Source organism: Triturus cristatus, chromosome 5_2 (genome assembly GCF_964204655.1).
Source record: "Triturus cristatus chromosome 5_2, aTriCri1.1, whole genome shotgun sequence".
Classification (NCBI taxonomy): Eukaryota; Metazoa; Chordata; class Amphibia; order Caudata; family Salamandridae; genus Triturus; species Triturus cristatus.
Window position 1 is genome coordinate 134830758 of NC_140588.1, and position 72089 is coordinate 134902846.

Genomic DNA, 72089 nt, shown 5'->3' on the forward strand with positions numbered 1-72089 from the left:
GGTAATTTTTTAATGGTTCATTTTTTGACTGTAAATGACTATTGCATGTGAATTATCACTTTGGAACTAAAATAAGTGTGTTTAGAGTCATTTTAATGCCTGAAATTGTTTGAAATAGAAGCTTCTAGTAGGAGAAAAAGTCTGTAAAAATGGCAATTTTGGTCACATTGAGGCTTTAAAAAGTAGTTATTCAACATGAGGCACAATCCAAATGATATTTTGAATCAATTTTTCTAAAGTCCAAAAAATCCATTTTCTGATGAAAAACGATGACCAGTGACCTGTCGAAATTTCTCCAGATGGTCAGAAATGGTAATTTTTTAATGTTTAATTTTTTGACTGTAAATGACTATCGCATGTGAATTATCACTTGTGGAACTAAAATAAGTGTGTTTAGAGTCATTTTAATGCCTGAAATTGTTTGAAATAGAAGCTTCTAGTAGGAGAAAAAGTCTGTAAAAATGGCAATTTTGGTCACATTGAGGCTTTAAAAAGTAGTTATTCAACATGAGGCACAATCCAAATGATATTTTGAATCAATTTTTCTAAAGTCCAAAAAATCCATTTTCTGATGAAAAACGATGACCCGCGACCTGTCGAAATTTCTCCAGATGGTCAGAAATGGTAATTTTTTAATGTTTATTTTTTTGACTGTAAATGACTATCGCATGTGAATTATCACTTGTGGAACTAAAATAAGTGTGTTTAGAGTCGTTTTAATGCCTGAAATTAGTCATAATAGAAGCTTCTGAGAAGGAGAAAAAGTCTTTAAAAATGGCAATTTTGGTCACATTGAGGCTTTAAAAAGTAGTTATTCAACATGAGGCACAATCCAAATGATATTTTGAATCAATTTTTCTAAAGTCGAAAAAATTAAATTTCTGATGAAAAACGATGACCCGTGACCTGTTGAACTTTCTCCAGATGGTCGGAAATGGTAATTTTTTAATGTTTAATTTTTTGACTGTAAATGACTATTGCATGTGAATTATCACTTTTGGAACTAAAATAAGTGTGTTTAGAGTCATTTTAATGCCTGAAATTGGTCGAAATAGAAGCTTCTAGTAGGAGAAAAAGTCTGTAAAAATGGCAATTTTGGTCACATTGAGGCTTTAAAAAGTAGTTATTCAACATGAGGCACAATCCAAATGACATTTTGAATCAATTTTTCTAAAGTCCAAAAAATCCATTTTCTGATGAAAAACGATGACCCGCGACCTGTCGAAATTTCTCCAGATGGTCAGAAATGGTAATTTTTTAATGTTTAATTTTTTGACTGTAAATGACTATTGCATGTGAATTATCACTTGTGGAACTAAAATAAGTGTGTTTAGAGTCATTTTAATGCCTGAAGTTGGTCGAAATAGAAGCTTCTAGTAGGAGAAAAAGTCTGTAAAAATGGCAATTTTGGTCACATTGAGGCTTTAAAAAGTAGTTATTCAACATGAGGCACAATCCAAATGACATTTTGAATCAATTTTTCTAAAGTCCAAAAATCAATTTTCTGATGAAAAAAGATGACCCGTGACCTGTTGAACTTTCTCCAGATGGTCAGAAATGGTAATTTTTTAATGTTTAATTTTTTGACTGTAAATGACTATTGCATATGAATTATCACTTTTGGAACTAAAAGAAGTGTGTTTAGAGTCATTTTAATGCCTGAAATTGGTCGAAATAGAAGCTCCTAGAAGGAGAAAAAGTGTGTAAAAATGGCAATTTTGGTCATATTGATTCTATAAAAAGTAGTTATTCAACATGAGGCACAATCCAAATGACATTTTGAATCAATTTTTCTAAAGTCCAAAAAATCCATTTTCTGATGAAAAACGATGACCCGCGACCTGTCGAAAATTCTCCAGATGGTCAGAAATGGTAAGTTTTTAATGTTTTATTTTTTGACTGTAAATGACTATTGCATGTGAATTATCACTTTTGGAACTAAAATAAGTGTGTTTAGAGTCATTTTAATGCCTGAAATTGGTCGAAATAGAAGCTTCTAGTAGGAGAAAAAGTCTGTAAAAATGGCAATATTGGTCACATTGAGGCTTTAAAAAGTAGTTATTCAACATGAGGCACAATCCAAATGACATTTTGAATCAATTTTTCTAAAGTCCAAAAAATCCATTTTCTGATGAAAAACGATGACCCGCGACCTGTCGAAAATTCTCCAGATGGTCAGAAATGGTAATTTTTTAATGGTTCATTTTTTGACTGTAAATGACTATTGCATGTGAATTATCACTCTTGGAACTAAAATAACTGTGTTTAGAGTCATTTTAATGCCTGAAATTGTTCGAAATAGAAGCTTCTAGTAGGAGAAAATGTCTGCAAAAATGGCAATTTTGGTCACATTGAGGCTTTAAAAAGTAGTTATTCGACATGAGGCACAATCCAAATGATATTTTGAATCAATTTTTGTAAAGTCCAAAAAATCCATTTTCTGATGAAAAACAATGACCTGTCGAAATTTCTCCAGATGGTCAGAAATGGTAATTTTTTAATGTTTAATTTTTTGACTGTAAATGACTATTGCATGTGAATTATCACTTTTGGAACTAAAATAAGTGTGTTTAGAGTCATTTTAATGCCTGAAATTGGTCGAAATAGAAGCTTCTAGTAGGAGAAAAAGTCTGTAAAAATGGCAATTTTGGTCACATTGAGGCTTTAAAAAGTAGTTATTCAACATGAGGCACAATCCAAAACATTTTGAATCAATTTTTCTAAAGTCCAAAAAATCCATTTTCTGATGAAAAAAGATGACCCGTGACCTGTTGAACCTTCTCCAGATGGTCAGAAATGGTAATTTTTTAATGTTTAATTTTTTGACTGTAAATGACTATTGCATATGAATTATCACTTTTGTAACTAAAAGAAGTGTGTTTAGAGTCATTTCAATGCCTGAAATTGGTTGAAATAGAAGCTTCTAGTAGGAGAAAAAGTGTGTAAAAATGGCAATTTTGGTCATATTGATTCTTTAAAAAGTAGTTATTCTACATGAGGCACAATCCAAATGACATTTTGAATCAATTTTTCTAAAGTCCAAAAAATCAATTTTCTGAGGAAAAACCATGACCTGTGACCTGTTGAAAATTCTCCAGATGGTCAGAAATGGTAATTTTTTAATGTTTTATTTTTTGACTGTAAATGACTATTGCATGTGAATTATCACTTTTGGAACTAAAATAAGTGGGTTTAGAGTCATTTTAATGCCTGAAATTGTTCGAAATAGAAGCTTCTAGTAGGAGAAAAAGTCTGCAAAAATGGCAATTTTGGTCACATTGAGGCTTTAAAAAGTAGTTATTCAACATGAGGCACAATCCAAATGACATTTTGAATCAATTTTTCTAAAGTCCAAAAAATCCATATTCTGATGAAAAACGATGACCCGCGACCTGTCGAAAATTCTCCAGATGGTCAGAAATGGTAATTTTTTAATGGTTCATTTTTTGACTGTAAATGACTATTGCATGTGAATTATCACTCTTGGAACTAAAATAAGTGTGTTTAGAGTCATTTTAATGCCTGAAACTGTTTGAAATAGAAGCTTCTAGTAGGAGAAATTGTCTCTAAAGATGGCAATTTTGGTCACATTGAGGCTTTAAAAAGTAGTTATTCACTATGAGGCACAATCCAAATGATATTTTGAATTTATTTTTCTAAAGTCCAAAACATCCATTTTCTGATGAAAAACGATGACCCGCGACCTGTCGAAATTTCTCCAGATGGTCAGAAATGGTAATTTTGTAATGTTTTATTTTTTGACTGTAAATGACTATTGCATGTGAATTATCACTTTTGGAACCAAAATAAGTGTGTTTAGAGTCATTTTAATGCCTGAAATTGTTCGAAATAGAAGCTTCTAGTAGGAGAAAATGTCTGCAAAAATGGCAATTTTGGTCACATTGAGGCTTTAAAAAGTAGTTATTCACTATGAGGCACAATCCAAATGATATTTTGAATCAATTTTTCTAAAGTCCCAAAAATCCATTTTCTGATGAAAAACGATGACCAGTGACCTGTCGAAATTTCTCCAGATGGTCAGAAATGGTAAGTTTTTAATGTTTTATTTTTTGACTGTAAATGACTATTGCATGTGAATTATCACTTTTGGAACTAAAATAAGTGTGTTTAGAGTCATTTTAATGCCTGAAAATGGTCGAAATAAAAGCTTCTAGTAGGAGAAAAAGTCTGTAAAAATGGCAATTTTGGTCACATTGAGGCTTTAAAAAGTAGTTATTCAACATGAGGCACAATCCAAATGACATTTTGAATCAATTTTTCTAAAGTCCAAAAAATCCATTTTCTGATGAAAAACGATGACCCGCGACCTGTCGAAATTTCTCCAGATGGTCACAAATGGTAATTTTGTAATGTTTTATTTTTTGACTGTAAATGACTATTTCATGTGAATTATCACTTTTGGAACCAAAATAAGTGTGTTTAGAGTCATTTTAATGCCTGAAATTGTTCGAAATAGAAGCTTCTAGTAGGAGAAAAAGTCTGCAAAAATGGCAATTTTGGTCACATTGAGGCTTTAAAAAGTAGTTATTCAACATGAGGCACAATCCAAATGATATTTTGAATCAATTTTTGTAAAGTCCAAAAAATCCATTTTCTGATGAAAAACGATGACCCGCGACCTGTCGAAATTTCTCCAGATGGTCAGAAATGGTAATTTTTTAATGGTTAATTTTTTGACTGTAAATGACTATTGCGTGTGAATTATCACTTTTGGAACTAAAATAAGTGTGTTTAGAGTCATTTTAATGCCTGAAATTGTTTGAAATAGAAGCTTCTAGTAGGAGAAAAAGTCTGTAAAAATGGCAATTTTGGTCACATTGAGGCTTTAAAAAGTAGTTATTCAACATGAGGCACAATCCAAATGATATTTTGAATCAATTTTTCTAAAGTCCAAAAAATCCATTTTCTGATGAAAAACGATGACCCGCGACCTGTCGAAATTTCTCCAGATGGTCAGAAATGGTAATTTTTTAATGTTTAATTTTTTGACTGTAAATGACTATTGCATGTGAATTATCACTTGTGGAACTAAAATAAGTGTGTTTAGAGTCGTTTTAATGCCTGAAATTAGTCATAATAGAAGCTTCTGAGAAGGAGAAAAAGTCTTTAAAAATGGCAATTTTGGTCACATTGATGCTTTAAAAAGTAGTTATTCAACATGAGGCACAATCCAAATGATATTTTGAATCAATTTTTCTAAAGTCGAAAAAATTAATTTTCTGATGAAAAACGATGACCCGTGACCTGTTGAACTTTCTCCAGATGGTCGGAAATGGTAATTTTTTAATGTTTAATTTTTTGACTGTAAATGACTATCGCATGTGAATTATCACTTGTGGAACTAAAATAAGTGTGTTTAGAGTCGTTTTAATTCCTGAAATTAGTCATAATAGAAGCTTCTGAGAAGGAAAAAAGTCTTTAAAAATGGCAATTTTGGTCACATTGAGGCTTTAAAAAGTAGTTATTCAACATGAGGCACAATCCAAATGATATTTTGAATCAATTTTTCTAAAGTCGAAAAAATTAATTTTCTGATGAAAAACGATGACCCGTGACCTGTTGAACTTTCTCCAGATGGTCGGAAATGGTGATTTTTTAATGTTTAATTTTTTGACTGTAAATGACTATTGCATGTGAATTATCACTTTTGGAACTAAAATAAGTGTGTTTAGAGTCATTTTAATGCCTGAAATTGGTCGAAATAGAAGCTTCTAGTAGGAGAAAAAGTCTGTAAAAATGGCAATTTTGGTCACATTGAGGCTTTGAAAAGTAGTTATTCAACATGAGGCACAATCCAAATGACATTTTTAATCAATTTTTCTAAAGTCCAAAAAATCCATTTTCTGATGAAAAACGATGACCCGCAACCTGTCGAAATTTCTCCAGATGGTCAGAAATGGTAATTTTTTAATGGTTCATTTTTTGACTGTAAATGACTATTGCATGTGAATTATCACTTTGGAACTAAAATAAGTGTGTTTAGAGTCATTTTAATGCCTGAAATTGTTTGAAATAGAAGCTTCTAGTAGGAGAAAAAGTCTGTAAAAATGGCAATTTTGGTCACATTGAGGCTTTAAAAAGTAGTTATTCAACATGAGGCACAATCCAAATGATATTTTGAATCAATTTTTCTAAAGTCCAAAAAATCCATTTTCTGATGAAAAACGATGACCAGTGACCTGTCGAAATTTCTCCAGATGGTCAGAAATGGTAATTTTTTAATGTTTAATTTTTTGACTGTAAATGACTATCGCATGTAAATTATCACTTGTGGAACTAAAATAAGTGTGTTTAGAGTCATTTTAATGCCTGAAATTGTTTGAAATAGAAGCTTCTAGTAGGAGAAAAAGTCTGTAAAAATGGCAATTTTGGTCACATTGAGGCTTTAAAAAGTAGTTATTCAACATGAGGCACAATCCAAATGATATTTTGAATCAATTTTTCTAAAGTCCAAAAAATCCATTTTCTGATGAAAAACGATGACCCGCGACCTGTCGAAATTTCTCCAGATGGTCAGAAATGGTAATTTTTTAATGTTTATTTTTTTGACTGTAAATGACTATCGCATGTGAATTATCACTTGTGGAACTAAAATAAGTGTGTTTAGAGTCGTTTTAATGCCTGAAATTAGTCATAATAGAAGCTTCTGAGAAGGAGAAAAAGTCTTTAAAAATGGCAATTTTGGTCACATTGAGGCTTTAAAAAGTAGTTATTCAACATGAGGCACAATCCAAATGATATTTTGAATCAATTTTTCTAAAGTCGAAAAAATTAATTTTCTGATGAAAAACGATGACCCGTGACCTGTTGAACTTTCTCCAGATGGTCGGAAATGGTAATTTTTTAATGTTTAATTTTTTGACTGTAAATGACTATTGCATGTGAATTATCACTTTTGGAACTAAAATAAGTGTGTTTAGAGTCATTTTAATGCCTGAAATTGGTCGAAATAGAAGCTTCTAGTAGGAGAAAAAGTCTGTAAAAATGGCAATTTTGGTCACATTGAGGCTTTAAAAAGTAGTTATTCAACATGAGGCACAATCCAAATGACATTTTGAATCAATTTTTCTAAAGTCCAAAAAATCCATTTTCTGATGAAAAACGATGACCCGCGACCTGTCGAAATTTCTCCAGATGGTCAGAAATGGTAATTTTTTAATGTTTAATTTTTTGACTGTAAATGACTATTGCATGTGAATTATCACTTGTGGAACTAAAATAAGTGTGTTTAGAGTCATTTTAATGCCTGAAGTTGGTCGAAATAGAAGCTTCTAGTAGGAGAAAAAGTCTGTAAAAATGGCAATTTTGGTCACATTGAGGCTTTAAAAAGTAGTTATTCAACATGAGGCACAATCCAAATGACATTTTGAATCAATTTTTCTAAAGTCCAAAAAATCCATTTTTTGATGAAAAACGATGACCCGCGACCTGTCGAAAATTCTCCAGATGGTCAGAAATTGTAATTTTTTAATGGTTCATTTTTTGACTGTAAATGACTATTGCATGTGAATTATCACTTTTGGAACTAAAATAAGTGTGTTTAGAGTCATTTTAATGCCTGAAACTGTTTGAAATAGAAGCTTCTAGTAGGAGAAAAAGTCTGTAAAAATGGCAATTTTGGTCACAATGAGGCTTTAAAAAGCAGTTATTCACCATGAGGCACAATCCAAATGATATTTTGAATCAATTTTTCTAAAGTCCAAAAAATCTATTTTCTGATGAAAAACGATGACCAGTGACCTGTCGAAATTTCTCCAGATGGTCAGAAATGGTAATTTTTTAATGTTTAATTTTTTGACTGTAAATGACTATTGCATATGAATTATCACTTTTGGAACTAAAAGAAGTGTGTTTAGAGTCATTTTAATGCCTGAAATTGGTCGAAATAGAAGCTCCTAGAAGGAGAAAAAGTGTGTAAAAATGGCAATTTTGGTCATATTGATTCTATAAAAAGTAGTTATTCAACATGAGGCACAATCCAAATGACATTTTGAATCAATTTTTCTAAAGTCCAAAAAATCCATTTTCTGATGAAAAACGATGACCCGCGACCTGTCGAAAATTCTCCAGATGGTCAGAAATGGTAAGTTTTTAATGTTTTATTTTTTGACTGTAAATGACTATTGCATGTGAATTATCACTTTTGGAACTAAAATAAGTGTGTTTAGAGTCATTTTAATGCCTGAGATTGGTCGAAATAGAAGCTTCTAGTAGGAGAAAAAGTCTGTAAAAATGGCAATATTGGTCACATTGAGGCTTTAAAAAGTAGTTATTCAACATGAGGCACAATCCAAATGACATTTTGAATCAATTTTTCTAAAGTCCAAAAAATCCATTTTCTGATGAAAAACGATGACCCGCGACCTGTCGAAATTTCTCCAGATGGTCAGAAATGGTAATTTTTTAATGGTTCATTTTTTGACTGTAAATGACTATTGCATGTGAATTATCACTATTGGAACTAAAATAAGTGTGTTTAGAGTCATTTTAATGCCTGAAAATGGTCGAAATAGAAGCTTCTAGTAGGAGAAAAAGTCTGTAAAAATGGCAATTTTGGTCACATTGAGGCTTTAAAAAGTAGTTATTCAACATGAGGCACAATCCAAATGACATTTTGAATCAATTTTTTTAAAGTCCAAAAAATCCATTTTCTGATGAAAAACGATGACCCGCGACCTGTCGAAATTTCTCCAGATGGTCAGAAATGGTAATTTTTTAATGTTTTATTTTTTGACTGTAAATGACTATTGCATGTGAATTATCACTTTTGGAACTAAAATAAGTGTGTTTAGAGTCATTTTAATGCCTGAAATTGGTCGAAATAGAAGCTTCTAGTAGGAGAAAAAGTCTGTAAAAATGGCAATATTGGTCACATTGAGGCTTTAAAAAGTAGTTATTCAACATGAGGCACAATCCAAATGACATTTTGAATCAATTTTTCTAAAGTCCAAAAAATCCATTTTCTGATGAAAAACGATGACCCGCGACCTGTCGAAATTTCTCCAGATGGTCAGAAATGGTAATTTTTTAATGGTTCATTTTTTGACTGTAAATGACTATTGCATGTGAATTATCACTTGTGGAACTAAAATAAGTGTGTTTAGAGTCATTTTAATGCCTGAAGTTGGTCGAAATAGAAGCTTCTAGTAGGAGAAAAAGTCTGTAAAAATGGCAATTTTGGTCACATCGAGGCTTTAAAAGGTAGTTATTCAACATGAGGCACAATTCAAATGACATTTTTAATCAATTTTTCTAAAGTCCAAAAATCAATTTTCTGATGAAAAACGATGACCCGTGACCTGTTGAACTTTCTCCAGATGGTCAGAAATGGTAATTTTTTAATGTTCAATTTTGTGACTGTAAATGACTATTGCATATGAATTATCACTTTTGGAACTAAAAGAAGTGTGTTTAGAGTCATTTTAATGCCTGAAATTGGTCGAAATAGAAGCTTCTAGTAGGAGAAAAAGTGTGTAAAAATAGCAATTTTGGTCACATTGAGGCTTTAAAAAGTAGTTATTCAACATGAGGCACAATCCAAATGACATTTTGAATCAATTTTTCTAAAGTCCAAAAATCAATTTTCTGATGAAAAAAGATGACCCGTGACCTGTTGAACTTTCTCCAGATGGTCAGAAATGGTAATTTTTTAATGTTTTATTTATTGACTGTAAATCACTATTGCATGTGAATTATCACTTGTGGAACTAAAATAAGTGTGTTTAGAGTCGTTTTAATGCCTGAAATTAGTCATAATAGAAGCTTCTGAGAAGGAGAAAAAGTCTTTAAAAATGGCAATTTTGGTCACATTGAGGCTTTAAAAAGTAGTTATTCAACATGAGGCACAATCCAAATGAAATTTTGAATCAATTTTTCTAAAGTCGAAAAAAATAATTTTCTGATGAAAAACGATGACCCGTGACCTGTTGAACTTTCTCCAGATGGTCGGAAATGGTAATTTTTTAATGTTTAATTTTTTGACTGTAAATGACTATTGCATGTGAATTATCACTTTTGGAACTAAAATAAGTGTGTTTAGAGTCATTTTAATGCCTGAAATTGGTCGAAATAGAAGCTTCTAGTAGGAGAAAAAGTCTGTAAAAATGGCAATTTTGGTCACATTGAGGCTTTAAAAAGTAGTTATTCAACATGAGGCACAATCCAAATGACATTTTGAATCAATTTTTCTAAAGTCCAAAAAATCCATTTTCTGATGAAAAACGATGACCCGCGACCTGTCGAAATTTCTCCAGATGGTCAGAAATGGTAATTTTGTAATGTTTTATTTTTTGACTGTAAATGACTATTGCATGTGAATTATCACTTTTGGAACCAAAATAAGTGTGTTTAGAGTCATTTTAATGCCTGAAATTGTTCGAAATAGAAGCTTCTAGTAGGAGAAAATGTCTGCAAAAATGGCAATTTTGGTCACATTGAGGCTTTAAAAAGTAGTTATTCACTATGAGGCACAATCCAAATGATATTTTGAATCAATTTTTCTAAAGTCCCAAAAATCCATTTTCTGATGAAAAACGATGACCAGTGACCTGTCGAAATTTCTCCAGATGGTCAGAAATGGTAATTTTGTAATGTTTTATTTTTTGACTGTAAATGACTATTGCATGTGAATTATCACTTTTGGAACCAAAATAAGTGTGTTTAGAGTCATTTTAATGCCTGAAATTGTTCGAAATAGAAGCTTCTAGTAGGAGAAAATGTCTGCAAAAATGGCAATTTTGGTCACATTGAAGCTTTAAAAAGTAGTTATTCAACATGAGGCACAATCCAAATGATATTTTGAATCAATTTTTGTAAAGTCCAAAAAATCCTTTTTCTGATGAAAAACGATGACCCGTGACCTGTCGAAATTTCTCCAGATGGTCAGAAATGGAAATTTTTTAATGTTTAAGTTTTTTGACTGTAAATGACTATTGCATGTGAATTATCACTTTTGGATCTAAAATAAGTGTGTTTAGAGTCATTTTAATGCCTGAAATTGGTCGAAATAAAAGCTTCTAGTAGGAGAAAAAGTCTGTAAAAATGGCAATTTTGGTCACGTTGAGGCTTTAAAAAGTAGTTATTCAACACGAGGCACAATCCAAATGACATTTTGAATCAATTTTTCTAAAGTCCAAAAAATCCATTTTCTGATGACAAAACGATTACCCGCGACCTGTCGAAATTTCTCCAGATGGTCAGAAATGGTAATTTTTTAATGTTTTATGTTTTGACTGTAAATGACTATTGCATGTGAATTATCACTTTAGGAACTAAAATAAGTGTGTTTAGAGTCATTTTAATGCCTGAAATTGGTCGAAATAGAAGCTTCTAGTAGGAGAAAAAGTGTGTAAAAATGGCAATTTTGTTCACATTGAGGCTTTAAAAAGTAGTTATTCAACATGAGGCACAATCCAAATGACATTTTGAATCAATTTTTCTAAAGTCCAAAAAATCCATTTTCTGATGAAAAACGATGACCCGTGACCTGTTGAACATTCTCCAGATGGTCAGAAATGGTAATTTTTTAATGTTTAATTTTTTGACTGTAAATGACTATTGCATATGAATTATCACTTTTGGAACTAAAAGAAGTGTGTTTAGAGTCATTTTAATGCCTGAAATTGGTCGAAATAGAAGCTTCTAGTAGGAGAAAAAGTGTGTAAAAATGGCAATTTTGGTCATATTGATTCTTTAAAAAGTAGTTATTCAACATGAGGCACAATCCAAATGACATTTTGAATCAATTTTTCTAAAGTCCAAAAATCCATTTTCTGATGAAAAGAGATGACCCGTGACCTGTTGAACTTTCTCCAGATGGTCAGAAATGGTAATTTTTTAATGTTTAATTTTTTGACTGTAAATGACTATTGCATATGAATTATCACTTTTGGAACTAAAAGAAGTGTGTTTAGAGTCATTTTAATGCCTGAAATTGGTCGAAATAGAAGCTTCTAGTAGGAGAAAAAGTGTGTAAAAATGGCAATTTTGCTCATATTGATTCTTTAAAAAGTAGTTATTCAACATGAGGCACAATCCAAATGACATTTTGAATCAATTTTTCTAAAGTCCAAAAAATCCATTTTCTGATGAAAAACGATGACCCGCGACCTGTTGAAAATTCTCCAGATGGTCAGAAATGGTAAATTTTTAATGTTTTTTTTTTTACTGTAAATCACTATTGCATGTGAATTATCACTTTTGGAACTAAAATAAGTGTGTTTAGAGTCATTTTAATGCCTGAAAATGGTCGAAATAGAAGCTTCTAGTAGGAGAAAAAGTCTGTAAAAATGGCAATTTTGGTCACATTGAGGCTTTAAAAAGTAGTTATTCAACATGAGGCACAATCCAAATGACATTTTGAATCAATTTTTCTAAAGTCCAAAAAATCCATTTTTTGATGAAAAACGATGACCCGCGACCTGTCGAAAATTCTCCAGATGGTCAGAAATTGTAATTTTTTAATGGTTCATTTTTTGACTGTAAATGACTATTGCATGTGAATTATCACTTTTGGAACTAAAATAAGTGTGTTTAGAGTCATTTTAATGCCTGAAACTGTTTGAAATAGAAGCTTCTAGTAGGAGAAAAAGTCTGTAAAAATGGCAATTTTGGTCACAATGAGGCTTTAAAAAGCAGTTATTCACCATGAGGCACAATCCAAATGATATTTTGAATCAATTTTTCTAAAGTCCAAAAAATCTATTTTCTGATGAAAAACGATGACCAGTGACCTGTCGAAATTTCTCCAGATGGTCAGAAATGGTAATTTTTTAATGTTAAAATTTTTGACTGTAAATGACTATTGCATGTGAATTATCACTATTGGAACTAAAATAAGTGTGTTTAGAGTCATTTTAATGCCTGAAAATGGTCGAAATAGAAGCTTCTAGTAGGAGAAAAAGTCTGTAAAAATGGCAATTTTGGTCACATTGAGGCTTTAAAAAGTAGTTATTCACCATGAGGCACAATCCAAATGACATTTTGAATCAATTTTTCTAAAGTCCAAAAAATCCATTTTCTGATGAAAAACGATGACCCGCGACCTGTCGAAATTTCTCCAGATGGTCAGAAATGGTAATTTTTTAATGTTTTATTTTTTGACTGTAAATGACTATTGCATGTGAATTATCACTTTTGGAACTTAAATAAGTGTGTTTAGAGTCATTTTAATGCCTGAAATTGGTCGAAATAGAAGCTTCTAGTAGGATAAAAAGTCTGTAAAAATGGCAATATTGGTCACATTGAGGCTTTAAAAAGTAGTTATTCAACATGAGGCACAATCCAAATGACATTTTGAATCAATTTTTCTAAAGTCCAAAAAATCCATTTTCTGATGAAAAACGATGACCCGCGACCTGTCGAAATTTCTCCAGATGGTCAGAAATGGTAATTTTTTAATGGTTCATTTTTTGACTGTAAATGACTATTGCATGTGAATTATCACTATTGGAACTAAAATAAGTGTGTTTAGAGTCATTTTAATGCCTGAAATTGGTCGAAATAGAAGCTTCTAGTAGGATAAAAAGTCTGTAAAAATGGCAATATTGGTCACATTGAGGCTTTAAAAAGTAGTTATTCAACATGAGGCACAATTCAAATGATATTTTGAATCAATTTTTCTAAAGTCCAAAAAATCCATTTTCTGATGAAAAACGATGACCCGCGACCTGTCGAAATTTCTCCAGATGGTCAGAAATGGTAATTTTTTAATGTTTATTTTTTTGACTGTAAATGACTATCGCATGTGAATTATCACTTGTGGAACTAAAATAAGTGTGTTTAGAGTCGTTTTAATGCCTGAAATTAGTCATAATAGAAGCTTCTGAGAAGGAGAAAAAGTCTTTAAAAATGGCAATTTTGGTCACATTGAGGCTTTAAAAAGTAGTTATTCAACATGAGGCACAATCCAAATGATATTTTGAATCAATTTTTCTAAAGTCGAAAAAATTAAATTTCTGATGAAAAACGATGACCCGTGACCTGTTGAACTTTCTCCAGATGGTCGGAAATGGTAATTTTTTAATGTTTAATTTTTTGACTGTAAATGACTATTGCATGTGAATTATCACTTTTGGAACTAAAATAAGTGTGTTTAGAGTCATTTTAATGCCTGAAATTGGTCGAAATAGAAGCTTCTAGTAGGAGAAAAAGTCTGTAAAAATGGCAATTTTGGTCACATTGAGGCTTTAAAAAGTAGTTATTCAACATGAGGCACAATCCAAATGACATTTTGAATCAATTTTTCTAAAGTCCAAAAAATCCATTTTCTGATGAAAAACGATGACCCGCGACCTGTCGATATTTCTCCAGATGGTCAGAAATGGTAATTTTTTAATGTTTAATTTTTTGACTGTAAATGACTATTGCATGTGAATTATCACTTGTGGAACTAAAATAAGTGTGTTTAGAGTCATTTTAATGCCTGAAGTTGGTCGAAATAGAAGCTTCTAGTAGGAGAAAAAGTCTGTAAAAATGGCAATTTTGGTCACATTGAGGCTTTAAAAAGTAGTTATTCAACATGAGGCACAATCCAAATGACATTTTGAATCAATTTTTCTAAAGTCCAAAAATCAATTTTCTGATGAAAAAAGATGACCCGTGACCTGTTGAACTTTCTCCAGATGGTCAGAAATGGTAATTTTTTAATGTTTAATTTTTTGACTGTAAATGACTATTGCATATGAATTATCACTTTTGGAACTAAAAGAAGTGTGTTTAGAGTCATTTTAATGCCTGAAATTGGTCGAAATAGAAGCTCCTAGAAGGAGAAAAAGTGTGTAAAAATGGCAATTTTGGTCATATTGATTCTATAAAAAGTAGTTATTCAACATGAGGCACAATCCAAATGACATTTTGAATCAATTTTTCTAAAGTCCAAAAAATCCATTTTCTGATGAAAAACGATGACCCGCGACCTGTCGAAAATTCTCCAGATGGTCAGAAATGGTAAGTTTTTAATGTTTTATTTTTTGACTGTAAATGACTATTGCATGTGAATTATCACTTTTGGAACTAAAATAAGTGTGTTTAGAGTCATTTTAATGCCTGAAATTGGTCGAAATAGAAGCTTCTAGTAGGAGAAAAAGTCTGTAAAAATGGCAATATTGGTCACATTGAGGCTTTAAAAAGTAGTTATTCAACATGAGGCACAATCCAAATGACATTTTGAATCAATTTTTCTAAAGTCCAAAAAATCCATTTTCTGATGAAAAACGATGACCCGCGACCTGTCGAAAATTCTCCAGATGGTCAGAAATGGTAATTTTTTAATGGTTCATTTTTTGACTGTAAATGACTATTGCATGTGAATTATCACTCTTGGAACTAAAATAACTGTGTTTAGAGTCATTTTAATGCCTGAAATTGTTCGAAATAGAAGCTTCTAGTAGGAGAAAATGTCTGCAAAAATGGCAATTTTGGTCACATTGAGGCTTTAAAAAGTAGTTATTCGACATGAGGCACAATCCAAATGATATTTTGAATCAATTTTTGTAAAGTCCAAAAAATCCATTTTCTGATGAAAAACAATGACCTGTCGAAATTTCTCCAGATGGTCAGAAATGGTAATTTTTTAATGTTTAATTTTTTGACTGTAAATGACTATTGCATGTGAATTATCACTTTTGGAACTAAAATAAGTGTGTTTAGAGTCATTTTAATGCCTGAAATTGGTCGAAATAGAAGCTTCTAGTAGGAGAAAAAGTCTGTAAAAATGGCAATTTTGGTCACATTGAGGCTTTAAAAAGTAGTTATTCAACATGAGGCACAATCCAAAACATTTTGAATCAATTTTTCTAAAGTCCAAAAAATCCATTTTCTGATGAAAAAAGATGACCCGTGACCTGTTGAACCTTCTCCAGATGGTCAGAAATGGTAATTTTTTAATGTTTAATTTTTTGACTGTAAATGACTATTGCATATGAATTATCACTTTTGTAACTAAAAGAAGTGTGTTTAGAGTCATTTCAATGCCTGAAATTGGTTGAAATAGAAGCTTCTAGTAGGAGAAAAAGTGTGTAAAAATGGCAATTTTGGTCATATTGATTCTTTAAAAAGTAGTTATTCTACATGAGGCACAATCCAAATGACATTTTGAATCAATTTTTCTAAAGTCCAAAAAATCAATTTTCTGAGGAAAAACCATGACCTGTGACCTGTTGAAAATTCTCCAGATGGTCAGAAATGGTAATTTTTTAATGTTTTATTTTTTGACTGTAAATGACTATTGCATGTGAATTATCACTTTTGGAACTAAAATAAGTGGGTTTAGAGTCATTTTAATGCCTGAAATTGTTCGAAATAGAAGCTTCTAGTAGGAGAAAAAGTCTGCAAAAATGGCAATTTTGGTCACATTGAGGCTTTAAAAAGTAGTTATTCAACATGAGGCACAATCCAAATGACATTTTGAATCAATTTTTCTAAAGTCCAAAAAATCCATATTCTGATGAAAAACGATGACCCGCGACCTGTCGAAAATTCTCCAGATGGTCAGAAATGGTAATTTTTTAATGGTTCATTTTTTGACTGTAAATGACTATTGCATGTGAATTATCACTCTTGGAACTAAAATAAGTGTGTTTAGAGTCATTTTAATGCCTGAAACTGTTTGAAATAGAAGCTTCTAGTAGGAGAAATTGTCTCTAAAGATGGCAATTTTGGTCACATTGAGGCTTTAAAAAGTAGTTATTCACTATGAGGCACAATCCAAATGATATTTTGAATTTATTTTTCTAAAGTCCAAAACATCCATTTTCTGATGAAAAACGATGACCCGCGACCTGTCGAAATTTCTCCAGATGGTCAGAAATGGTAATTTTGTAATGTTTTATTTTTTGACTGTAAATGACTATTGCATGTGAATTATCACTTTTGGAACCAAAATAAGTGTGTTTAGAGTCATTTTAATGCCTGAAATTGTTCGAAATAGAAGCTTCTAGTAGGAGAAAATGTCTGCAAAAATGGCAATTTTGGTCACATTGAGGCTTTAAAAAGTAGTTATTCACTATGAGGCACAATCCAAATGATATTTTGAATCAATTTTTCTAAAGTCCCAAAAATCCATTTTCTGATGAAAAACGATGACCAGTGACCTGTCGAAATTTCTCCAGATGGTCAGAAATGGTAAGTTTTTAATGTTTTATTTTTTGACTGTAAATGACTATTGCATGTGAATTATCACTTTTGGAACTAAAATAAGTGTGTTTAGAGTCATTTTAATGCCTGAAAATGGTCGAAATAAAAGCTTCTAGTAGGAGAAAAAGTCTGTAAAAATGGCAATTTTGGTCACATTGAGGCTTTAAAAAGTAGTTATTCAACATGAGGCACAATCCAAATGACATTTTGAATCAATTTTTCTAAAGTCCAAAAAATCCATTTTCTGATGAAAAACGATGACCCGCGACCTGTCGAAATTTCTCCAGATGGTCACAAATGGTAATTTTGTAATGTTTTATTTTTTGACTGTAAATGACTATTTCATGTGAATTATCACTTTTGGAACCAAAATAAGTGTGTTTAGAGTCATTTTAATGCCTGAAATTGTTCGAAATAGAAGATTCTAGTAGGAGAAAAAGTCTGCAAAAATGGCAATTTTGGTCACATTGAGGCTTTAAAAAGTAGTTATTCAACATGAGGCACAATCCAAATGATATTTTGAATCAATTTTTGTAAAGTCCAAAAAATCCATTTTCTGATGAAAAACGATGACCCGCGACCTGTCGAAATTTCTCCAGATGGTCAGAAATGGTAATTTTTTAATGGTTAATTTTTTGACTGTAAATGACTATTGCGTGTGAATTATCACTTTTGGAACTAAAATAAGTGTGTTTAGAGTCATTTTAATGCCTGAAATTGTTTGAAATAGAAGCTTCTAGTAGGAGAAAAAGTCTGTAAAAATGGCAATTTTGGTCACATTGAGGCTTTAAAAAGTAGTTATTCAACATGAGGCACAATCCAAATGATATTTTGAATCAATTTTTCTAAAGTCCAAAAAATCCATTTTCTGATGAAAAACGATGACCCGCGACCTGTCGAAATTTCTCCAGATGGTCAGAAATGGTAATTTTTTAATGTTTAATTTTTTGACTGTAAATGACTATTGCATGTGAATTATCACTTGTGGAACTAAAATAAGTGTGTTTAGAGTCGTTTTAATGCCTGAAATTAGTCATAATAGAAGCTTCTGAGAAGGAGAAAAAGTCTTTAAAAATGGCAATTTTGGTCACATTGATGCTTTAAAAAGTAGTTATTCAACATGAGGCACAATCCAAATGATATTTTGAATCAATTTTTCTAAAGTCGAAAAAATTAATTTTCTGATGAAAAACGATGACCCGTGACCTGTTGAACTTTCTCCAGATGGTCGGAAATGGTAATTTTTTAATGTTTAATTTTTTGACTGTAAATGACTATCGCATGTGAATTATCACTTGTGGAACTAAAATAAGTGTGTTTAGAGTCGTTTTAATTCCTGAAATTAGTCATAATAGAAGCTTCTGAGAAGGAAAAAAGTCTTTAAAAATGGCAATTTTGGTCACATTGAGGCTTTAAAAAGTAGTTATTCAACATGAGGCACAATCCAAATGATATTTTGAATCAATTTTTCTAAAGTCGAAAAAATTAATTTTCTGATGAAAAACGATGACCCGTGACCTGTTGAACTTTCTCCAGATGGTCGGAAATGGTGATTTTTTAATGTTTAATTTTTTGACTGTAAATGACTATTGCATGTGAATTATCACTTTTGGAACTAAAATAAGTGTGTTTAGAGTCATTTTAATGCCTGAAATTGGTCGAAATAGAAGCTTCTAGTAGGAGAAAAAGTCTGTAAAAATGGCAATTTTGGTCACATTGAGGCTTTGAAAAGTAGTTATTCAACATGAGGCACAATCCAAATGACATTTTTAATCAATTTTTCTAAAGTCCAAAAAATCCATTTTCTGATGAAAAACGATGACCCGCAACCTGTCGAAATTTCTCCAGATGGTCAGAAATGGTAATTTTTTAATGGTTCATTTTTTGACTGTAAATGACTATTGCATGTGAATTATCACTTTGGAACTAAAATAAGTGTGTTTAGAGTCATTTTAATGCCTGAAATTGTTTGAAATAGAAGCTTCTAGTAGGAGAAAAAGTCTGTAAAAATGGCAATTTTGGTCACATTGAGGCTTTAAAAAGTAGTTATTCAACATGAGGCACAATCCAAATGATATTTTGAATCAATTTTTCTAAAGTCCAAAAAATCCATTTTCTGATGAAAAACGATGACCAGTGACCTGTCGAAATTTCTCCAGATGGTCAGAAATGGTAATTTTTTAATGTTTAATTTTTTGACTGTAAATGACTATCGCATGTGAATTATCACTTGTGGAACTAAAATAAGTGTGTTTAGAGTCATTTTAATGCCTGAAATTGTTTGAAATAGAAGCTTCTAGTAGGAGAAAAAGTCTGTAAAAATGGCAATTTTGGTCACATTGAGGCTTTAAAAAGTAGTTATTCAACATGAGGCACAATCCAAATGATATTTTGAATCAATTTTTCTAAAGTCCAAAAAATCCATTTTCTGATGAAAAACGATGACCCGCGACCTGTCGAAATTTCTCCAGATGGTCAGAAATGGTAATTTTTTAATGTTTATTTTTTTGACTGTAAATGACTATCGCATGTGAATTATCACTTGTGGAACTAAAATAAGTGTGTTTAGAGTCGTTTTAATGCCTGAAATTAGTCATAATAGAAGCTTCTGAGAAGGAGAAAAAGTCTTTAAAAATGGCAATTTTGGTCACATTGAGGCTTTAAAAAGTAGTTATTCAACATGAGGCACAATCCAAATGATATTTTGAATCAATTTTTCTAAAGTCGAAAAAATTAATTTTCTGATGAAAAACGATGACCCGTGACCTGTTGAACTTTCTCCAGATGGTCGGAAATGGTAATTTTTTAATGTTTAATTTTTTGACTGTAAATGACTATTGCATGTGAATTATCACTTTTGGAACTAAAATAAGTGTGTTTAGAGTCATTTTAATGCCTGAAATTGGTCGAAATAGAAGCTTCTAGTAGGAGAAAAAGTCTGTAAAAATGGCAATTTTGGTCACATTGAGGCTTTAAAAAGTAGTTATTCAACATGAGGCACAATCCAAATGACATTTTGAATCAATTTTTCTAAAGTCCAAAAAATCCATTTTCTGATGAAAAACGATGACCCGCGACCTGTCGAAATTTCTCCAGATGGTCAGAAATGGTAATTTTTTAATGTTTAATTTTTTGACTGTAAATGACTATTGCATGTGAATTATCACTTGTGGAACTAAAATAAGTGTGTTTAGAGTCATTTTAATGCCTGAAGTTGGTCGAAATAGAAGCTTCTAGTAGGAGAAAAAGTCTGTAAAAATGGCAATTTTGGTCACATTGAGGCTTTAAAAAGTAGTTATTCAACATGAGGCACAATCCAAATGACATTTTGAATCAATTTTTCTAAAGTCCAAAAATCAATTTTCTGATGAAAAAAGATGACCCGTGACCTGTTGAACTTTCTCCAGATGGTCAGAAATGGTAATTTTTTAATGTTTAATTTTTTGACTGTAAATGACTATTGCATATGAATTATCACTTTTGGAACTAAAAGAAGTGTGTTTAGAGTCATTTTAATGCCTGAAATTGGTCGAAATAGAAGCTCCTAGAAGGAGAAAAAGTGTGTAAAAATGGCAATTTTGGTCATATTGATTCTATAAAAAGTAGTTATTCAACATGAGGCACAATCCAAATGACATTTTGAATCAATTTTTCTAAAGTCCAAAAAATCCATTTTCTGATGAAAAACGATGACCCGCGACCTGTCGAAAATTCTCCAGATGGTCAGAAATGGTAAGTTTTTAATGTTTTATTTTTTGACTGTAAATGACTATTGCATGTGAATTATCACTTTTGGAACTAAAATAAGTGTGTTTAGAGTCATTTTAATGCCTGAGATTGGTCGAAATAGAAGCTTCTAGTAGGAGAAAAAGTCTGTAAAAATGGCAATATTGGTCACATTGAGGCTTTAAAAAGTAGTTATTCAACATGAGGCACAATCCAAATGACATTTTGAATCAATTTTTCTAAAGTCCAAAAAATCCATTTTCTGATGAAAAACGATGACCCGCGACCTGTCGAAATTTCTCCAGATGGTCAGAAATGGTAATTTTTTAATGGTTCATTTTTTGACTGTAAATGACTATTGCATGTGAATTATCACTATTGGAACTAAAATAAGTGTGTTTAGAGTCATTTTAATGCCTGAAAATGGTCGAAATAGAAGCTTCTAGTAGGAGAAAAAGTCTGTAAAAATGGCAATTTTGGTCACATTGAGGCTTTAAAAAGTAGTTATTCAACATGAGGCACAATCCAAATGACATTTTGAATCAATTTTTTTAAAGTCCAAAAAATCCATTTTCTGATGAAAAACGATGACCCGCGACCTGTCGAAATTTCTCCAGATGGTCAGAAATGGTAATTTTTTAATGTTTTATTTTTTGACTGTAAATGACTATTGCATGTGAATTATCACTTTTGGAACTAAAATAAGTGTGTTTAGAGTCATTTTAATGCCTGAAATTGGTCGAAATAGAAGCTTCTAGTAGGAGAAAAAGTCTGTAAAAATGGCAATATTGGTCACATTGAGGCTTTAAAAAGTAGTTATTCAACATGAGGCACAATCCAAATGACATTTTGAATCAATTTTTCTAAAGTCCAAAAAATCCATTTTCTGATGAAAAACGATGACCCGCGACCTGTCGAAATTTCTCCAGATGGTCAGAAATGGTAATTTTTTAATGGTTCATTTTTTGACTGTAAATGACTATTGCATGTGAATTATCACTTGTGGAACTAAAATAAGTGTGTTTAGAGTCATTTTAATGCCTGAAGTTGGTCGAAATAGAAGCTTCTAGTAGGAGAAAAAGTCTGTAAAAATGGCAATTTTGGTCACATCGAGGCTTTAAAAGGTAGTTATTCAACATGAGGCACAATTCAAATGACATTTTTAATCAATTTTTCTAAAGTCCAAAAATCAATTTTCTGATGAAAAACGATGACCCGTGACCTGTTGAACTTTCTCCAGATGGTCAGAAATGGTAATTTTTTAATGTTCAATTTTGTGACTGTAAATGACTATTGCATATGAATTATCACTTTTGGAACTAAAAGAAGTGTGTTTAGAGTCATTTTAATGCCTGAAATTGGTCGAAATAGAAGCTTCTAGTAGGAGAAAAAGTGTGTAAAAATAGCAATTTTGGTCACATTGAGGCTTTAAAAAGTAGTTATTCAACATGAGGCACAATCCAAATGACATTTTGAATCAATTTTTCTAAAGTCCAAAAATCAATTTTCTGATGAAAAAAGATGACCCGTGACCTGTTGAACTTTCTCCAGATGGTCAGAAATGGTAATTTTTTAATGTTTTATTTATTGACTGTAAATCACTATTGCATGTGAATTATCACTTGTGGAACTAAAATAAGTGTGTTTAGAGTCGTTTTAATGCCTGAAATTAGTCATAATAGAAGCTTCTGAGAAGGAGAAAAAGTCTTTAAAAATGGCAATTTTGGTCACATTGAGGCTTTAAAAAGTAGTTATTCAACATGAGGCACAATCCAAATGAAATTTTGAATCAATTTTTCTAAAGTCGAAAAAAATAATTTTCTGATGAAAAACGATGACCCGTGACCTGTTGAACTTTCTCCAGATGGTCGGAAATGGTAATTTTTTAATGTTTAATTTTTTGACTGTAAATGACTATTGCATGTGAATTATCACTTTTGGAACTAAAATAAGTGTGTTTAGAGTCATTTTAATGCCTGAAATTGGTCGAAATAGAAGCTTCTAGTAGGAGAAAAAGTCTGTAAAAATGGCAATTTTGGTCACATTGAGGCTTTAAAAAGTAGTTATTCAACATGAGGCACAATCCAAATGACATTTTGAATCAATTTTTCTAAAGTCCAAAAAATCCATTTTCTGATGAAAAACGATGACCCGCGACCTGTCGAAATTTCTCCAGATGGTCAGAAATGGTAATTTTGTAATGTTTTATTTTTTGACTGTAAATGACTATTGCATGTGAATTATCACTTTTGGAACCAAAATAAGTGTGTTTAGAGTCATTTTAATGCCTGAAATTGTTCGAAATAGAAGCTTCTAGTAGGAGAAAATGTCTGCAAAAATGGCAATTTTGGTCACATTGAAGCTTTAAAAAGTAGTTATTCAACATGAGGCACAATCCAAATGATATTTTGAATCAATTTTTGTAAAGTCCAAAAAATCCTTTTTCTGATGAAAAACGATGACCCGTGACCTGTCGAAATTTCTCCAGATGGTCAGAAATGGAAATTTTTTAATGTTTAAGTTTTTTGACTGTAAATGACTATTGCATGTGAATTATCACTTTTGGATCTAAAATAAGTGTGTTTAGAGTCATTTTAATGCCTGAAATTGGTCGAAATAAAAGCTTCTAGTAGGAGAAAAAGTCTGTAAAAATGGCAATTTTGGTCACGTTGAGGCTTTAAAAAGTAGTTATTCAACACGAGGCACAATCCAAATGACATTTTGAATCAATTTTTCTAAAGTCCAAAAAATCCATTTTCTGATGACAAAACGATTACCCGCGACCTGTCGAAATTTCTCCAGATGGTCAGAAATGGTAATTTTTTAATGTTTTATGTTTTGACTGTAAATGACTATTGCATGTGAATTATCACTTTAGGAACTAAAATAAGTGTGTTTAGAGTCATTTTAATGCCTGAAATTGGTCGAAATAGAAGCTTCTAGTAGGAGAAAAAGTGTGTAAAAATGGCAATTTTGTTCACATTGAGGCTTTAAAAAGTAGTTATTCAACATGAGGCACAATCCAAATGACATTTTGAATCAATTTTTCTAAAGTCCAAAAAATCCATTTTCTGATGAAAAACGATGACCCGTGACCTGTTGAACATTCTCCAGATGGTCAGAAATGGTAATTTTTTAATGTTTAATTTTTTGACTGTAAATGACTATTGCATATGAATTATCACTTTTGGAACTAAAAGAAGTGTGTTTAGAGTCATTTTAATGCCTGAAATTGGTCGAAATAGAAGCTTCTAGTAGGAGAAAAAGTGTGTAAAAATGGCAATTTTGGTCATATTGATTCTTTAAAAAGTAGTTATTCAACATGAGGCACAATCCAAATGACATTTTGAATCAATTTTTCTAAAGTCCAAAAATCCATTTTCTGATGAAAAGAGATGACCCGTGACCTGTTGAACTTTCTCCAGATGGTCAGAAATGGTAATTTTTTAATGTTTAATTTTTTGACTGTAAATGACTATTGCATATGAATTATCACTTTTGGAACTAAAAGAAGTGTGTTTAGAGTCATTTTAATGCCTGAAATTGGTCGAAATAGAAGCTTCTAGTAGGAGAAAAAGTGTGTAAAAATGGCAATTTTGCTCATATTGATTCTTTAAAAAGTAGTTATTCAACATGAGGCACAATCCAAATGACATTTTGAATCAATTTTTCTAAAGTCCAAAAAATCCATTTTCTGATGAAAAACGATGACCCGCGACCTGTTGAAAATTCTCCAGATGGTCAGAAATGGTAAATTTTTAATGTTTTTTTTTTTACTGTAAATCACTATTGCATGTGAATTATCACTTTTGGAACTAAAATAAGTGTGTTTAGAGTCATTTTAATGCCTGAAAATGGTCGAAATAGAAGCTTCTAGTAGGAGAAAAAGTCTGTAAAAATGGCAATTTTGGTCACATTGAGGCTTTAAAAAGTAGTTATTCAACATGAGGCACAATCCAAATGACATTTTGAATCAATTTTTCTAAAGTCCAAAAAATCCATTTTTTGATGAAAAACGATGACCCGCGACCTGTCGAAAATTCTCCAGATGGTCAGAAATTGTAATTTTTTAATGGTTCATTTTTTGACTGTAAATGACTATTGCATGTGAATTATCACTTTTGGAACTAAAATAAGTGTGTTTAGAGTCATTTTAATGCCTGAAACTGTTTGAAATAGAAGCTTCTAGTAGGAGAAAAAGTCTGTAAAAATGGCAATTTTGGTCACAATGAGGCTTTAAAAAGCAGTTATTCACCATGAGGCACAATCCAAATGATATTTTGAATCAATTTTTCTAAAGTCCAAAAAATCTATTTTCTGATGAAAAACGATGACCAGTGACCTGTCGAAATTTCTCCAGATGGTCAGAAATGGTAATTTTTTAATGTTAAAATTTTTGACTGTAAATGACTATTGCATGTGAATTATCACTATTGGAACTAAAATAAGTGTGTTTAGAGTCATTTTAATGCCTGAAAATGGTCGAAATAGAAGCTTCTAGTAGGAGAAAAAGTCTGTAAAAATGGCAATTTTGGTCACATTGAGGCTTTAAAAAGTAGTTATTCACCATGAGGCACAATCCAAATGACATTTTGAATCAATTTTTCTAAAGTCCAAAAAATCCATTTTCTGATGAAAAACGATGACCCGCGACCTGTCGAAATTTCTCCAGATGGTCAGAAATGGTAATTTTTTAATGTTTTATTTTTTGACTGTAAATGACTATTGCATGTGAATTATCACTTTTGGAACTTAAATAAGTGTGTTTAGAGTCATTTTAATGCCTGAAATTGGTCGAAATAGAAGCTTCTAGTAGGAGAAAAAGTGTGTAAAAATGGCAATTTTGTTCACATTGAGGCTTTAAAAAGTAGTTATTCAACATGAGGCACAATCCAAATGACATTTTGAATCAATTTTTCTAAAGTCCAAAAAATCCATTTTCTGATGAAAAACGATGACCCGTGACCTGTTGAACATTCTCCAGATGGTCAGAAATGGTAATTTTTTAATGTTTAATTTTTTGACTGTAAATGACTATTGCATATGAATTATCACTTTTGGAACTAAAAGAAGTGTGTTTAGAGTCATTTTAATGCCTGAAATTGGTCGAAATAGAAGCTTCTAGTAGGAGAAAAAGTGTGTAAAAATGGCAATTTTGGTCATATTGATTCTTTAAAAAGTAGTTATTCAACATGAGGCACAATCCAAATGACATTTTGAATCAATTTTTCTAAAGTCCAAAAATCCATTTTCTGATGAAAAGAGATGACCCGTGACCTGTTGAACTTTCTCCAGATGGTCAGAAATGGTAATTTTTTAATGTTTAATTTTTTGACTGTAAATGACTATTGCATATGAATTATCACTTTTGGAACTAAAAGAAGTGTGTTTAGAGTCATTTTAATGCCTGAAATTGGTCGAAATAGAAGCTTCTAGTAGGAGAAAAAGTGTGTAAAAATGGCAATTTTGCTCATATTGATTCTTTAAAAAGTAGTTATTCAACATGAGGCACAATCCAAATGACATTTTGAATCAATTTTTCTAAAGTCCAAAAAATCCATTTTCTGATGAAAAACGATGACCCGCGACCTGTTGAAAATTCTCCAGATGGTCAGAAATGGTAAATTTTTAATGTTTTTTTTTTTACTGTAAATCACTATTGCATGTGAATTATCACTTTTGGAACTAAAATAAGTGTGTTTAGAGTCATTTTAATGCCTGAAAATGGTCGAAATAGAAGCTTCTAGTAGGAGAAAAAGTCTGTAAAAATGGCAATTTTGGTCACATTGAGGCTTTAAAAAGTAGTTATTCAACATGAGGCACAATCCAAATGACATTTTGAATCAATTTTTCTAAAGTCCAAAAAATCCATTTTTTGATGAAAAACGATGACCCGCGACCTGTCGAAAATTCTCCAGATGGTCAGAAATTGTAATTTTTTAATGGTTCATTTTTTGACTGTAAATGACTATTGCATGTGAATTATCACTTTTGGAACTAAAATAAGTGTGTTTAGAGTCATTTTAATGCCTGAAACTGTTTGAAATAGAAGCTTCTAGTAGGAGAAAAAGTCTGTAAAAATGGCAATTTTGGTCACAATGAGGCTTTAAAAAGCAGTTATTCACCATGAGGCACAATCCAAATGATATTTTGAATCAATTTTTCTAAAGTCCAAAAAATCTATTTTCTGATGAAAAACGATGACCAGTGACCTGTCGAAATTTCTCCAGATGGTCAGAAATGGTAATTTTTTAATGTTAAAATTTTTGACTGTAAATGACTATTGCATGTGAATTATCACTATTGGAACTAAAATAAGTGTGTTTAGAGTCATTTTAATGCCTGAAAATGGTCGAAATAGAAGCTTCTAGTAGGAGAAAAAGTCTGTAAAAATGGCAATTTTGGTCACATTGAGGCTTTAAAAAGTAGTTATTCACCATGAGGCACAATCCAAATGACATTTTGAATCAATTTTTCTAAAGTCCAAAAAATCCATTTTCTGATGAAAAACGATGACCCGCGACCTGTCGAAATTTCTCCAGATGGTCAGAAATGGTAATTTTTTAATGTTTTATTTTTTGACTGTAAATGACTATTGCATGTGAATTATCACTTTTGGAACTTAAATAAGTGTGTTTAGAGTCATTTTAATGCCTGAAATTGGTCGAAATAGAAGCTTCTAGTAGGATAAAAAGTCTGTAAAAATGGCAATATTGGTCACATTGAGGCTTTAAAAAGTAGTTATTCAACATGAGGCACAATCCAAATGACATTTTGAATCAATTTTTCTAAAGTCCAAAAAATCCATTTTCTGATGAAAAACGATGACCCGCGACCTGTCGAAATTTCTCCAGATGGTCAGAAATGGTAATTTTTTAATGGTTCATTTTTTGACTGTAAATGACTATTGCATGTGAATTATCACTATTGGAACTAAAATAAGTGTGTTTAGAGTCATTTTAATGCCTGAAATTGGTCGAAATAGAAGCTTCTAGTAGGATAAAAAGTCTGTAAAAATGGCAATATTGGTCACATTGAGGCTTTAAAAAGTAGTTATTCAACATGAGGCACAATTCAAATGACATTTTTAATCAATTTTTCTAAAGTCCAAAAATCAATTTTCTGATGAAAAACGATGACCCGTGACCTGTTGAACTTTCTCCAGATGGTCAGAAATGGTAATTTTTTAATGTTTAATTTTGTGACTGTAAATGACTATTGCATATGAATTATCACTTTTGGAACTAAAAGAAGTGTGTTTAGAGTCATTTTAATGCCTGAAATTGGTCGAAATAGAAGCTTCTAGTAGGAGAAAAAGTGTGTAAAAATAGCAATTTTGGTCACATTGAGGCTTTAAAAAGTAGTTATTCAACATGAGGCACAATCCAAATGACATTTTGAATCAATTTTTCTAAAGTCCAAAAATCAATTTTCTGATGAAAAAAGATGACCCGTGACCTGTTGAACTTTCTCCAGATGGTCAGAAATGGTAATTTTTTAATGTTTTATTTATTGACTGTAAATCACTATTGCATGTGAATTATCACTTGTGGAACTAAAATAAGTGTGTTTAGAGTCGTTTTAATGCCTGAAATTAGTCATAATAGAAGCTTCTGAGAAGGAGAAAAAGTCTTTAAAAATGGCAATTTTGGTCACATTGAGGCTTTAAAAAGTAGTTATTCAACATGAGGCACAATCCAAATGATATTTTGAATCAATTTTTCTAAAGTCCAAAAAATCCATTTTCTGATGAAAAACGATGACCCGCGACCTGTCGAAATTTCTCCAGATGGTCAGAAATGGTAATTTTGTAATGTTTTATTTTTTGACTGTAAATGACTATTGCATGTGAATTATCACTTTTGGAACCAAAATAAGTGTGTTTAGAGTCATTTTAATGCCTGAAATTGTTCGAAATAGAAGCTTCTAGTAGGAGAAAATGTCTGCAAAAATGGCAATTTTGGTCACATTGAAGCTTTAAAAAGTAGTTATTCAACATGAGGCACAATCCAAATGATATTTTGAACCAATTTTTGTAAAGTCCAAAAAATCCATTTTCTGATGAAAAACGATGACCCGTGACCTGTCGAAATTTCTCCAGATGGTCAGAAATGGTAATTTTTTAATGTTTAATTTTTTGACTGTAAATGACTATTGCATGTGAATTATCACTTTTGGAACTAAAATAAGTGTGTTTAGAGTCATTTTAATGCCTGAAATTGGTCGAAATAAAAGCTTCTAGTAGGAGAAAAAGTCTGTAAAAATGGCAATTTTGGTCACATTGAGGCTTTAAAAAGTAGTTATTCAACACGAGGCACAATCCAAATGACATTTTGAATCAATTTTTCTAAAGTCCAAAAAATCCATTTTCTGATGAAAAACGATTACCCGCGACCTGTCGAAATTTCTCCAGATGGTCAGAAATGGTAATTTTTTAATGTTTTATGTTTTGACTGTAAATGACTATTGCATGTGAATTATCACTTTAGGAACTAAAATAAGTGTGTTTAGAGTCATTTTAATGCCTGAAATTGGTCGAAATAGAAGCTTCTAGTAGGAGAAAAAGTGTGTAAAAATGGCAGTTTTGGTCACATTGAGGCTTTAAAAAGTAGTTATTCAACATGAGGCACAATCCAAATGACATTTTGAATCAATTTTTCTAAAGTCCAAAAATCAATTTTCTGATGAAAAAAGATGACCCGTGACCTGTTGAACTTTGTCCAGATGGTCAGAAATGGTAATTTTTTAATGTTTAATTTTTTGACTGTAAATGACTATTGCATATGAATTATCACTTTTGGAACTAAAAGAAGTGTGTTTAGAGTCATTTTAATGCCTGAAATTGTTCGAAATAGAAGCTTCTAGTAGGAGAAAAAGTGTGTAAAAATGGCAATTTTGGTCATATTGATTCTTTAAAAAGTAGTTATTCAACATGAGGCACAATCCAAATAACATTTTGAATCAATTTTTCTAAAGTCCAAAAAATCCATTTTCTGAGGAAAAACGATGACCCGCGACCTGTTGAAAATTCTCCAGATGGTCAGAAATAGTAATTTTTTAATGTTTTATTTTTTGACTGTAAATGACTATTGCATGTGAATTATCACTTTTGGAACTAAAATAAGTGTGTTTAGAGTCATTTTAATGCATGAAAATGGTCAAAATAGAAGCTTGTAGTAGGAGAAAAAGTCTGTAAAAATGGCAATTTTGTTCACATTGAGGCTTTAAAAAGTAGTTATTCAACATGAGGCACAATCCAAATGACATTTTGAATCAATTTTTCTAAAGTCCAAAAAATCCATTTTCTGATGAAAAACGATGACCCGTGACCTGTTGAACATTCTCCAGATGGTCAGAAATGGTAATTTTTTAATGTTTAATTTTTTGACTGTAAATGACTATTGCTTGTGAATTATCACTTTTGGAACTAAAATAAGTGTGTTTAGAGTCATTTTAATGCCTGAAATTGGTCGAAATAGAAGCTTCTAGTAGGAGAAAAAGTGTGTAAAAATAGCAATTTTGGTCACATTGAGGCTTTAAAAAGTAGTTATTCAACATGAGGCACAATCCAAATGACATTTTGAATCAATTTTTCTAAAGTCCAAAAATCAATTTTCTGATGAAAAAAGATGACCCGTGACCTGTTGAACTTTCTCCAGATGGTCAGAAATGGTAATTTTTTAATGTTTAATTTTTTGACTGTAAATGACTATTGCATATGAATTATCACTTTTGGAACTAAAAGAAGTGTGTTTAGAGTCATTTTAATGCCTGAAATTGGTCGAAATAGAAGCTTCTAGTAGGAGAAAAAGTGTGTAAAAATGGCAATTTTGGTCATATTGATTCTTTAAAAAGTAGTTATTCAACATGAGGCACAATCCAAATGACATTTTGAATCAATTTTTCTAAAGTCCAAAAAATCCATTTTCTGATGAAAAACGATGACCCGCGACCTGTTGAAAATTCTCCAGATGGTCAGAAATGGTAAATTTTTAATGTTTTTTTTTTTACTGTAAATCACTATTGCATGTGAATTATCACTTTTGGAACTAAAATAAGTGTGTTTAGAGTCATTTTAATGCCTGAAAATGGTCGAAATAGAAGCTTCTAGTAGGAGAAAAAGTCTGTAAAAATGGCAATTTTGGTCACATTGAGGCTTTAAAAAGTAGTTATTCAACATGAGGCACAATCCAAATGACATTTTGAATCAATTTTTCTAAAGTCCAAAAAATCCATTTTTTGATGAAAAACGATGACCCGCGACCTGTCGAAAATTCTCCAGATGGTCAGAAATTGTAATTTTTTAATGGTTCATTTTTTGACTGTAAATGACTATTGCATGTGAATTATCACTTTTGGAACTAAAATAAGTGTGTTTAGAGTCATTTTAATGCCTGAAACTGTTTGAAATAGAAGCTTCTAGTAGGAGAAAAAGTCTGTAAAAATGGCAATTTTGGTCACATTGAGGCTTTAAAAAGCAGTTATTCACCATGAGGCACAATCCAAATGATATTTTGAATCAATTTTTCTAAAGTCCAAAAAATCTATTTTCTGATGAAAAACGATGACCAGTGACCTGTCGAAATTTCTCCAGATGGTCAGAAATGGTAATTTTTTATTGTTTAAATTTTTGACTGTAAATGACTATCGCATGTGAATTATCACTTGTGGAACTAAAATAAGTGTGTTTAGAGTCGTTTTAATTCCTGAAATTAGTCATATTAGAGGCTTCTGAGAAGGAGAAAAAGTCTGTAAAAATGGCAATTTTGGTCACATTGAGGCTTTAAAAAGTAGTTATTCAACATGGGGCACAATCCAAATGATATTTTGAATCAATTTTTCTAAAGTCGAAAAAATTAATTTTCTGATGAAAAACGATGACCCGTCACCTGTTGAACTTTCTCCAGATGGTCAGAAATGGTAATTTTTTAATGTTTAATTTTTTTACTGTAAATGACTATTGCATGTGAATTATCACTTTTGGAACTAAAATAAGTGTGTTTAGAGGCATTTTAATGCCTGAAATTGGTCGAAATAGAAGCTTCTAGTAGGAGAAAAAGTCTGTAAAAATGGCAATTTTGGTCACATTGAGGCTTTAAAAAGTAGTTATTCAACATGAGGCACAATCCAAATGACATTTTGAATCAATTTTTCTAAAGTCCAAAAAATCCATTTTCTGATGAAAAACGATGACCCGCGACCTGTCGAAATTTCTCCAGATGGTCAGAAATGGTAATTTTTTAATGTTTAATTTTTTGACTGTAAATGACTATTGCATGTGAATTATCACTTGTGGAACTAAAATAAGTGTGTTTAGAGTCATTTTAATGCCTGAAGTTGGTCGAAATAGAAGCTTCTAGTAGGAGAAAAAGTCTGTAAAAATGGCAATTTTGGTCACATTGAGGCTTTAAAAAGTAGTTATTCAACATGAGGCACAATCCAAATGACATTTTGAATCAATTTTTCTAAAGTCCAAAAATCAATTTTCGGATGAAAAAAGATGACCCGTGACCTGTTGAACTTTCTCCAGATGGTCAGAAATGGTAATTTTTTAATGTTTAATTTTTTGACTGTAAATGACTATTGCATATGAATTATCACTTTTGGAACTAAAAGAAGTGTGTTTAGAGTCATTTTAATGCCTGAAATTGGTCGAAATAGAAGCTCCTAGAAGGAGAAAAAGTGTGTAAAAATGGCAATTTTGGTCATATTGATTCTATAAAAAGTAGTTATTCAACATGAGGCACAATCCAAATGACATTTTGAATCAATTTTTGTAAAGTCCAAAAAATCCATTTTCTGATGAAAAACGATGACCCGCGACCTGTCGAAAATTCTCCAGATGGTCAGAAATGGTAAGTTTTTAATGTTTTATTTTTTGACTGTAAATGACTATTGCATGTGAATTATCACTTTTGGAACTAAAATAAGTGTGTTTAGAGTCATTTTAATGCCTGAAAATGGTCGAAATAAAAGCTTCTAGTAGGAGAAAAAGTCTGTAAAAATGGCAATTTTGGTCACATTGAGGCTTTAAAAAGTAGTTATTCAACATGAGGCACAATCCAAATGACATTTTGAATCAATTTTTCTAAAGTCCAAAAAATCCATTTTCTGATGAAAAACGATGACCCGCGACCTGTCGAAATTTCTCCAGATGGTCAGAAATGGTAATTTTTTAATGTTTTATTTTTTGACTGTAAATGACTATTGCATGTGAATTATCACTTTTGGAACTAAAATAAGTGTGTTTAGAGTCATTTTAATGCCTGAAATTGGTCGAAATAGAAGCTTCTAGTAGGAGAAAAAGTCTGTAAAAATGGCAATATTGGTCACATTGAGGCTTTAAAAAGTAGTTATTCAACATGAGGCACAATCCAAATGACATTTTGAATCAATTTTTCTAAAGTCCAAAAAATCCATTTTCTGATGAAAAACGATGACCCGCGACCTGTCGAAATTTCTCCAGATGGTCAGAAATGGTAATTTTTTAATGGTTCATTTTTTGACTGTAAATGACTATTGCATGTGAATTATCACTATTGGAACTAAAATAAGTGTGTTTAGAGTCATTTTAATGCCTGAAAATGGTCGAAATAGAAGCTTCTAGTAGGAGAAAAAGTCTGTAAAAATGGCAATTTTGGTCACATTGAGGCTTTAAAAAGTAGTTATTCAACATGAGGCACAATCCAAATGACATTTTGAATCAATTTTTCTAAAGTCCAAAAAATCCATTTTCTGATGAAAAACGATGACCCGCGACCTGTCGAAATTTCTCCAGATGGTCAGAAATGGTAATTTTTTAATGTTTAATTTTTTGACTGTAAATGACTATTGCCTGTGAATTATCACTTGTGGAACTAAAATAAGTGTGTTTAGAGTCATTTTAATGCCTGAAGTTGGTCGAAATAGAAGCTTCTAGTAGGAGAAAAAGTCTGTAAAAATGGCAATTTTGGTCACATTGAGGCTTTAAAAAGTAGTTATTCAACATGAGGCACAATCCAAATGACATTTTGAATCAATTTTTCTAAAGTCCAAAAATCAATTTTCTGATGAAAAAAGATGACCCGTGACCTGTTGAACTTTCTCCAGATGGTCAGAAATGGTAATTTTTTAATGTTTAATTTTTTGACTGTAAATGACTATTGCATATGAATTATCACTTTTGGAACTAAAAGAAGTGTGTTTAGAGTCATTTTAATGCCTGAAATTGGTCGAAATAGAAGCTCCTAGAAGGAGAAAAAGTGTGTAAAAATGGCAATTTTGGTCATATTGATTCTATAAAAAGTAGTTATTCAACATGAGGCACAATCCAAATGACATTTTGAATCAATTTTTGTAAAGTCCAAAAAATCCATTTTCTGATGAAAAACGATGACCCGCGACCTGTCGAAAATTCTCCAGATGGTCAGAAATGGTAAGTTTTTAATGTTTTATTTTTTGACTGTAAATGACTATTGCATGTGAATTATCACTTTTGGAACTAAAATAAGTGTGTTTAGAGTCATTTTAATGCCTGAAAATGGTCGAAATAAAAGCTTCTAGTAGGAGAAAAAGTCTGTAAAAATGGCAATTTTGGTCACATTGAGGCTTTAAAAAGTAGTTATTCAACATGAGGCACAATCCAAATGACATTTTGAATCAATTTTTCTAAAGTCCAAAAAATCCATTTTCTGATGAAAAACGATGACCCGCGACCTGTCGAAATTTCTCCAGATGGTCAGAAATGGTAATTTTTTAATGTTTTATTTTTTGACTGTAAATGACTATTGCATGTGAATTATCACTTTTGGAACTAAAATAAGTGTGTTTAGAGTCATTTTAATGCCTGAAATTGGTCGAAATAGAAGCTTCTAGTAGGAGAAAAAGTCTGTAAAAATGGCAATATTGGTCACATTGAGGCTTTAAAAAGTAGTTATTCAACATGAGGCACAATCCAAATGACATTTTGAATCAATTTTTCTAAAGTCCATAAAAATCCATTTTCTGATGAAAAACGATGACCCGCGACCTGTCGAAATTTCTCCAGATGGTCAGAAATGGTAATTTTTTAATGGTTCATTTTTTGACTGTAAATGACTATTGCATGTGAATTATCACTATTGGAACTAAAATAAGTGTGTTTAGAGTCATTTTAATGCCTGAAAATGGTCGAAATAGAAGCTTCTAGTAGGAGAAAAAGTCTGTAAAAATGGCAATTTTGGTCACATTGGGGCTTTAAAAAGTAGTTATTCAACATGAGGCACAATCCAAATGACATTTTGAATCAATTTTTCTAAAGTCCAAAAAATCCATTTTCTGATGAAAAACGATGACCCGCGACCTGTCGAAATTTCTCCAGATGGTCAGAAATGGTAATTTTTTAATGGTTCATTTTTTGACTGTAAATGACTATTGCATGTGAATTATCACTTGTGGAACTAAAATAAGTGTGTTTAGAGTCATTTTAATGCCTGAAGTTGGTCGAAATAGAAGCTTCTAGTAGGAGAAAAAGTCTGTAAAAATGGCAATTTTGGTCACATCGAGGCTTTAAAAGGTAGTTATTCAACATGAGGCACAATTCAAATGACATTTTTAATCGATTTTTCTAAAGTCCCAAAATATATTTTCTGATGAAAAACGATGACCCGTGACCTGTTGAACTTTCTCCAGATGGTCAGAAATGGTAATTTTTTAATGTTTAATTTTTTGACTGTAAATGACTATTGCATATGAATTATCACTTTTGGAACTAAAAGAAGTGTGTTTAGAGTCGTTTTAATGCCTGAAATTGGTCGAAATAGAAGCTTCTAGTAGGAGAAAAAGTGTGTAAAAATAGCAATTTTGGTCACATTGAGGCTTTAAAAAGTAGTTATTCAACATGAGGCACAATCCAAATGACATTTTGAATCAATTTTTCTAAAGTCCAAAAATCAATTTTCTGATGAAAAAAGATGACCCGTGACCTGTTGAACTTTCTCCAGATGGTCAGAAATGGTAATTTTTTAATGTTTAATTTTTTGACTGTAAATGACTATTGCATATGAATTATCACTTTTGGAACTAAAAGAAGTGTGTTTACAGTCATTTTAATGCCTGAAATTGGTCGAAATAGAAGCTTCTAGTAGGAGAAAAAGTGTGTAAAAATGGCAATTTTGGTCATATTGATTCTTTAAAAAGTAGTTATTCAACATGAGGCACAATCCAAATGACATTTTGAATCAATTTTTCTAAAGTCCAAAAAATCCATTTTCTGATGAAAAACGATGACCCGCGACCTGTTGAAAATTCTCCAGATGGTCAGAAATGGTAAATTTTTAATGTTTTATTTATTGACTGTAAATCACTATTGCATGTGAATTATCACTTTTGGAACTAAAATAAGTGTGTTTAGAGTCATTTTAATGCCTGAAAACGGTCGAAATAGAAGCTTCTAGTAGGAGAAAAAGTCTGTAAAAATGGCAATTTTGGTCACATTGAGGCTTTAAAAAGTAGTTATTCAACATGAGGCACAATCCAAATGACATTTTGAATCAATTTTTCTAAAGTCCAAAAAATCAATTTTTTGATGAAAAACGATGGCCGCGACCTGTCGAAAATTCTCCAGATGGTCAGAAATTGTAATTTTTCAATGGTTCATTTTTTGACTGTAAATGACTATTGCATGTGAATTATCACTTTTGGAACTAAAATAAGTGTGTTTAGAGTCATTTTAATGCCTGAAACTGTTTGAAATAGAAGCTTCTAGTAGGAGAAAAAGTCTGTAAAAATGGCAATATTGGTCACATTGAGGCTTTAAAAAGTAGTTATTCAACATGGGGCACAATCCAAATGATATTTTGAATCAATTTTTCTAAAGTCCAAAAAATCCATTTTCTGATGAAAAACGATGACCCGCGACCTGTCGAAATTTCTCCAGATGGTCAGAAATGGTAATTTTTTAATGTTTAATTTTTTGACTGTAAATGACTATTGCATGTGAATTATCACTTGTGGAACTAAAATAAGTGTGTTTAGAGTCATTTTAATGCCTGAAGTTGGTCGAAATAGAAGCTTCTAGTAGGAGAAAAAGTCTGTAAAAATGGCAATTTTGGTCACATTGAGGCTTTAAAAAGTAGTTATTCAACATGAGGCACAATCCAAATGACATTTTGAATCAATTTTTCTAAAGTCCAAAAATCAATTTTCTGATGAAAAAAGATGACCCGTGACCTGTTGAGCTTTCTCCAGATGGTCAGAAATGGTAATTTTTTAATGTTTAATTTTTTGACTGTAAATGACTATTGCATATGAATTATCACTTTTGGAACTAAAAGAAGTGTGTTTAGAGTCATTTTAATGCCTGAAATTGGTCGAAATAGAAGCTCCTAGAAGGAGAAAAAGTGTGTAAAAATGGCAATTTTGGTCATATTGATTCTATAAAAAGTAGTTATTCAACATGAGGCACAATCCAAATGACATTTTGAATCAATTTTTCTAAAGTCCAAAAAATCCATTTTCTGATGAAAAACGATGACCCGCGACCTGTCGAAATTTCTCCAGATGGTCAGAAATGGTAATTTTTTAATGTTTTATTTTTTGACTGTAAATGACTATTGCATGTGAATTATCACTTTTGGAACTAAAGTAAGTGTGTTTAGAGTCATTTTAATGCCTGAAATTGGTCGAAATAGAAGCTTCTAGTAGGAGAAAAAGTCTGTAAAAATGGCAATATTGGTCACATTGAGGCTTTAAAAAGTAGTTATTCAACATGAGGCACAATCCAAATGACATTTTGAATCAATTTTTCTAAAGTCCAAAAAATCCATTTTCTGATGAAAAACGATGACCCGCGACCTGTCGAAATTTCTCCAGATGGTCAGAAATGGTAATTTTTTAATGGTTCATTTTTTGACCGTAAATGACTATTGCATGTGAATTATCACTTTTGGAACTAAAATAAGTGTGTTAGAGTCATTTTAATGCCTGAAAATGGTCGAAATAGAAGCTTCTAGTAGGAGAAAAAGTCTGTAAAAATGGCAATTTTGGTCACATTGGGGCTTTAAAAAGTAGTTATTCAACATGAGGCACAATCCAAATGACATTTTGAATCAATTTTTCTAAAGTCCAAAAAATCCATTTTCTGATGAAAAACGATGACCCGCGACCTGTCGAAATTTCTCCAGATGGTCAGAAATGGTAAGTTTTTAATGTTTTATTTTTTGACTGTAAATGACTATTGCATGTGAATTATCACTTTTGGAACTAAAATAAGTGTGTTTAGAGTCATTTTAATGCCTGAAAATGGTCGAAATAAAAGCTTCTAGTAGGAGAAAAAGTCTGTAAAAATGGCAATTTTGGTCACATTGAGGCTTTAAAAAGTAGTTATTCAACATGAGGCACAATCCAAATGACATTTTGAATCAATTTTTCTAAAGTCCAAAAAATCCATTTTCTGATGAAAAACGATGACCCGCGACCTGTCGAAATTTCTCCAGATGGTCAGAAATGGTAATTTTTTAATGTTTTATTTTTTGACTGTAAATGACTATTGCATGTGAATTATCACTTTTGGAACTAAAATAAGTGTGTTTAGAGTCATTTTAATGCCTGAAATTGGTCAAAATAGAAGCTTCTAGTAGGAGAAAAAGTCTGTAAAAATGGCAATATTGGTCACATTGAGGCTTTAAAAAGTCGTTATTCAACATGAGGCACAATCCAAATGACATTTTGAATCAATTTTTCTAAAGTCCAAAAAATCCATTTTCTGATGAAAAACGATGACCCGCGACCTGTCGAAATTTCTCCAGATGGTCAGAAATGGTAATTTTTTAATGGTTCATTTTTTGACCGTAAATGACTATTGCATGTGAATTATCACTTTTGGAACTAAAATAAGTGTGTTAGAGTCATTTTAATGCCTGAAAATGGTCGAAATAGAAGCTTCTAGTAGGAGAAAAAGTCTGTAAAAATGGCAATTTTGGTCACATTGGGGCTTTAAAAAGTAGTTATTCAACATGAGGCACAATCCAAATGACATTTTGAATCAATTTTTCTAAAGTCCAAAAAATCCATTTTCTGATGAAAAACGATGACCCGCGACCTGTCGAAATTTCTCCAGATGGTCAGAAATGGTAAGTTTTTAATGTTTTATTTTTTGACTGTAAATGACTATTGCATGTGAATTATCACTTTTGGAACTAAAATAAGTGTGTTTAGAGTCATTTTAATGCCTGAAAATGGTCGAAATAAAAGCTTCTAGTAGGAGAAAAAGTCTGTAAAAATGGCAATTTTGGTCACATTGAGGCTTTAAAAAGTAGTTATTCAACATGAGGCACAATCCAAATGACATTTTGAATCAATTTTTCTAAAGTCCAAAAAATCCATTTTCTGATGAAAAACGATGACCCGCGACCTGTCGAAATTTCTCCAGATGGTCAGAAATGGTAATTTTTTAATGTTTTATTTTTTGACTGTAAATGACTATTGCATGTGAATTATCACTTTTGGAACTAAAATAAGTGTGTTTAGAGTCATTTTAATGCCTGAAATTGGTCAAAATAGAAGCTTCTAGTAGGAGAAAAAGTCTGTAAAAATGGCAATATTGGTCACATTGAGGCTTTAAAAAGTCGTTATTCAACATGAGGCACAATCCAAATGACATTTTGAATCAATTTTTCTAAAGTCCAAAAAATCCATTTTCTGATGAAAAACGATGACCCGCGACCTGTCGAAATTTCTCCAGATGGTCAGAAATGGTAATTTTTTAATGGTTCATTTTTTGACTGTAAATGACTATTGCATGTGAATTATCACTATTGGAACTAAAATAAGTGTGTTTAGAGTCATTTTAATGCCTGAAAATGGTCGAAATAGAAGCTTCTAGTAGGAGAAAAAGTCTGTAAAAATGGCAATTTTGGTCACATTGAGGCTTTAAAAAGTAGTTATTCAACATGAGGCACAATCCAAATGACATTTTGAATCAATTTTTCTAAAGTCCCAAAAATCCATTTTCTGATGAAAAACGATGACCCGCGACCTGTCGAAATTTCTCCAGATGGTCAGAAATGGTAATTTTTTAATGTTTTATTTTTTTACTGTAAATAACTATTGCATGTGAATTATCACTTTTGGAACTAAAATAAGTGTGTTTAGAGTCATTTTAATGCCTGAAATTGGTCGAAATAGAAGCTTCTAGTAGGAGAAAAAGTCTGTAAAAATGGCAATATTGGTCACATTGAGGCTTTAAAAAGTAGTTATTCAACATGAGGCACAATCCAAATGACATTTTGAATCAATTTTTCTAAAGTCCAAAAAATCCATTTTCTGATGAAAAACGATGACCCGCGACCTGTCGAAATTTCTCCAGATGGTCAGAAATGGTAATTTTTTAATGGTTCATTTTTTGACTGTAAATGACTATTGCATGTGAATTATCACTATTGGAACTAAAATAAGTGTGTTTAGAGTCATTTTAATGCCTGAAAATGGTCGAAATAGAAGCTTCTAGTAGGAGAAAAAGTCTGTAAAAATGGCAATTTTGGTCACATTGGGGCTTTAAAAAGTAGTTATTCAACATGAGGCACAATCCAAATGACATTTTGAATCAATTTTTCTAAAGTCCAAAAAATCCATTTTCTGATGAAAAACGATGACCCGCGACCTGTCGAAATTTCTCCAGATGGTCAGAAATGGTAATTTTTTAATGGTTCATTTTTTGACTGTAAATGACTATTGCATGTGAATTATCACTTGTGGAACTAAAATAAGTGTGTTTAGAGTCATTTTAATGCCTGAAGTTGGTCGAAATAGAAGCTTCTAGTAGGAGAAAAAGTCTGTAAAAATGGCAATTTTGGTCACATCGAGGCTTTAAAAGGTAGTTATTCAACATGAGGCACAATTCAAATGACATTTTTAATCAATTTTTCTAAAGTCCAAAAATCCATTTTCTGATGAAAAACGATGACCCGCGACCTGTCGAAATTTCTCCAGATGGTCAGAAATGGTAATTTTTTAATGTTTAATTTTTTGACTGTAAATGACTATTGCATGTGAATTATCACTTGTGGAACTAAAATAAGTGTGTTTAGAGTCATTTTAATGCCTGAAGTTGGTCGAAATAGAAGCTTCTAGTAGGAGAAAAAGTCTGTAAAAATGGCAATTTTGGTCACATTGAGGCTTTAAATAGTAGTTATTCAACATGAGGCACAATCCAAATGACATTTTGAATCAATTTTTCTAAAGTCCAAAAATCAATTTTCTGATGAAAAAAGATGACCCGTGACCTGTTGAGCTTTCTCCAGATGGTCAGAAATGGTAATTTTTTAATGTTTAATTTTTTGACTGTAAATGACTATTGCATATGAATTATCACTTTTGGAACTAAAAGAAGTGTGTTTAGAGTCATTTTAATGCCTGAAATTGGTCGAAATAGAAGCTCCTAGAAGGAGAAAAGTGTGTAAAAATGGCAATTTTGGTCATATTGATTCTATAAAAAGTAGTTATTCAACATGAGGCACAATCCAAATGACATTTTGAATCAATTTTTATAAAGTCCAAAAAATCCATTTTCTGATGAAAAACGATGACCCGCGACCTGTCGAAATTTCTCCAGATGGTCAGAAATGGTAATTTTTTAATGTTTTATTTTTTGACTGTAAATGACTATTGCATGTGAATTATCACTTTTGGAACTAAAATAAGTGTGTTTAGAGTCATTTTAATGCCTGAAATTGGTCGAAATAGAAGCTTCTAGTAGGAGAAAAAGTCTGTAAAAATGGCAATATTGGTCACATTGAGGCTTTAAAAAGTAGTTATTCAACATGAGGCACAATCCAAATGACATTTTGAATCAATTTTTCTAAAGTCCAAAAAATCCATTTTCTGATGAAAAACGATGACCCGCGACCTGTCGAAATTTCTCCAGATGGTCAGAAATGGTAATTTTTTAATGGTTCATTTTTTGACCGTAAATGACTATTGCATGTGAATTATCACTTTTGGAACTAAAATAAGTGTGTTAGAGTCATTTTAATGCCTGAAAATGGTCGAAATAGAAGCTTCTAGTAGGAGAAAAAGTCTGTAAAAATGGCAATTTTGGTCACATTGGGGCTTTAAAAAGTAGTTATTCAACATGAGGCACAATCCAAATGACATTTTGAATCAATTTTTCTAAAGTCCAAAAAATCCATTTTCTGATGAAAAACGATGACCCGCGACCTGTCGAAATTTCTCCAGATGGTCAGAAATGGTAAGTTTTTAATGTTTTATTTTTTGACTGTAAATGACTATTGCATGTGAATTATCACTTTTGGAACTAAAATAAGTGTGTTTAGAGTCATTTTAATGCCTGAAAATGGTCGAAATAAAAGCTTCTAGTAGGAGAAAAAGTCTGTAAAAATGGCAATTTTGGTCACATTGAGGCTTTAAAAAGTAGTTATTCAACATGAGGCACAATCCAAATTACATTTTGAATCAATTTTTCTAAAGTCCCAAAAATCCATTTTCTGATGAAAAACGATGACCCGCGACCTGTCGAAATTTCTCCAGATGGTCAGAAATGGTAATTTTTTAATGTTTTATTTTTTGACTGTAAATGACTATTGCATGTGAATTATCACTTTTGGAACTAAAATAAGTGTGTTTAGAGTCATTTTAATGCCTGAAATTGGTCGAAATAGAAGCTTCTAGTAGGAGAAAAAGTCTGTAAAAATGGCAATATTGGTCACATTGAGGCTTTAAAAAGTAGTTATTCAACATGAGGCACAATCCAAATGACATTTTGAATCAATTTTTCTAAAGTCCAAAAAATCCATTTTCTGATGAAAAACGATGACCCGCGACCTGTCGAAATTTCTCCAGATGGTCAGAAATGGTAATTTTTTAATGGTTCATTTTTTGACTGTAAATGACTATTGCATGTGAATTATCACTATTGGAACTAAAATAAGTGTGTTTAGAGTCATTTTAATGCCTGAAAATGGTCGAAATAGAAGCTTCTAGTAGGAGAAAAAGTCTGTAAAAATGGCAATTTTGGTCACATTGGGGCTTTAAAAAGTAGTTATTCAACATGAGGCACAATCCAAATGACATTTTAAATCAATTTTTCTAAAGTCCAAAAAATCCATTTTCTGATGAAAAACGATGACCCGCGACCTGTCGAAATTTCTCCAGATGGTCAGAAATGGTAATTTTTTAATGGTTCATTTTTTGACTGTAAATGACTATTGCATGTGAATTATCACTTGTGGAACTAAAATAAGTGTGTTTAGAGTCATTTTAATGCCTGAAGTTGGTCGAAATAGAAGCTTCTAGTAGGAGAAAAAGTCTGTAAAAATGGCAATTTTGGTCACATCGAGGCTTTAAAAGGTAGTAATTCAACATGAGGCACAATTCAAATGACATTTTTAATCAATTTTTCTAAAGTCCAAAAATCAATTTTCTGATGAAAAACGATGACCCGTGACCTGTTGAACTTTCTCCAGATGGTCAGAAATGGTAATTTTTTAATGTTTAATTTTTTGACTGTAAATGACTATTGCATATGAATTATCACTTTTGGAACTAAAAGAAGTGTGTTTAGAGTCATTTTAATGCCTGAAATTGGTCGAAATAGAAGCTTCTAGTAGGAGAAAAAGTGAGTAAAAATAGCAATTTTGGTCACATTGAGGCTTTAAAAAGTAGTTATTCAACATGAGGCACAATCCAAATGACATTTTGAATCAATTTTTCTAAAGTCCAAAAATCAATTTTCTGATGAAAAAAGATGACCCGTGACCTGTTGAACTTTCTCCAGATGGTCAGAAATGGTAATTTTTTAATGTTTAATTTTTTGACTGTAAATGACTATTGCATATGAATTATCACTTTTGGAACTAAAAGAAGTGTGTTTAGAGTCATTTTAATGCCTGAAATTGGTCGAAATAGAAGCTTCTAGTAGGAGAAAAAGTGTGTAAAAATGGCAATTTTGGTCATATTGATTCTTTAAAAAGTAGTTATTCAACATGAGGCACAATCCAAATGACATTTTGAATCAATTTTTCTAAAGTCCAAAAAATCCATTTTCTGATGAAAAACGATGACCCGCGACCTGTCGAAATTTCTCCAGATGGTCAGAAATGGTAATTTTTTAATGGTTCATTTTTTGACTGTAAATGACTATTGCATGTGAATTATCACTTGTGGAACTAAAATAAGTGTGTTTAGAGTCATTTTAATGCCTGAAGTTGGTCGAAATAGAAGCTTCTAGTAGGAGAAAAAGTCTGTAAAAATGGCAATTTTGGTCACATCGAGGCTTTAAAAGGTAGTAATTCAACATGAGGCACAATTCAAATGACATTTTTAATCAATTTTTCTAAAGTCCAAAAATCAATTTTCTGATGAAAAACGATGACCCGTGACCTGTTGAACTTTCTCCAGATGGTCAGAAATGGTAATTTTTTAATGTTTAATTTTTTGACTGTAAATGACTATTGCATATGAATTATCACTTTTGGAACTAAAAGAAGTGTGTTTAGAGTCATTTTAATGCCTGAAATTGGTCGAAATAGAAGCTTCTAGTAGGAGAAAAAGTGAGTAAAAATAGCAATTTTGGTCACATTGAGGCTTTAAAAAGTAGTTATTCAACATGAGGCACAATCCAAATGACATTTTGAATCAATTTTTCTAAAGTCCAAAAATCAATTTTCTGATGAAAAAAGATGACCCGTGACCTGTTGAACTTTCTCCAGATGGTCAGAAATGGTAATTTTTTAATGTTTAATTTTTTGACTGTAAATGACTATTGCATATGAATTATCACTTTTGGAACTAAAAGAAGTGTGTTTAGAGTCATTTTAATGCCTGAAATTGGTCGAAATAGAAGCTTCTAGTAGGAGAAAAAGTGTGTAAAAATGGCAATTTTGGTCATATTGATTCTTTAAAAAGTAGTTATTCAACATGAGGCACAATCCAAATGACATTTTGAATCAATTTTTCTAAAGTCCAAAAAATCCATTTTCTGATGAAAAACGATGACCCGCGACCTGTTGAAAATTCTCCAGATGGTCAGAAATGGTAAATTTTTAATGTTTTTTTTTTTACTGTAAATCACTATTGCATGTGAATTATCACTTTTGGAACTAAAATAAGTGTGTTTAGAGTCATTTTAATGCCTGAAAATGGTCGAAATAGAAGCTTCTAGTAGGAGAAAAAGTCTGTAAAAATGGCAATTTTGGTCACATTGAGGCTTTAAAAAGTAGTTATTCAACATGAGGCACAATCCAAATGACATTTTGAATCAATTTTTCTAAAGTCCAAAAAATCCATTTTTTGATGAAAAACGATGACCCGCGACCTGTCGAAAATTCTCCAGATGGTCAGAAATTGTAATTTTTTAATGGTTCATTTTTTGACTGTAAATGACTATTGCATGTGAATTATCACTTTTGGAACTAAAATAAGTGTGTTTAGAGTCATTTTAATGCCTGAAAATGGTCGAAATAAAAGCTTCTAGTAGGAGAAAAAGTCTGTAAAAATGGCAATTTTGGTCACATTGAGGCTTTAAAAAGTAGTTATTCAACATGAGGCACAATCCAAATGACATTTTGAATCAATTTTTCTAAAGTCCAAAAAATCCATTTTCTGATGAAAAACGATGACCCGCGACCTGTCGAAATTTCTCCAGATGGTCAGAAATGGTAATTTTTTAATGTTTTATTTTTTGACTGTAAATGACTATTGCATGTGAATTATCACTTTTGGAACTAAAATAAGTGTGTTTAGAGTCATTTTAATGCCTGAAAATGGTCGAAATAAAAGCTTCTAGTAGGAGAAAAAGTCTGTAAAAATGGCAATTTTGGTCACATTGAGGCTTTAAAAAGTAGTTATTCAACATGAGGCACAATCCAAATGACATTTTGAATCAATTTTTCTAAAGTCCAAAAAATCCATTTTCTGATGAAAAACGATGACCCGCGACCTGTCGAAATTTCTCCAGATGGTCAGAAATGGTAATTTTTTAATGTTTTATTTTTTGACTGTAAATGACTATTGCATGTGAATTATCACTTTTGGAACTAAAATAAGTGTGTTTAGAGTCATTTTAATGCCTGAAATTGGTCAAAATAGAAGCTTCTAGTAGGAGAAAAAGTCTGTAAAAATGGCAATATTGGTCACATTGAGGCTTTAAAAAGTCGTTATTCAACATGAGGCACAATCCAAATGACATTTTGAATCAATTTTTCTAAAGTCCAAAAAATCCATTTTCTGATGAAAAACGATGACCCGCGACCTGTCGAAATTTCTCCAGATGGTCAGAAATGGTAATTTTTTAATGGTTCATTTTTTGACTGTAAATGACTATTGCATGTGAATTATCACTATTGGAACTAAAATAAGTGTGTTTAGAGTCATTTTAATGCCTGAAAATGGTCGAAATAGAAGCTTCTAGTAGGAGAAAAAGTCTGTAAAAATGGCAATTTTGGTCACATTGAGGCTTTAAAAAGTAGTTATTCAACATGAGGCACAATCCAAATGACATTTTGAATCAATTTTTCTAAAGTCCAAAAAATCCATTTTCTGATGAAAAACGATGACCCGCGACCTGTCGAAATTTCTCCAGATGGTCAGAAATGGTAATTTTTTAATGTTTTATTTTTTGACTGTCAATGACTATTGCATGTGAATTATCACTTTTGGAACTAAAATAAGTGTGTTTAGAGTCATTTTAATGCCTGAAATTGGTCAAAATAGAAGCTTCTAGTAGGAGAAAAAGTCTGTAAAAATGGCAATATTGGTCACATTGAGGCTTTAAAAAGTCGTTATTCAACATGAGGCACAATCCAAATGACATTTTGAATCAATTTTTCTAAAGTCCAAAAAATCCATTTTCTGATGAAAAACGATGACCCGCGACCTGTCGAAATTTCTCCAGATGGTCAGAAATGGTAATTTTTTAATGGTTCATTTTTTGACTGTAAATGACTATTGCATGTGAATTATCACTATTGGAACTAAAATAAGTGTGTTTAGAGTCATTTTAATGCCTGAAAATGGTCGAAATAGAAGCTTCTAGTAGGAGAAAAAGTCTGTAAAAATGGCAATTTTGGTCACATTGAGGCTTTAAAAAGTAGTTATTCAACATGAGGCACAATCCAAATGACATTTTGAATCAATTTTTCTAAAGTCCCAAAAATCCATTTTCTGATGAAAAACGATGACCCGCGACCTGTCGAAATTTCTCCAGATGGTCAGAAATGGTAATTTTTTAATGTTTTATTTTTTTACTGTAAATAACTATTGCATGTGAATTATCACTTTTGGAACTAAAATAAGTGTGTTTAGAGTCATTTTAATGCCTGAAATTGGTCGAAATAGAAGCTTCTAGTAGGAGAAAAAGTCTGTAAAAATGGCAATATTGGTCACATTGAGGCTTTAAAAAGTAGTTATTCAACATGAGGCACAATCCAAATGACATTTTGAATCAATTTTTCTAAAGTCCAAAAAATCCATTTTCTGATGAAAAACGATGACCCGCGACCTGTCGAAATTTCTCCAGATGGTCAGAAATGGTAATTTTTTAATGGTTCATTTTTTGACTGTAAATGACTATTGCATGTGAATTATCACTATTGGAACTAAAATAAGTGTGTTTAGAGTCATTTTAATGCCTGAAAATGGTCGAAATAGAAGCTTCTAGTAGGAGAAAAAGTCTGTAAAAATGGCAATTTTGGTCACATTGGGGTTTTAAAAAGTAGTTATTCAACATGAGGCACAATCCAAATGACATTTTGAATCAATTTTTCTAAAGTCCAAAAAATCCATTTTCTGATGAAAAACGATGACCCGCGACCTGTCGAAATTTCTCCAGATGGTCAGAAATGGTAATTTTTTAATGATTCATTTTTTGACTGTAAATGACTATTGCATGTGAATTATCACTTGTGGAACTAAAATAAGTGTGTTTAGAGTCATTTTAATGCCTGAAGTTGGTCGAAATAGAAGCTTCTAGTAGGAGAAAAAGTCTGTAAAAATGGCAATTTTGGTCACATCGAGGCTTTAAAAGGTAGTTATTCAACATGAGGCACAATTCAAATGACATTTTTAATCAATTTTTCTAAAGTCCAAAAATCCATTTTCTGATGAAAAACGATGACCCGCGACCTGTCGAAATTTCTCCAGATGGTCAGAAATGGTAATTTTTTAATGTTTAATTTTTTGACTGTAAATGACTATTGCATGTGAATTATCACTTGTGGAACTAAAATAAGTGTGTTTAGAGTCATTTTAATGCCTGAAGTTGGTCGAAATAGAAGCTTCTAGTAGGAGAAAAAGTCTGTAAAAATGGCAATTTTGGTCACATTGAGGCTTTAAATAGTAGTTATTCAACATGAGGCACAATCCAAATGACATTTTGAATCAATTTTTCTAAAGTCCAAAAATCAATTTTCTGATGAAAAAAGATGACCCGCGACCTGTTGAGCTTTCTCCAGATGGTCAGAAATGGTAATTTTTTAATGTTTAATTTTTTGACTGTAAATGACTATTGCATATGAATTATCACTTTTGGAACTAAAAGAAGTGTGTTTAGAGTCATTTTAATGCCTGAAATTGGTCGAAATAGAAGCTCCTAGAAGGAGAAAAAGTGTGTAAAAATGGCAATTTTGGTCATATTGATTCTATAAAAAGTAGTTATTCAACATGAGGCACAATCCAAATGACATTTTGAATCAATTTTTATAAAGTCCAAAAAATCCATTTTCTGATGAAAAACGATGACCCGCGACCTGTCGAAATTTCTCCAGATGGTCAGAAATGGTAATTTTTTAATGTTTTATTTTTTGACTGTAAATGACTATTGCATGTGAATTATCACTTTTGGAACTAAAATAAGTGTGTTTAGAGTCATTTTAATGCCTGAAATTGGTCGAAATAGAAGCTTCTAGTAGGAGAAAAAGTCTGTAAAAATGGCAATATTGGTCACATTGAGGCTTTAAAAAGTAGTTATTCAACATGAGGCACAATCCAAATGACATTTTGAATCAATTTTTCTAAAGTCCAAAAAATCCATTTTCTGATGAAAAACGATGACCCGCGACCTGTCGAAATTTCTCCAGATGGTCAGAAATGGTAATTTTTTAATGGTTCATTTTTTGACCGTAAATGACTATTGCATGTGAATTATCACTTTTGGAACTAAAATAAGTGTGTTAGAGTCATTTTAATGCCTGAAAATGGTCGAAATAGAAGCTTCTAGTAGGAGAAAAAGTCTGTAAAAATGGCAATTTTGGTCACATTGGGGCTTTAAAAAGTAGTTATTCAACATGAGGCACAATCCAAATGACATTTTGAATCAATTTTTCTAAAGTCCAAAAAATCCATTTTCTGATGAAAAACGATGACCCGCGACCTGTCGAAATTTCTCCAGATGGTCAGAAATGGTAAGTTTTTAATGTTTTATTTTTTGACTGTAAATGACTATTGCATGTGAATTATCACTTTTGGAACTAAAATAAGTGTGTTTAGAGTCATTTTAATGCCTGAAAATGGTCGAAATAAAAGCTTCTAGTAGGAGAAAAAGTCTGTAAAAATGGCAATTTTGGTCACATTGAGGCTTTAAAAAGTAGTTATTCAACATGAGGCACAATCCAAATTACATTTTGAATCAATTTTTCTAAAGTCCCAAAAATCCATTTTCTGATGAAAAACGATGACCCGCGACCTGTCGAAATTTCTCCAGATGGTCAGAAATGGTAATTTTTTAATGTTTTATTTTTTGACTGTAAATGACTATTGCATGTGAATTATCACTTTTGGAACTAAAATAAGTGTGTTTAGAGTCATTTTAATGCCTGAAATTGGTCGAAATAGAAGCTTCTAGTAGGAGAAAAAGTCTGTAAAAATGGCAATATTGGTCACATTGAGGCTTTAAAAAGTAGTTATTCAACATGAGGCACAATCCAAATGACATTTTGAATCAATTTTTCTAAAGTCCAAAAAATCCATTTTCTGATGAAAAACGATGACCCGCGACCTGTCGAAATTTCTCCAGATGGTCAGAAATGGTAATTTTTTAATGGTTCATTTTTTGACTGTAAATGACTATTGCATGTGAATTATCACTATTGGAACTAAAATAAGTGTGTTTAGAGTCATTTTAATGCCTGAAAATGGTCGAAATAGAAGCTTCTAGTAGGAGAAAAAGTCTGTAAAAATGGCAATTTTGGTCACATTGGGGCTTTAAAAAGTAGTTATTCAACATGAGGCACAATCCAAATGACATTTTAAATCAATTTTTCTAAAGTCCAAAAAATCCATTTTCTGATGAAAAACGATGACCCGCGACCTGTCGAAATTTCTCCAGATGGTCAGAAATGGTAATTTTTTAATGGTTCATTTTTTGACTGTAAATGACTATTGCATGTGAATTATCACTTGTGGAACTAAAATAAGTGTGTTTAGAGTCATTTTAATGCCTGAAGTTGGTCGAAATAGAAGCTTCTAGTAGGAGAAAAAGTCTGTAAAAATGGCAATTTTGGTCACATCGAGGCTTTAAAAGGTAGTAATTCAACATGAGGCACAATTCAAATGACATTTTTAATCAATTTTTCTAAAGTCCAAAAATCAATTTTCTGATGAAAAACGATGACCCGTGACCTGTTGAACTTTCTCCAGATGGTCAGAAATGGTAATTTTTTAATGTTTAATTTTTTGACTGTAAATGACTATTGCATATGAATTATCACTTTTGGAACTAAAAGAAGTGTGTTTAGAGTCATTTTAATGCCTGAAATTGGTCGAAATAGAAGCTTCTAGTAGGAGAAAAAGTGAGTAAAAATAGCAATTTTGGTCACATTGAGGCTTTAAAAAGTAGTTATTCAACATGAGGCACAATCCAAATGACATTTTGAATCAATTTTTCTAAAGTCCAAAAATCAATTTTCTGATGAAAAAAGATGACCCGTGACCTGTTGAACTTTCTCCAGATGGTCAGAAATGGTAATTTTTTAATGTTTAATTTTTTGACTGTAAATGACTATTGCATATGAATTATCACTTTTGGAACTAAAAGAAGTGTGTTTAGAGTCATTTTAATGCCTGAAATTGGTCGAAATAGAAGCTTCTAGTAGGAGAAAAAGTGTGTAAAAATGGCAATTTTGGTCATATTGATTCTTTAAAAAGTAGTTATTCAACATGAGGCACAATCCAAATGACATTTTGAATCAATTTTTCTAAAGTCCAAAAAATCCATTTTCTGATGAAAAACAATGACCCGCGACCTGTTGAAAATTCTCCAGATGGTCAGAAATGGTAAATTTTTAATGTTTTTTTTTTTACTGTAAATCACTATTGCATGTGAATTATCACTTTTGGAACTAAAATAAGTGTGTTTAGAGTCATTTTAATGCCTGAAAATGGTCGAAATAGAAGCTTCTAGTAGGAGAAAAAGTCTGTAAAAATGGCAATTTTGGTCACATTGAGGCTTTAAAAAGTAGTTATTCAACATGAGGCACAATCCAAATGACATTTTGAATCAATTTTTCTAAAGTCCAAAAAATCCATTTTTTGATGAAAAACGATGACCCGCGACCTGTCGAAAATTCTCCAGATGGTCAGAAATTGTAATTTTTTAATGGTTCATTTTTTGACTGTAAATGACTATTGCATGTGAATTATCACTTTTGGAACTAAAATAAGTGTGTTTAGAGTCATTTTAATGCCTGAAACTGTTTGAAATAGAAGCTTCTAGTAGGAGAAAAAGTCTGTAAAAATGGCAATTTTGGTCACATTGAGGCTTTAAAAAGCAGTTATTCACCATGAGGCACAATCCAAATGATATTTTGAATCAATTTTTCTAAAGTCCAAAAAATCTATTTTCTGATGAAAAACGATGACCAGTGACCTGTCGAAATTTCTCCAGATGGTCAGAAATGGTAATTTTTTAATGTTTAAATTTTTGACTGTAAATGACTATCGCATGTGAATTATCACTTGTGGAACTAAAATAAGTGTGTTTAGAGTCGTTTTAATTCCTGAAATTAGTCATATTAGAGGCTTCTGAGAAGGAGAAAAAGTCTGTAAAAATGGCAATTTTGGTCACATTGAGGCTTTAAAAAGTAGTTATTCAACATGGGGCACAATCCAAATGATATTTTGAATCAATTTTTCTAAAGTCGAAAAAATTAATTTTCTGATGAAAAACGATGACCCGTCACCTGTTGAACTTTCTCCAGATGGTCAGAAATGGTAATTTTTTAATGTTTAATTTTTTTACTGTAAATGACTATTGCATGTGAATTATCACTTTTGGAACTAAAATAAGTGTGTTTAGAGGCATTTTAATGCCTGAAATTGGTCGAAATAGAAGCTTCTAGTAGGAGAAAAAGTCTGTAAAAATGGCAATTTTGGTCACATTGAGGCTTTAAAAAGTAGTTATTCAACATGAGGCACAATCCAAATGACATTTTGAATCAATTTTTCTAAAGTCCAAAAAATCCATTTTCTGATGAAAAACGATGACCCGCGACCTGTCGAAATTTCTCCAGATGGTCAGAAATGGTAATTTTTTAATGTTTAATTTTTTGACTGTAAATGACTATTGCATGTGAATTATCACTTGTGAAACTAAAATAAGTGTGTTTAGAGTCATTTTAATGCCTGAAGTTGGTCGAAATAGAAGCTTCTAGTAGGAGAAAAAGTCTGTAAAAATGGCAATTTTGGTCACATTGAGGCTTTAAAAAGTAGTTATTCAACATGAGGCACAATCCAAATGACATTTTGAATCAATTTTTCTAAAGTCCAAAAATCAATTTTCTGATGAAAAAAGATGACCCGTGACCTGTTGAACTTTCTCCAGATGGTCAGAAATGGTAATTTTTTAATGTTTAATTTTTTGACTGTAAATGACTATTGCATATGAATTATCACTTTTGGAACTAAAAGAAGTGTGTTTAGAGTCATTTTAATGCCTGAAATTGGTCGAAATAGAAGCTCCTAGAAGGAGAAAAAGTGTGTAAAAATGGCAATTTTGGTCATATTGATTCTATAAAAAGTAGTTATTCAACATGAGGCACAATCCAAATGACATTTTGAATCAATTTTTGTAAAGTCCAAAAAATCCATTTTCTGATGAAAAACGGTGACCCGCGACCTGTCGAAAATTCTCCAGATGGTCAGAAATGGTAAGTTTTTAATGTTTTATTTTTTGACTGTAAATGACTATTGCATGTGAATTATCACTTTTGGAACTAAAATAAGTGTGTTTAGAGTCATTTTAATGCCTGAAAATGGTCGAAATAAAAGCTTCTAGTAGGAGAAAAAGTCTGTAAAAATGGCAATTTTGGTCACATTGAGGCTTTAAAAAGTAGTTATTCAACATGAGGCACAATCCAAATGACATTTTGAATCAATTTTTCTAAAGTCCAAAAAATCCATTTTCTGATGAAAAACGATGACCCGCGACCTGTCGAAATTTCTCCAGATGGTCAGAAATGGTAATTTTTTAATGTTTTATTTTTTGACTGTAAATGACTATTGCATGTGAATTATCACTTTTGGAACTAAAATAAGTGTGTTTAGAGTCATTTTAATGCCTGAAATTGGTCGAAATAGAAGCTTCTAGTAGGAGAAAAAGTCTGTAAAAATGGCAATATTGGTCACATTGAGGCTTTAAAAAGTAGTTATTCAACATGAGGCACAATCCAAATGACATTTTGAATCAATTTTTCTAAAGTCCAAAAAATCCATTTTCTGATGAAAAACGATGACCCGCGACCTGTCGAAATTTCTCCAGATGGTCAGAAATGGTAATTTTTTAATGGTTCATTTTTTGACTGTAAATGACTATTGCATGTGAATTATCACTATTGGAACTAAAATAAGTGTGTTTAGAGTCATTTTAATGCCTGAAAATGGTCGAAATAGAAGCTTCTAGTAGGAGAAAAAGTCTGTAAAAATGGCAATTTTGGTCACATTGAGGCTTTAAAAAGTAGTTATTCAACATGAGGCACAATCCAAATGACATTTTGAATCAATTTTTCTAAAGTCCAAAAAATCCATTTTCTGATGAAAAACGATGACCAGCGACCTGTCGAAATTTCTCCAGATGGTCAGAAATGGTAATTTTTTAATGTTTAATTTTTTGACTGTAAATGACTATTGCATATGAATTATCACTTTTGGAACTAAAAGAAGTGTGTTTAGAGTCGTTTTAATGCCTGAAATTGGTCGAAATAGAAGCTTCTAGTAGGAGAAAAAGTGTGTAAAAATAGCAATTTTGGTCACATTGAGGCTTTAAAAAGTAGTTATTCAACATGAGGCACAATCCAAATGACATTTTGAATCAATTTTTCTAAAGTCCAAAAATCAATTTTCTGATGAAAAAAGATGACCCGTGACCTGTTGAACTTTCTCCAGATGGTCAGAAATGGTAATTTTTTAATGTTTAATTTTTTGACTGTAAATGACTATTGCATATGAATTATCACTTTTGGAACTAAAAGAAGTGTGTTTAGAGTCATTTTAATGCCTGAAATTGGTCGAAATAGAAGCTTCTAGTAGGAGAAAAAGTGTGTAAAAATGGCAATTTTGGTCATATTGATTCTTTAAAAAGTAGTTATTCAACATGAGGCACAATCCAAATGACATTTTGAATCAATTTTTCTAAAGTCCAAAAAATCCATTTTCTGATGAAAAACGATGACCCGCGACCTGTTGAAAATTCTCCAGATGGTCAGAAATGGTAAATTTTTAATGTTTTATTTATTGACTGTAAATCACTATTGCATGTGAATTATCACTTTTGGAACTAAAATAAGTGTGTTTAGAGTCATTTTAATGCCTGAAAACGGTCGAAATAGAAGCTTCTAGTAGGAGAAAAAGTCTGTAAAAATGGCAATTTCGGTCACATTGAGGCTTTAAAAAGTAGTTATTCAACATGAGGCACAATCCAAATGACATTTTGAATCAATTTTTCTAAAGTCTAAAAAATCAATTTTTTGATGAAAAACGATGGCCCGCGACCTGTCGAAAATTCTCCAGATGGTCAGAAATTGTAATTTTTCAATGGTTCATTTTTTGACTGTAAATGACTATTGCATGTGAATTATCACTTTTGGAACTAAAATAAGTGTGTTTAGAGTCATTTTAATGCCTGAAACTGTTTGAAATAGAAGCTTCTAGTAGGAGAAAAAGTCTGTAAAAATGGCAATTTTGGTCACATTGAGGCTTTAAAAAGCAGTTATTCACTATGAGGCACAATCCAAATGATATTTTGAATAAATTTTTCTAAAGTCCAAAAAATCTATTTTCTGATGAAAAACGATGACCAGTGACCTGTCGAAATTTTTCCAGATGGTCAGAAATGGTAATTTTTTAATGTTTAAATTTTTGACTGTAAATGACTATCGCATGTGAATTATCACTTGTGGAACTAAAATAAGTGTGTTTAGAGTCGTTTTAATTCCTGAAATTAGTCATATTAGAGGCTTCTGAGAAGGAGAAAAAGTCTGTAAAAATGGCAATATTGGTCACATTGAGGCTTTAAAAAGTAGTTATTCAACATGGGGCACAATCCAAATGATATTTTGAATCAATTTTTCTAAAGTCGAAAAAATTAATTTTCTGTTGAAAAACGATGACCCGTCACCTGTTGAACTTTCTCCAGATGGTCAGAAATGGTAATTTTTTAATGTTTAATTTTTTTACTGTAAATGACTATTGCATGTGAATTATCACTTTTGGAACTAAAATAAGTGTGTTTAGAGTCATTTTAATGCCTGAAATTGGTCGAAATAGAAGCTTCTAGTAGGAGAAAAAGTCTGTAAAAATGGCAATTTTGGTCACATTGAGGCTTTAAAAAGTAGTTATTCAACATGAGGCACAATCCAAATGACATTTTGAATCAATTTTTCTAAAGTCCAAAAAATCCATTTTCTGATGAAAAACGATGACCCGCGACCTGTCGAAATTTCTCCAGATGGTCAGAAATGGTAATTTTTTAATGTTTAATTTTTTGACTGTAAATGACTATTGCATGTGAATTATCACTTGTGGAACTAAAATAAGTGTGTTTAGAGTCATTTTAATGCCTGAAGTTGGTCGAAATAGAAGCTTCTAGTAGGAGAAAAAGTCTGTAAAAATGGCAATTTTGGTCACATTGAGGCTTTAAAAAGTAGTTATTCAACATGAGGCACAATCCAAATGACATTTTGAATCAATTTTTCTAAAGTCCAAAAATCAATTTTCTGATGAAAAAAGATGACCCGTGACCTGTTGAGCTTTCTCCAGATGGTCAGAAATGGTAATTTTTTAATGTTTAATTTTTTGACTGTAAATGACTATTGCATATGAATTATCACTTTTGGAACTAAAAGAAGTGTGTTTAGAGTCATTTTAATGCCTGAAATTGGTCGAAATAGAAGCTCCTAGAAGGAGAAAAAGTGTGTAAAAATGGCAATTTTGGTCATATTGATTCTATAAAAAGTAGTTATTCAACATGAGGCACAATCCAAATGACATTTTGAATCAATTTTTCTAAAGTCCAAAAAACTCCATTTTCTGATGAAAAACGATGACCCGCGACCTGTCGAAATTTCTCCAGATGGTCAGAAATGGTAATTTTTTAATGTTTTATTTTTTGACTGTAAATGACTATTGCATGTGAATTATCACTTTTGGAACTAAAATAAGTGTGTTTAGAGTCATTTTAATGCCTGAAATTGGTCGAAATAGAAGCTTCTAGTAGGAGAAAAAGTCTGTAAAAATGGCAATATTGGTCACATTGAGGCTTTAAAAAGTAGTTATTCAACATGAGGCACAATCCAAATGACATTTTGAATCAATTTTTCTAAAGTCCAAAAAATCCATTTTCTGATGAAAAACGATGACCCGCGACCTGTCGAAATTTCTCCAGATGGTCAGAAATGGTAATTTTTTAATGGTTCATTTTTTGACCGTAAATGACTATTGCATGTGAATTATCACTTTTGGAACTAAAATAAGTGTGTTAGAGTCATTTTAATGCCTGAAAATGGTCGAAATAGAAGCTTCTAGTAGGAGAAAAAGTCTGTAAAAATGGCAATTTTGGTCACATTGGGGCTTTAAAAAGTAGTTATTCAACATGAGGCACAATCCAAATGACATTTTGAATCAATTTTTCTAAAGTCCAAAAAATCCATTTTCTGATGAAAAACGATGACCCGCGACCTGTCGAAATTTCTCCAGATGGTCAGAAATGGTAATTTTTTAATGTTTTATTTTTTGACTGTAAATGACTATTGCATGTGAATTATCACTTTTGGAACTAAAATAAGTGTGTTTAGAGTCATTTTAATGCCTGAAATTGGTCAAAATAGAAGCTTCTAGTAGGAGAAAAAGTCTGTAAAAATGGCAATATTGGTCACATTGAGGCTTTAAAAAGTAGTTATTCAACATGAGGCACAATCCAAATGACATTTTGAATCAATTTTTCTAAAGTCCAAAAAATCCATTTTCTGATGAAAAACGATGACCCGCGACCTGTCGAAATTTCTCCAGATGGTCAGAAATGGTAATTTTTTAATGGTTCATTTTTTGACTGTAAATGACTATTGCATGTGAATTATCACTATTGGAACTAAAATAAGTGTGTTTAGAGTCATTTTAATGCCTGAAAATGGTCGAAATAGAAGCTTCTAGTAGGAGAAAAAGTCTGTAAAAATGGCAATTTTGGTCACATTGAGGCTTTAAAAAGTAGTTATTCAACATGAGGCACAATCCAAATGACATTTTGAATCAATTTTTCTAAAGTCCCAAAAATCCATTTTCTGATGAAAAACGATGACCCGCGACCTGTCGAAATTTCTCCAGATGGTCAGAAATGGTAATTTTTTAATGTTTTATTTTTTTACTGTAAATAACTATTGCATGTGAATTATCACTTTTGGAACTAAAATAAGTGTGTTTAGAGTCATTTTAATGCCTGAAATTGGTCGAAATAGAAGCTTCTAGTAGGAGAAAAAGTCTGTAAAAATGGCAATATTGGTCACATTGAGGCTTTAAAAAGTAGTTATTCAACATGAGGCACAATCCAAATGACATTTTGAATCAATTTTTCTAAAGTCCAAAAAATCCATTTTCTGATGAAAAACGATGACCCGCGACCTGTCGAAATTTCTCCAGATGGTCAGAAATGGTAATTTTTTAATGGTTCATTTTTTGACTGTAAATGACTATTGCATGTGAATTATCACTATTGGAACTAAAATAAGTGTGTTTAGAGTCATTTTAATGCCTGAAAATGGTCGAAATAGAAGCTTCTAGTAGGAGAAAAAGTCTGTAAAAATGGCAATTTTGGTCACATTGGGGCTTTAAAAAGTAGTTATTCAACATGAGGCACAATCCAAATGACATTTTGAATCAATTTTTTTAAAGTCCAAAAAATCCATTTTCTGATGAAAAACGATGACCCGCGACCTGTCGAAATTTCTCCAGATGGTCAGAAATGGTAATTTTTTAATGGTTCATTTTTTGACTGTAAATGACTATTGCATGTGAATTATCACTTGTGGAACTAAAATAAGTGTGTTTAGAGTCATTTTAATGCCTGAAGTTGGTCGAAATAGAAGCTTCTAGTAGGAGAAAAAGTCTGTAAAAATGGCAATTTTGGTCACATCGAGGCTTTAAAAGGTAGTTATTCAACATGAGGCACAATTCAAATGACATTTTTAATCAATTTTTCTAAAGTCCAAAAATCCATTTTCTGATGAAAAACGATGACCCGCGACCTGTCGAAATTTCTCCAGATGGTCAGAAATGGTAATTTTTTAATGTTTAATTTTTTGACTGTAAATGACTATTGCATGTGAATTATCACTTGTGGAACTAAAATAAGTGTGTTTAGAGTCATTTTAATGCCTGAAGTTGGTCGAAATAGAAGCTTCTAGTAGGAGAAAAAGTCTGTAAAAATGGCAATTTTGGTCACATTGAGGCTTTAAATAGTAGTTATTCAACATGAGGCACAATCCAAATGACATTTTGAATCAATTTTTCTAAAGTCCAAAAATCAATTTTCTGATGAAAAAAGATGACCCGTGACCTGTTGAGCTTTCTCCAGATGGTCAGAAATGGTAATTTTTTAATGTTTAATTTTTTGACTGTAAATGACTATTGCATATGAATTATCACTTTTGGAACTAAAAGAAGTGTGTTTAGAGTCATTTTAATGCCTGAAATTGGTCGAAATAGAAGCTCCTAGAAGGAGAAAAAGTGTGTAAAAATGGCAATTTTGGTCATATTGATTCTATAAAAAGTAGTTATTCAACATGAGGCACAATCCAAATGACATTTTGAATCAATTTTTCTAAAGTCCAAAAAATCCATTTTCTGATGAAAAACGATGACCCGCGACCTGTCGAAAATTCTCCAGATGGTCAGAAATGGTAAGTTTTTAATGTTTTATTTTTTGACTGTAAATGACTATTGCATGTGAATTATCACTTTTGGAACTAACATAAGTGTGTTTAGAGTCATTTTAATGCCTGAAAATGGTCGAAATAAAAGCTTCTAGTAGGAGAAAAAGTCTGTAAAAATGGCAATTTTGGTCACATTGAGGCTTTAAAAAGTAGTTATTCAACATGAGGCACAATCCAAATGACATTTTGAATCAATTTTTCTAAAGTCCAAAAAATCCATTTTCTGATGAAAAACGATGACCCGCGACCTGTCGAAATTTCTCCAGATGGTCAGAAATGGTAATTTTTTAATGTTTTATTTTTTGACTGTAAATGACTATTGCATGTGAATTATCACTTTTGGAACTAAAATAAGTGTGTTTAGAGTCATTTTAATGCCTGAAATTGGTCGAAATAGAAGCTTCTAGTAGGAGAAAAAGTCTGTAAAAATGGCAATATTGGTCACATTGAGGCTTTAAAAAGTAGTTATTCAACATGAGGCACAATCCAAATGACATTTTGAATCAATTTTTCTAAAGTCCAAAAAATCCATTTTCTGATGAAAAACGATGACCCGCGACCTGTCGAAATTTCTCCAGACGGTCAGAAATGGTAATTTTTTAATGGTTCATTTTTTGACCGTAAATGACTATTGCATGTGAATTATCACTTTTGGAACTAAAATAAGTGTGTTAGAGTCATTTTAATGCCTGAAAATGGTCGAAATAGAAGCTTCTAGTAGGAGAAAAAGTCTGTAAAAATGGCAATTTTGGTCACCTTGGGGCTTTAAAAAGTAGTTATTCAACATGAGGCACAATCCAAATGACATTTTGAATCAATTTTTCTAAAGTCCAAAAAATCCATTTTCTGATGAAAAACGATGACCCGCGACCTGTCGAAATTTCTCCAGATGGTCAGAAATGGTAAGTTTTTAATGTTTTATTTTTTGACTGTAAATGACTATTGCATGTGAATTATCACTTTTGGAACTAAAATAAGTGTGTTTAGAGTCATTTTAATGCCTGAAAATGGTCGAAATAAAAGCTTCTAGTAGGAGAAAAAGTCTGTAAAAATGGCAATTTTGGTCACATTGAGGCTTTAAAAAGTAGTTATTCAACATGAGGCACAATCCAAATTACATTTTGAATCAATTTTTCTAAAGTCCCATAAATCCATTTTCTGATGAAAAACGATGACCCGCGACCTGTCGAAATTTCTCCAGATGGTCAGAAATGGTAATTTTTTAATGTTTGACTGTAAATGACTATTGCATGTGAATTATCACTTTTGGAACTAAAATAAGCGTGTTTAGAGTCATTTTAATGCCTGAAATTGGTCGAAATAGAAGCTTCTAGTAGGAGAAAAAGTCTGTAAAAATGGCAATATTGGTCACATTGAGGCTTTAAAAAGTAGTTATTCAACATGAGGCACAATCCAAATGACATTTTGAATCAATTTTTCTAAAGTCCAAAAAATCCATTTTCTGATGAAAAACGATGAGCCGCGACCTGTCGAAATTTCTCCAGATGGTCAGAAATGGTAATTTTTTAATGGTTCATTTTTTGACTGTAAATGACTATTGCATGTGAATTATCACTATTGGAACTAAAATAAGTGTGTTTAGAGTCATTTTAATGCCTGAAAATGGTCGAAATAGAAGCTTCTAGTAGGAGAAAAAGTCTGTAAAAATGGCAATTTTGGTCACATTGGGGCTTTAAAAAGTAGTTATTCAACATGAGGCACAATCCAAATGACATTTTAAATCAATTTTTCTAAAGTCCAAAAAATCCATTTTCTGATGAAAAACGATGACCCGCGACCTGTCGAAATTTCTCCAGATGGTCAGAAATGGTAATTTTTTAATGGTTCATTTTTTGACTGTAAATGACTATTGCATGTGAATTATCACTTGTGGAACTAAAATAAGTGTGTTTAGAGTCATTTTAATGCCTGAAGTTGGTCGAAATAGAAGCTTCTAGTAGGAGAAAAAGTCTGTAAAAATGGCAATTTTGGTCACATCGAGGCTTTAAAAGGTAGTAATTCAACATGAGGCACAATTCAAATGACATTTTTAATCAATTTTTCTAAAGTCCAAAAATCAATTTTCTGATGAAAAACGATGACCCGTGACCTGTTGAACTTTCTTCAGATGGTCAGAAATGGTAATTTTTTAATGTTTAATTTTTTGACTGTAAATGACTATTGCATATGAATTATCACTTTTGGAACTAAAAGAAGTGTGTTTAGAGTCATTTTAATGCCTGAAATTGGTCGAAATAGAAGCTTCTAGTAGGAGAAAAAGTGAGTAAAAATAGCAATTTTGGTCACATTGAGGCTTTAAAAAGTAGTTATTCAACATGAGGCACAATCCAAATGACATTTTGAATCAATTTTTCTAAAGTCCAAAAATCAATTTTCTGATGAAAAAAGATGACCCGTGACCTGTTGAACTTTCTCCAGATGGTCAGAAATGGTAATTTTTTAATGTTTAATTTTTTGACTGTAAATGACTATTGCATATGAATTATCACTTTTGGAACTAAAAGAAGTGTGTTTAGAGTCATTTTAATGCCTGAAATTGGTCGAAATAGAAGCTTCTAGTAGGGGAAAAAGTGTGTAAAAATGGCAATTTTGGTCATATTGATTCTTTAAAAAGTAGTTATTCAACATGAGGCACAATCCAAATGACATTTTGAATCAATTTTTCTAAAGTCCAAAAAATCCATTTTCTGATGAAAAACGATGACCCACGACCTGTTGAAAATTCTCCAGATGGTCAGAAATGGTAAATTTTTAATGTTTTATTTATTGACTGTAAATCACTATTGCATGTGAATTATCACTTTTGGAACTAAAATAAGTGTGTTTAGAGTCATTTTAATGCCTGAAAACGGTCGAAATAGAAGCTTCTAGTAGGAGAAAAAGTCTGTAAAAATGGCAATTTTGGTCACATTGAGGCTTTAAAAAGTAGTTATTCAACATGAGGCACAATCCAAATGACATTTTGAATCAATTTTTCTAAAGTCCAAAAAATCCATTTTTTGATGAAAAACGATGGCCCGCGACCTGTCGAAAATTCTCCAGATGGTCAGAAATTGTAATTTTTCAATGGTTCATTTTTTGACTGTAAATGACTATTGCATGTGAATTATCACTTTTGGAACTAAAATAAGTGTGTTTAGAGTCATTTTAATGCCTGAAACTGTTTGAAATAGAAGCTTCTAGTAGGAGAAAAAGTCTGTAAAAATGGCAATTTTGGTCACATTGAGGCTTTAAAAAGCAGTTATTCACTATGAGGCACAATCCAAATGTCGAAATTTCTCCAGATGGTCAGAAATGGTAATTTTTTAATGTTTAAATTTTTGACTGTAAATGACTATCGCATGTGAATTATCACTTGTGGAACTAAAATAAGTGTGTTTAGAGTCGTTTTAATTCCTGAAATTAGTCATATTAGAGGCTTCTGAGAAGGAGAAAAAGTCTGTAAAAATGGCAATATTGGTCACATTGAGGCTTTAAAAAGTAGTTATTCAACATGGGGCACAATCCAAATGATATTTTGAATCAATTTTTCTAAAGTCGAAAAAATTAATTTTCTGTTGAAAAACGATGACCCGTCACCTGTTGAACTTTCTCCAGATGGTCAGAAATGGTAATTTTTTAATGTTTAATTTTTTTACTGTAAATGACTATTGCATGTGAATCATCACTTTTGGAACTAAAATAAGTGTGTTTAGAGTCATTTTAATGCCTGAAATTGGTCGAAATAGAAGCTTCTAGTAGGAGAAAAAGTCTGTAAAAATGGCAATTTTGGTCACATTGAGGCTTTAAAAAGTAGTTATTCAACATGAGGCACAATCCAAATGACATTTTGAATCAATTTTTCTAAAGTCCAAAAAATCCATTTTCTGATGAAAAACGATGACCCGCGACCTGTCGAAATTTCTCCAGATGGTCAGAAATGGTAATTTTTTAATGTTTTATTTTTTGACTGTAAATGACTATTGCATGTGAATTATCACTTTTGGAACTAAAATAAGTGTGTTTAGAGTCATTTTAATGCCTGAAATTGGTCGAAATAGAAGCTTCTAGTAGGAGAAAAAGTCTGTAAAAATGGCAATATTGGTCACATTGAGCCTTTAAAAAGTAGTTATTCAACATGAGGCACAATCCAAATGACATTTTGAATCAATTTTTCTAAAGTCCAAAAAATCCATTTTCTGATGAAAAACGATGACCCGCGACCTGTCGAAATTTCTCCAGATGGTCAGAAATGGTAATTTTTTAATGGTTCATTTTTTGACTGTAAATGACTATTGCATGTGAATTATCACTATTGGAACTAAAATAAGTGTGTTTAGAGTCATTTTAATGCCTGAAAATGGTCGAAATAGAAGCTTCTAGTAGGAGAAAAAGTCTGTAAAAATGGCAATTTTGGTCACATTGGGGCTTTAAAAAGTAGTTATTCAACATGAGGCACAATCCAAATGACATTTTGAATCAATTTTTCTAAAGTCCAAAAAATCCATTTTCTGATGAAAAACGATGACCCGCGACCTGTCGAAATTTCTCCAGATGGTCAGAAATGGTAATTTTTTAATGGTTCATTTTTTGACTGTAAATGACTATTGCATGTGAATTGTCACTTGTGGAACTAAAATAAGTGTGTTTAGAGTCATTTTAATGCCTGAAGTTGGTCGAAATAGAAGCTTCTAGTAGGAGAAAAAGTCTGTAAAAATGGCAATTTTGGTCACATCGAGGCTTTAAAAGGTAGTTATTCAACATGAGGCACAATTCAAATGACATTTTTAATCGATTTTTCTAAAGTCCAAAAATATATTTTCTGATGAAAAACGATGACCCGTGACCTGTTGAACTTTCTCCAGATGGTCAGAAATGGTAATTTTTTAATGTTTAATTTTTTGACTGTAAATGACTATTGCATATGAATTATCACTTTTTGAACTAAAAGAAGTGTGTTTAGAGTCATTTTAATGCCTGAAATTGGTCGAAAAAGAAGCTTCTAGTAGGAGAAAAAGTGTGTAAAAATAGCAATTTTGGTCACATCGAGGCTTTAAAAAGTAGTTATTCAACATGAGGCACAATCCAAATGACATTTTGAATCAATTTTTCTAAAGTCCAAAAATCAATTTTCTGATGAAAAAAGATGACCCGTGACCTGTTGAACTTTCTCCAGATGGTCAGAAATGGTAATTTTTTAATGTTTAATTTTTTGACTGTAAATGACTATTGCATATGAATTATCACTTTTGGAACTAAAAGAAGTGTGTTTAGAGTCATTTTAATGCCTGAAATTGGTCGAAATAGAAGCTTCTAGTAGGAGAAAAAGTGTGTAAAAATGGCAATTTTGGTCATATTGATTCTTTAAAAAGTAGTTATTCAACATGAGGCACAATCCAAATGACATTTTGAATCAATTTTTCTAAAGTCCAAAAAATCCATTTTCTGATGAAAAACGATGACCCGCGACCTGTTGAAAATTCTCCAGATGGTCAGAAATGGTAAATTTTTAATGTTTTATTTATTGACTGTAAATCACTATTGCATGTGAATTATCACTTTTGGAACTAAAATAAGTGTGTTTAGAGTCATTTTAATGCCTGAAAACGGTCGAAATAGAAGCTTCTAGTAGGAGAAAAAGTCTGTAAAAATGGCAATTTTGGTCACATTGAGGCTTTAAAAAGTAGTTATTCAACACGAGGCACAATCCAAATGACATTTTGAATCAATTTTTCTAAAGTCCAAAAAATCAATTTTTTGATGAAAAACGATGGCCCGCGACCTGTCGAAAATTCTCCAGATGGTCACAAATTGTAATTTTTCAATGGTTCATTTTTTGACTGTAAATGACTATTGCATGTGAATTATCACTTTTGGAACTAAAATAAGTGTGTTTAGAGTCATTTTAATGCCTGAAACTGTTTGAAATAGAAGCTTCTAGTAGGAGAAAAAGTCTGTAAAAATGGCAATATTGGTCACATTGAGGCTTTAAAAAGTAGTTATTCAACATGGGGCACAATCCAAATGATATTTTGAATCAATTTTTCTAAAGTCGAAAAAATTAATTTTCTGTTGAAAAACGATGACCCGTCACCTGTTGAACTTTCTCCAGATGGTCAGAAATGGTAATTTTTTAATGTTTAATTTTTTTACTGTAAATGACTATTGCATGTGAATTATCACTTTTGGAACTAAAATAAGTGTGTTTAGAGTCATTTTAATGCCTGAAATTGGTCGAAATAGAAGCTTCTAGTAGGAGAAAAAGTCTGTAAAAATGGCAATTTTGGTCACATTGAGGCTTTAAAAAGTAGTTATTCAACATGAGGCACAATCCAAATGACATTTTGAATCAATTTTTCTAAAGTCCAAAAAATCCATTTTCTGATGAAAAACGATGACCCGCGACCTGTCGAAATTTCTCCAGATGGTCAGAAATGGTAATTTTTTAATGTTTAATTTTTTGACTGTAAATGACTATTGCATGTGAATTATCACTTGTGGAACTAAAATAAGTGTGTTTAGAGTCATTTTAATGCCTGAAGTTGGTCGAAATAGAAGCTTCTAGTAGGAGAAAAAGTCTGTAAAAATGGCAATTTTGGTCACATTGAGGCTTTAAAAAGTAGTTATTCAACATGAGGCACAATCCAAATGACATTTTGAATCAATTTTTCTAAAGTCCAAAAATCAATTTTCTGATGAAAAAAGATGACCCGTGACCTGTTGAGCTTTCTCCAGATGGTCAGAAATGGTAATTTTTTAATGTTTAATTTTTTGACTGTAAATGACTATTGCATATGAATTATCACTTTTGGAACTAAAAGAAGTGTGTTTAGAGTCATTTTAATGCCTGAAATTGGTCGAAATAGAAGCTCCTAGAAGGAGAAAAAGTGTGTAAAAATGGCAATTTTGGTCATATTGATTCTATAAAAAGTAGTTATTCAACATGAGGCACAATCCAAATGACATTTTGAATCAATTTTTCTAAAGTCCAAAAAATCCATTTTCTGATGAAAAACGATGACCCGCGACCTGTCGAAATTTCTCCAGATGGTCAGAAATGGTAATTTTTTAATGTTTTATTTTTTGACTGTAAATGACTATTACATGTGAATTATCACTTTTGGAACTAAAATAAGTGTGTTTAGAGTCATTTTAATGCCTGAAATTGGTCGAAATAGAAGCTTCTAGTAGGAGAAAAAGTCTGTAAAAATGGCAATATTGGTCACATTGAGGCTTTAAAAAGTAGTTATTCAACATGAGGCACAATCCAAATGACATTTTGAATCAATTTTTCTAAAGTCCAAAAAATCCATTTTCTGATGAAAAACGATGACCCGCGACCTGTCGAAATTTCTCCAGATGGTCAGAAATGGTAATTTTTTAATGGTTCATTTTTTGACCGTAAATGACTATTGCATGTGAATTATCACTTTTGGAACTAAAATAAGTGTGTTAGAGTCATTTTAATGCCTGAAAATGGTCGAAATAGAAGCTTCTAGTAGGAGAAAAAGTCTGTAAAAATGGCAATTTTGGTCACATTGGGGCTTTAAAAAGTAGTTATTCAACATGAGGCACAATCCAAATGACATTTTGAATCAATTTTTCTAAAGTCCAAAAAATCCATTTTCTGATGAAAAACGATGACCCGCGACCTGTCGAAATTTCTCCAGATGGTCAGAAATGGTAAGTTTTTAATGTTTTATTTTTTGACTGTAAATGACTATTGCATGTGAATTATCACTTTTGGAACTAAAATAAGTGTGTTTAGAGTCATTTTAATGCCTGAAAATGGTCGAAATAAAAGCTTCTAGTAGGAGAAAAAGTCTGTAAAAATGGCAATTTTGGTCACATTGAGGCTTTAAAAAGTAGTTATTCAACATGAGGCACAATCCAAATGACATTTTGAATCAATTTTTCTAAAGTCCAAAAAATCCATTTTCTGATGAAAAACGATGACCCGCGACCTGTCGAAATTTCTCCAGATGGTCAGAAATGGTAATTTTTTAATGTTTTATTTTTTGACTGTAAATGACTATTGCATGTGAATTATCACTTTTGGAACTAAAATAAGTGTGTTTAGAGTCATTTTAATGCCTGAAATTGGTCAAAATAGAAGCTTCTAGTAGGAGAAAAAGTCTGTAAAAATGGCAATATTGGTCACATTGAGGCTTTAAAAAGTAGTTATTCAACATGAGGCACAATCCAAATGACATTTTGAATCAATTTTTCTAAAGTCCAAAAAATCCATTTTCTGATGAAAAACGATGACCCGCGACCTGTCGAAATTTCTCCAGATGGTCAGAAATGGTAATTTTTTAATGGTTCATTTTTTGACTGTAAATGACTATTGCATGTGAATTATCACTATTGGAACTAAAATAAGTGTGTTTAGAGTCATTTTAATGCCTGAAAATGGTCGAAATAGAAGCTTCTAGTAGGAGAAAAAGTCTGTAAAAATGGCAATTTTGGTCACATTGAGGCTTTAAAAAGTAGTTATTCAACATGAGGCACAATCCAAATGACATTTTGAATCAATTTTTCTAAAGTCCAAAAAATCCATTTTCTGATGAAAAACGATGACCCGCGACCTGTCGAAATTTCTCCAGATGGTCAGAAATGGTAATTTTTTAATGGTTCATTTTTTGACTGTAAATGACTATTGCATGTGAATTATCACTATTGGAACTAAAATAAGTGTGTTTAGAGTCATTTTAATGCCTGAAAATGGTCGAAATAGAAGCTTCTAGTAGGAGAAAAAGTCTGTAAAAATGGCAATTTTGGTCACATTGGGGCTTTAAAAAGTAGTTATTCAACATGAGGCACAATCCAAATGACATTTTGAATCAATTTTTCTAAAGTCCAAAAAATCCATTTTCTGATGAAAAACGATGACCCGCGACCTGTCGAAATTTCTCCAGATGGTCAGAAATGGTAATTTTTTAATGGTTCATTTTTTGACTGTAAATGACTATTGCATGTGAATTATCACTTGTGGAACTAAAATAAGTGTGTTTAGAGTCATTTTAATGCCTGAAGTTGGTCGAAATAGAAGCTTCTAGTAGGAGAAAAAGGTGCCGATCACGATCCGGTAAAAAATTCCCCCGTGCGACTCGTATCGGGTCTTTTTACCGTACGAATCGTCCAAGTGCCGTACGAACTGGCAATCACGATTCGCATGGTAAAAAGTCCATACGACCCGCACCGGGAATCATTCCCCACACGTCCTCGGGTCGGAAAATGTGTCCGACACGTCCTCGGACGATTTACCTTACAAACGTAAAAATCCAAGTCCGACCGAGGAATCACGATCCATCCCGTGCGTCCGAGCCTACAACCGTATGGAAAAAACACCGTCCGCACCGAACACCAATAGCAACCATGGAGACATGTGCCCGCATACGCGCCCAACACTCCCCCCAGCCCCCGTACGTCCGACACGTACCCCCCGTATATGTATACCCCCACCCGTCTATGTACACCCCAGTACGTTCCAGTCGTACCCCCACCCCAGTACGTGTCGTACCACCGTCAATGTACACCCCCCACCCCTGTACGTGTCGTACCACCGTCAATGTACACCCCCCACCCCTGTACGTGTCGTACCACCGTCTATGTACACCCCCCCACCCCTGTACGTGTCGTACCACCGCCCATGTACACCCCAGTACGTTCCAGTCGTACCCCCACCCCAGTACGTGTCGTACCACCGTCAATGTACACCCCCCACCCCTGTACGTGTCGTACCACCGTCTATGTACACCCCCCCACCCCTGTACGTGTCGTACCACCGTCTATGAACACCCCAGTACGTTCCAGTCGTACCCCCACCCCAGTACGTGTCGTACCACCGTCAATGTACACCCCCCACCCCAGTACGTGTCGTACCACCGTCTATGTACACCCCCCCACCCCTGTACGTGTCGTACCACTGTCTATGTACACCCCCCCACCCCTGTACGTGTCGTACCACCGTCTATGAACACCCCAGTACGTTCCAGTCGTACCCCCACCCCAGTACGTGTCGTACCACCGTCAATGTACACCCCCCACCCCTGTACGTGTCGTACCACCGTCAATGTACACCCCCCACCCCTGTACGTGTCGTACCACCGTCAATGTACACCCCCCACCCCTGTACGTGTCGTACCACCGTCTATGTACACCCCCCCACCCCTGTACGTGTCGTACCACCGTCTATGTACACCCCCCCACCCCTGTACGTGTCGTACCACCGCCCATGTACACCCCAGTACGTTCCAGTCGTACCCCCACCCCAGTACGTTCCTGGCGCACCCCCAACACAACCTTCTAAGTACGGAGCGCACCCCATGCCCCAACATCACAACCGCATGTACGAGTCGTACAAAGCCACACACAAGGACCAAATCGTACAACCAAATGGCCCATGTACACACCGTACACACGCTCAAAATGCACGTACACAACAAGGACAAAACAAAACAACTCAACAATACACCATTCGCAAGGCACACAGCCACTAAACATGGCCAACAACCACTAAAATAACACAATCACTGACCTGCAACTGTCAAAAACAAACAGAGGCCCAATACACCACCACTCCTTATAACACACCCACCCAAAATTCAAACACTGCCACACCCACCCATGGACCAATAAAAAGGGCCCACACACACAAACCATGAGCCTTTGCAACAGACCCACTGCTGCCAGACACCACAGAACCAGACTACAAGCGACACCACATCTTACACTTGCACACCTTCACACGACCACCCTCACAAACACCCTCTCATCACATTCACACACACACACAACCATCCACACCCCCCCCCCAACATCCACACACCGCCCACACCCACACCATCCCCACCCACACCCCTCACCATGCCCACTACCAAGAATCCAAAGTTCAGTCACCGAGAGTTGGAGGTCCTTGTTGATCAAATCCTCAGAGTCGAGCCACAGATCTTTGGAACATTGGTCAGAAGCACCAGCCAGGCAGCCAAAACAGCCATGTGGCAGACCATCGTCGATGCTGTGAATGCTGTTGCGGACACCAGGAGGACCAAGCAGGATTGCCAGAACAGGTGGTACGATCTGCGGAGGAGGGTCAGAGCCAAGAGACAGGAGGAACACGACCAGGCCAACGCCACCGGAGGAGGGGCCTCCCGCAGACCCGTACAGTACCATCCCTGGGAGGAGAGGGTGATGGCCATACTGCCGGTGGAGGCAGTTGAAGGAGTAGAAGGACTCCGAGACCCGGGTGAGTACACAAACAACGCACCTCACATGGGGGGAACTGCAACCACAACCAAAATTAATAACAGGCACGCAAACACCACAAGCCATCGCATTACTCAACCACACTCCATGAGCAGGCACATGCCACTGCTGCCACCATGCCCCATGCACCCAGCTGGACAATGTCAAGTCACAGGCCACAGAAGACAACAACACATGACACGGTAACCCGGATGGCGGGAGTGTGGGCACCAAGAATCACATAGTGCGACTCCAAAGCAGACAACAATGCCCTCTGCCCATATGGCCTAGGTCACAGCCAGACAAACACTGTGTCCCAACACAGGAATGACTTGCCAGCAAATGGCGGATGCCTTGCATCAACACATGGGGGTGAAGGCACTGTTTTGCACATGCCAGCAGCTAATGAACAGCCAACAGTGTGAAAGAGTGGCAGCACACACCACCACAGCAGCAGCGCACAGACACACAGCAGACAAAATGGGTGCCTGGAGATCAGAAACAAACTCACATCAACAGGCCAAGGGCCACTCAAAGATCTGCTAACAGTGTGTGCCCAGGAAGCTGGGCCAAGGTGACAGAGGGTGACACACGGAGGGAGGGAGAGGGGGACACAGAGGGAGGGAGAGGGGGACTGAGAGGGAGGGAGACACAGGAAGATGGACAGAGGGAGGAGGCTGACACACAGAGGGAGGGAGAGGGGGACAGAGAGGGAGGGAGAGGGGGACAGAGAGGGAGGGAGACACAGGAAGATGGACAGAGGGAGGAGGCTGACACACAGAGGGAGGGAGAGGGGGACACAGAGGGAGGGAGACACAGGAAGATGGACAGAGGGAGGAGGCTGACACACAGAGGGAGGGAGAGGGGGACACAGAGGGAGGGAGAGGGGGACAGAGAGGGAGGGAGACACAGGAAGATGGACAGAGGGAGGAGGCTGACACACAGAGGGAGGGAGAGGGGGACACAGAGGGAGGGAGACACAGGAAGATGGACAGAGGGAGGAGGCTGACACACAGAGGGAGGGAGAGGGGGACACAGAGGGAGGGAGAGGGGGACAGAGAGGGAGGGGGACACAGGGAGATGGACAGAGGGAGGAGGCTGACACACAGAGGGAGGGAGAGGGGGACAGAGAGGGAGGGAGAGGGGGACAGAGAGGGAGGGAGACACAGGAAGATGGACAGAGGGAGGAGGCTGACACACAGAGGGAGGGAGAGGGGGACACAGAGGGAGGGAGAGGGGGACACAGAGGGAGGGAGAGGGGGACAGAGAGGGAGGGAGAGGGGGACAGAGAAGGAGGGAGACACAGGGAGAGCAAATCAGTCCTTTGGTGTGTGGGAATGTCTGCTCGTCAGCAGGTGGACTGCGTGCATGTAGACAAGGGTGCCCAGTGCCAGAACCCCCCCTCTTCATCATGGCAAAACGCAGGGCCATGTCACAACCTGTACACGAGCACAAGGACAGCCACCTGCATCATATGAGTGTGTGGATCCACTCCATGTGCACATGTACAGTGCTACAAGGAAGGCGCAAACGCATAGCTCGGCACACATGCACACTCCACTGCTGACTGCAGTCACA